This window comes from Aphelocoma coerulescens, chromosome 2, assembly GCF_041296385.1.
Source record: "Aphelocoma coerulescens isolate FSJ_1873_10779 chromosome 2, UR_Acoe_1.0, whole genome shotgun sequence".
Classification (NCBI taxonomy): domain Eukaryota; kingdom Metazoa; phylum Chordata; class Aves; order Passeriformes; family Corvidae; genus Aphelocoma; species Aphelocoma coerulescens.
In genome coordinates this window covers 73,911,589-73,982,356 of record NC_091015.1, presented here as the reverse complement: position 1 = coordinate 73,982,356, position 70,768 = coordinate 73,911,589, and the positions used below count along the sequence as shown (strand labels likewise).

The window sequence follows — 70,768 nt, the reverse complement described above, 5'->3', positions numbered from 1 at the left end:
ACAGCTTTGAATGAATCACAGGATTTCAAGAATTAGCAACAAACCTCATCACATGGGCAACCCGCAGCACAGAAGCTGTCAGAACAATGTGGTGACTAAAGAAGCTGATGTGATTCCTGGATGTAGAATACCTTCTGTAGGAGTAGAGAGGTGATATTACAGCAACATTAAGGGAATAGTGTGTCTTGTCCTGGTGCCCACGCTTGAGAAAAATTATGTTGACAATTTAGGCTTCACAAAAGAGTAATAAGAGTTACATGATATCTAAGCAAAGCTGATTTATGGCAAAAGACTTACAATCAGTCTCTTTATTTTATTGAAAAGGAGACGAAGAGGAAACCTGGTGATGAACAGTGGGTTGTGCAGGTTCTTACCTGCAAGGGGCTCTGTCATCCTACAGACAAAAAATATAGCCACATCCTATGGCAGGTGAAAGCTAGAAATAACGTAGATAGAGTAGTTCAGGGTAAAGATCAATTAACTTCATCACAGTATTGTGCTTGGATCATATTCTGGCTTAACAGCCCCAGGAGCCCTTTTAATTATGATGGCAAAGGTGTCAGGAAATGTGTGCATGAATAATTGAGATGATATGCTGTGTAAATAGGGCCAGATGAAACTTACCTCACAGAACTTGAAAGTGCTGACTGGGACATCTGCACTTGAATAGCTCTTCAGGGAGGATTGTGCAAATCAAGGACTCTTTTGCTGCTATGGGCAGTTCAGGAGACACTGCTTATGGCCTTCCGAAAAGTATGACTGTCTTCTATTCCTTCTGTGCCATCTCTGCCATGTTAGCCTGTAAAGCAGTAAGGCATTCATCCTAAAATTCCTCCTCAGTGGATTCAGGGGTCATTCGTGTATTCAGGGAAAAATACTCCTGTGCTTCTCTCCCATCAAAATCAATGAGTTTTCAGGCTGTCAAAAGAAATACAGAGTTCAGGATTTTTGAATGCAGTAAGTAGCCTACAGATTGTGTCTAGGTGAAAAGCCAGTGGGGATCTTTCTTTCATTTCTTTGACTTCACACCAGTTTATTTCATGTTGTCTATTTAGATGCTAAGTGCTATAAAGTGCAAATTTGTCATTTCTATGGATGTAGTGTTTAGCACAGCTGAAGCCTGTCTTGATTGGGAGTTCTAGATGCAACCTGAATGCAGATAATAGAAATTTATAATAAGACTTGAATTAATGCTTAGTCTCCCATGCTGTATAGTTTGACATCAGTGCTGCTTTATTACTGTGAGCATTTACAGAAGTTACAGTCTTTCCAAGAGGACTCATCAAATGGCATGGTAGAAGGATTTTTTCTTTGTCTCATAGAAGATTTTTCCCGAAGTGGACTGTTTCTTTTCCATGATTATGTGCTCAAAGAAGAGCAGAAGAAATCAGCATTTGCTAATCAACAACTAATCTGAATGTAGGTAAGGACTGAAATGAAAATTTAAAACAAAAACAACTTTTAGCTTATATGGGCACTCACCAGGTCCTTGAGTGCCTGCCCTCAGCTCTCTGTACATAGCTCTAGCTGCTATCAGGTCCTGGTTGAAATTCAAATCAGTTTCAGCATTGTTGCTGTTTCTTCTAATTGACTGTGTCCATCCACTTAGCTGGTGGGAGGGACAGAGGAGCAAAGCAGGCTGGAAGGACCAAATGTTTTCCAACACGTGCTAGGCTATTCAGAAAAAAGTTAGGGATGCAGGGGCCTGAAATTGGACAAGCATTGGGATGCCCAGTGTCCTGCCATGGAGCTCTCTGTCAGGAGACAGAGACCTCTTCTTTTGTTAGTGTTAAAAGCATCAGGACCAGAGAGCAGTTGAAAACCACAGTTCAGCTGGCCATCAGTGCTGTGCAGCAGCAGAAGCACGTGGAAAAATTCTGGCTGACTCATCCCTAATTCATCTGGCATCCCAAGGAATGTGCACACTGGAGCAGGATCCCTGGCGCTCCTGCAAGGGAGAGGCCTGGTACGTCGGCATGACGTGGGCAGCCACCAACCCTCTTTCAGCCAGGTAACCCCACAGTCCCCATGAGAGGGGCTGGTCTCCCTCCTGCAGCACAGGGCTGGGAGTGGAGCCCTGGGAGACTTGTGCTTCATGAGGATGCTACTGTGGGGGAAGGTCAGTGAGGGAGTTGGCCTCACACCCTGGGATAACACGTGCAATGATTTGAGGAATCCATCCCAGCCAGTTCACTACTCAGACCTGCACAGCTCTGCGTGTGTGTGTGACGTAAACCCTGCTTTGAGAGACTCTGCTCTTGGCGTACAACCTCCTGCCAGCCTGGGTTTCCAAGTGCTTCTGGCAAAGGGCTGGCCAGGTGTTATTAAACCTTAATGATCTGTTCACACAGAACCCAAAAGGTAGGCAGCTGCAACCCAAGGCAAAGTAGTTTTTAAACCTGACCTTCAGCTTGGCAGTATCTAAGCAACATATTCCATATTGAGGGATTTCAGTCACATGATGAGGTTATTCTGAAAGTATGACTGGCCTGAAGAGACAAGTAGAAAGTCTTGAGGGCTGTTTGAAAGAAAAACAGAAGAAACAAGGTGGATATCAGAGACTGTGATTTGCAGTTGTGTGCAGTAGCCTAAACCCAGAGAAGTTTGCAAGATAATCTTACAGAAAAGAATGATGATAAGTATGAGGAAAAAATGAAAGACATGAGAGACAAATGAAAGTAGTTGTTAATTACTTCAGCTCCATCCATGCATTCCTTCTACTGCCAGGGGCTGAAGAAGGTAACTTCTCCAGGAGTGACTGCTTTCACTAATTTTCTGAAGGGATCAATGAAGTTGAGAGTACTCAAAATACCAGAGCTACAAAATAAGTTTGTGGAAAATCTTGCAAACATTAGTCCTGGGACCATGTGGTCATCCACATGGCCTGGGCAGAGCAAAGAGCTGAAGTGCATGTGTACACAGTAGTTCCCAGTACAAGGGCCTCGGGATGTCAGCTGGGTTGTGATGCCCCAAGATACCCATAGATCAAGAGGACTGCATGCTATAATTCTTGCCACAGTGGTTAACTTCCAGCTGAATGCTCTATTGGCGAGAGCATGGAAAAACTTCCTGAAACAGGATTCAGAAGTCACCAGCTAGTACACACACATCAGTTACATTCAGAGTCTGCAAATGTATATCTATTTTACTTCCAGAAACTGCATAATTTCAGGCAATTATCTTTCCAGGGCTTTAGCCATTTTTGCCACTCTTGATCATTAAAAAAAAAAAAAAAAAGACATGAATAGAGACATAATCTAGAAAATGTGGCATGTTCTAATAATAAAAACTTGGCCTGACCAAAGCAAAGTTCCTTTACTACATGATGCTTAATCTCACACATGTTTCCATGGTTATTTTCTTGTCTTGGATCTAGTTACTTCACAGTATTTCAGTTTGTTATATATATTTTCATCTTGTGTTCTGCCACTGTTCCTGAGAGCACTCTTCGTTGCACAATTGTCTGTATTATTTATTTTGAGGCAGCTTCTAGGATAAAGAATTCGTCCTGGGATTTATTCACCGTTTTGACATTGGCCAGCTGGGTGACTTCTGGCCAAGTCACTGCACCTCTTCACCACTGTTTTCCCAGCAGGAAGTGTAGGGTAATAACCCTTTCTGAAATCACATGGAGTTCTACAGATGAAGTGCTGTATAGTTTACAGTCCCTGTTTACAATGATTTCACTGATGTAGCAGACTTATGTACAGAATTTCCCTTTGTTTTGTTTTGGTTTTAGCAGATAAAAACTTGAAAACCAGCACCTGTCAAAGTGCTTATAAACCTATGACAGAACTGGCAGAAACAGACGATCACTGAATGTTTCTTTTCCTCAGCCTGTTTAAAAAAAGGCACAACAGTAATAGAGACAAGCTTTTAAATTAGATGTTTGTGACCTATTTGGAACATGTACAATTAATGCAGGCTTTGCTCATTGTTTTGAATGTTTTTCTTAAGGTTGCCTCTGCAGGAACAAATACAACATTTCTTATACCTGTAACTATGTGAACCCTTGGCCTAGCCAGGCAGGGATGCTGCTGGAATTGCAGCAGCCCCAGGACATGTCAGGGAAGAGCTGCCTGAATTTGAAAGCCTCACTGTGACACTTACTTTTTGGTCCAGCCTGAGAGTTCTCTTAACTCTGTGTGGAGTTAAGGAGAGAAGGTCTGTCAAATTAGGAAAGTGTCCTGTAGTGTTTCTGCCTCTTCAAAAAGGTGCCCAACAGCCAGATTAAATTTGTCTTCCAGTGACTTTCACGTCCTCAGATAGAGGAGTCTCTAAAGAGATGCAAGTGCAACAGCCAAGTAATTTGGCTAGAGATGCATCAGTTAATTTTAAAAGATGTTTCCTCTTTCACTCTTTTGCATAATCTTCTCTTTAAAAAAAAGTAAATTAGTACTAAATACATTTTCTTACAGAGCATCAACTACCTTTATAGCATACACAGTCATGGTCCTGTAATAGCCTTGTACAGTAATCAGAGTATCTTATCTCTGGAGCTCACTTTTGGAGTTCAACTATGTATCAAAAAAAATCCCCGCAAAGGGGGATATTAGTCAGATTACTACTGGCCTGCCTTTTCTTTGTTACCTCATCTTTATTTCCTCATTTACACACGGCATAGTTCAAACACTGTGCGCCCCTTCATAGCAAAGTTCTCCATTCCTGCTTGGAGACAGAGCCCTGGCTTTGATACCTGATATGTTACACACCAAGGTGAAGCTTGATTTACCAGTGAGAATCCAAGGGAGTTCAAAATCCTATGAGTACAAGTGAGACTGGATGATCAGGGACTAGGACGGCTGTTTTGGAGCTGCTGGTCAGAGATTTTTACAGTATTAGTCGATTATTTGTCCATCATCTGAGCCCTAGTAAACAAAGGCAAAACTGTGCAGTATTATTTTGATGTTTATTTTAAGTGTATCATCTTGCAGTGCCAAAGTCAAGTCAGCCATCTGTTAATTCTGTAACTAAAGTACCGTTGGTTAAATTGTCCTCCTTACTACTTCATAATTGTGGGAGGAAAACATGTTAGTGGAAGAGAATTGTGCACCACAACAATGAATGTAAGTGTCATCTAAGACACAGGACATGAGAGAGAGGAATCAAACTGGAGTCAGCTGAGGACATCTCTTCTACCAGGCACTCGAGTTCCTCTAGAAGGATGTTATCCAACCCTTGAAACCTGCTTGGGATACTTCTTTCAGTAGAGCTACACCTACAGTGTATGCAGGGCACAGGCATTTTACCACAGTCAAACCGTATCCAGCGTGGTTACACTTTGTTGTGTTCTTGGCAGCACTGAAGGAGAATGATTTAGTGAATTTCTTTCATGTATGTGTTTGTAAGAGGCACAGTACTGGATGTTCGACATCACTAAGGAGCCAAAATAAATATACTGTGGTAATGACATTCAGGATGTGGAAGAGAATGTTCTATCACTTAATGACAAGTAAATAAATAGAATAGCAATTCTGGCCTTGTTAACTTGACAATGCTGTTAACTTCAACACAGTAGTAGACACCTGGCTCCTTCTTACCATGCTTTTAAAGTTCTATGCTAAGCACGGGACCTGTACAGTCCTTTCTTCTCAGTTAAAAATTAAAGTTCGTTCTTATAGGCTCAGAAACTATACAGAATTTTGATAAAATACATGGCTAATTCTAGTGGTACAAAGCCCTTACTACTCTTCCCACCTTCCCCTGATTTTAGGACCCATATTAAAAGGAAGGAGTTATCTTCCAGGTAGTGTTGATGCCCATCTTCAGGACAGCCCTTTAAAAGATGTTGCTGGATATGTAATCGTCAGCATTCCTTTCTTCGGCAATGCAGAGAACCCTCGGTTTCCAGAGCCAGAAAGCACAAGCTCAGATAACCATCACTTGGCACTTCTCGCTGGCCAATTTTTCACTGCTGCTTTCACACACATTTGTCACTGGCGGTTCATTAATGAGGAATGGCCAGTTTCTTGTTACAGCAGGGGGGTGCCCTAAACTTTTCCTGCCCTGCTCCAACAATATTTGCTGGGTTTGTTTTCCAGTTCACATTCATCCCGCCTGAGCCAATACCAATCTGTAAGCACACACCTGACCAAGGAACATTTAAAAGATTTGTGTGGCTGCATTTACATTCTCTGTAAGTAGACAGGGTTATAATACTTCCTTTTCCTGCATTTTTCACTGTGATTCAACATTCCTGTACACAAGACTGTGCCACTTTATGGATTCTGCTTCCATTCAAGTTGACAGAGAACTTGTATTAAAAGTTTGATAGAGAAGTTTCTGCCTTCTCTGCTATTAATAGTATTGCTGCTTTATATAACTTCATGATTCCCATACAGTGGATAAATTATAACAGACAAATAAGCATCTCTGCCCACAAGGAACTTTTACTTCTGCATAAAAAGAGCTTAAAAGATAGGCAGAAGGAAAGTTCAATGCAGAAAACAGACTGAGGTTTGGAGGGCAGAGAGAAAATGCTGCAAAGAAGCAGAAAGTCTGCAAAAGGTCAAACCTTATTCTAGAGATGAGGCACAGTCAAGAGAACTAGGGCCAGCATTAATGTCTCATAATACATACAGAAATTCCTGGATAAGCAGTGAAAATGGAGATGTCAGGAACAGAGAAGAAAAGGCTATTTTTCTTATAAAGTGTTTAATTTTCCAAGTGTATTTCCTCTTGCCCAAGCTTTGTCTCACCTCTTCCTGTGAGCCAATGATGACATGCCACTGAGTCACATTTCACTTCAGCTGCATTGCATCTTCAGCAGCTTTTGTCCCCACCTCTTCAGCATTTTTGCCAGTGCTACCTCCTATTCTCCTTGCCCAGACACAAAGTTTGGGCAGGGTGGAGGGAGAGCAAGCTTGCCCGTACCCACTGCCACTCTTTCTGCTGGGCCACCTGTGTGCCAGGCTGGGCAACACACACAGCTTGGCTTTGTGGGGATCAGGGTGGCACCGAACAGCTCCTATGGGACCCACAGGGGCCAGGTAAGGACCCTTGTGCTGAATTGCATCAAATAAAGGGTTTCATGCTGCAGGCAGAGGATTTGGAGAGTAAAAGCATGGTTTAAATAACATGCTGTCTCTAGAAGCCAAATATGTACTACAAGAAATCACTAAGAGCAAACACCTCCCCCTCTTCCCCAAGTTATACTATTTAAAAGGGCATAGATTAAAATTTACCATACAGTGAGTTTAATGTAAATATCTCACGCCTGTAAAAATATTGTAAGACATTATAAAGGTTTCAAAGTCAAGCATCCATAATAATTAGAAACATGATTTTTTGGATGAAGCTTTGCAGCTTTAATTCTTTCTGAGTGCACTTGCATCCTGATAGTCTTAATTTGTATGATCACATATAACTTCTTTAAGAACACAGAACGCTTGAGTAAGCTAGAACTGGTTCATATGTTTTTGTCAAATGTGCTGGAATGGGAGGGATGTCCCCAGGCACCTTTCTTTCTCCATTAAATGCTGACACAGCTGAAGTGAGAAGTTAGGTGAGAAGCTCAACGTACTGGTCAGTGAAGTGATTCATGCTTCTGGTACTGACACAGAGCACTCTTACTGGGAGTACTACAGATGGTCCATGACTGGTGCAAGCCTTGCACAGAGAGAAACTGCAGTGCTTGAAGGTTCCTGGTGCACTCCCACAGTGTGTCACTCACTGGCTAAGAGGCCTGAGTGGCCCAGAAACTTTATGTCCATCAAAAACTGAAACACATCTCTTTATGCACTAGTTTGTACCTTTCTGCAGTATGGCAACAACTTTTGAAAATGTATTTTCAGGTTCTTCATTTTAGCATGGACCCTAAGGTTGTTGCAAACAAGAGAAATCTAACTTAATTAACCTAAGAGTATGATTTTCATATGGGATTTGCCTTGCTCTCACTGATGAGCTGGTTCTCCAATACAGCTTCATGCTATTGGTTAGTGTTGGAGGGGCTGGCCTCCACAGCATCGGGCCTCCTTCAGATTGCACCTTTGGAAGGGTGAGTTCAGAGCAGGGCATGAATGCTATAGGTCATATGAATTTAATATGGCACTCCAGTAAGCTCTCAAGCTGCCACAACTGTGCTGTCATCAAGCCCAGCAGCTGAGTGCAAGGCACTATACAAAAGGAGGTCTTTGCATTCACAGTTTGCTCAAAGTTGCTTGACAAGGTAACATATTCACTAGAAGTAAGGAATCTCTAACACAAGGGCACAATATATTCACTAGAAGAAATAAGGAGTCTCTAACAAGCAAGTTTATCCTAGAACAGACCATTAAAATTAAGTAAGGCACTTGTTTATCAAAAAGTTCCTTTAATTACCAAGAAAAAGCCAAATGTGACAAATCCATGACAACACTGAATTGTTATTTTACTGCAAACTTTATGTTTTAAAATAAATTCCTCTGCCATGACACCTGGGAGTACAGACAGTATTTGCCTATTAGCAAGCATTACTATCCATTAACTACCTTAAGAAACAGAAGAGTGAAACTGAAGTTAGCAATACACCATGGAGAGCTTTCTGATATGGAAAGGATTCACACTCCATGCTTTTCCTCAGCCTTTCTCAAAATATACCAAATATATTAAATGTGAGGGGACCTATATATACAGATTACTGTTTGTTTCTCTACAAAGCTGTAACAGCAAGAACACTGTCAAGTCAAATTAAGGGTTGCTGATTTTTATTATTTAATTGCAAATCCTTCAGCACTTTTTTTGGGGGGGGGTCAAAGTCAAGAGACTGCAGTAAGAATCCTACCTTTTATATTTTTTAAGCAAGTTTTCATTTTTTTGTACCACAAAGCTTGTAAATATGAAAAGAAAGTATCCTAAAAACTCATAAAACAGATGGCAAATAACCAACCACCTACCTATCTTCTCTAAATGTCTTATTTTTAAGAAAATGGGCTTTTAAGCCAACTTCATTTGTGGGTGGGCATTGACTCATGAGTTTTGAACCCTCACTGTGACAATGTAAATCTGGATCAAAACTTAAATTCTATGTTTCAAAAAATAACAGTTGAAAAGAAAATTTAAAGCAACAGACGTGCTTGTATTCCATTTAATTTTCAGACAATCCAAAGTAAATATGTATTTTCAAATCACTCAAGCATTCCCTGGCATTGCTGCTAGTCAAAACACAAAAGAAACCTGTTAGTGTCTCAGTCACAGGAAGTTTAATGAAGAGTTTAAGCAAGCGCCTGTCAGGAATGCTCATGGCATAGCAGGTCCGGCCATGGAGGGGAGGGGAGGTCAGATCATCCCCCAGTTTTTCTCACTTTCTGATTCCTAGAAAGGAATTATTGGTGAGACACTTCAAAGGTGGGCAGTGCCATGCAGCTGTGACAAATCAGTGACGATACTGTGGTTTTTATACACTGAAGATCTTTATGTCATATTCTATAATATCCTCACACAGATAAGTTCATAAGGTAAGATAAAAGAAGCTGTCAAGTAGATAAGATTCAGTCATTTTCAAGCTGATTAAACAATACTGTTGATGACAGGGGTTAGCATAGGTCTGGCTTGGCAAACAACAATAATTGCTGATCATAATAATAATAATATGTACAAGAACAGGAAGCTACTCTTCCTCCAAGCTTCTGAGCATACACACTGCAATCATGACAGCATACATAATGGTGAGTTAATCTTAAAAACAATCACCTGCAAAATCATGACCTTGTTTGAAATATTTTAATTGCTCTGTCATCCAAGTATTCTCCAAGGTTACTGTGACTGAACAAAGTCAGAAGAATACTTTGCATTTTATCAGACAGTGTGCTTCACAGACATGTTTTTATACTTCTGAAATAAAAGGATCCTACAGGCTTCTTGTATATTTAACGTATTCCATAAATCATAACATAGTGATTGGACACGTACAATAAAATGTTACAATCTAAAAAGGGCAGCAGGTTTTCAGTATTTCAGATTTCAGCAGATATTCAGGATTCAATGCTAACTTGTTTCCCTGGAGCAGATGTGAAAGAAAGAAACCACAGATTGGTAGGAGTGGGAGCAGCTACAGTAGCTGAAGATTATTAGAACACTGTGTTTTCACCTGACAATTTCACATCACTAAAGTCCATTTAAAATCTACTTTTGCCACTAAATTAACATGTGGAGCATTTGAATTTGTGTGTGACAGATGTAGAAAGGAAAAAGATAGTTTCTCATATGTAAGCATCTTTTTTACTGAAGAACCAAGTGAGCTAAAGAAAAAAGCAAGACAAAACTCTATCTGTGTGCAATTCCTGAAGCCTTACTCATCTCGCTTCCTGATTCTTCTTTTTGGCCTCCTTTCCCTTAGGGCCCTCCCACCTCTATAAACACCATAACAATAATTATCGCGTCAGTGGAGACTTAAACATTCTTGACATCCTAACATCTAACAGGAACAGGACATTTCACAAAGGCCTAGCCTGGCTTTCAAGAAGTGGGTCAGCTTGACACATCCCATGTGTTTCTGAAAGCCTGCAGTCTTTGAGCTTGCTCATCTATGGTAATGGGCACCCTACCAATGCACGGGCTGGAAACAAAACACTGCCTGGTTTGCCACGGGAGCTTTAAATTGTTTACCGAAAGCACATAACTCTTAAATTTCCATCCTAAACATCACAGAGAGGACGTCTTATGGTGCCTGGTCTCACAGCAGTTTCCAAACTCGGCAGTTTTGGGACGCACCTGCCCCGCATTAGCTAAAAGGGTGCTGGAATTCCTCCAGCTGCACGCAGGAGTCAGGCTGCTGATGTGCCCAGCCAGGGTAAGACAAAAGGGAGCGCAGTGTTTCCATCCATTAGTCCAAGAAGGCTGCATGGTGAGCTCTTCTCTTCTTTCATTTCATCTCCTCCTGTCCTTCAGCCTCACTTCACTTGGTTACATACCACAACAGGATTTTCTAGTCCTGGCTGGTCTGGCCAAACAAACTCTTTTCGCATAGAAATTCTGGCCACTGTGGGGTTTTTTTCAGTCACCCTTCAAGAGTTTTTTTTTTATCCTTCAACATTTAAATCATGCCAACTTGCTTCCACCCTCAGCAGAAATTCATGATGACTCAGAAATGGATCTTGTCCTGCTAGCTGAGAATCACTTCTCTAATAGTGCTATGGTTTGATATCTGTTTTCACAAAGGGAATAAACCAATGTGTCTCATCATATTTTCTATCCTGCCCCCACATAAATTTGTGTTGTGAATAAAACACATTCTATTCAGCTTGGAGGGCATTTTATTTTTGTGCACATTTTGACATTTTAGTTAGAATATGATGCTTGTACAGTAGCCCAGGCAGAGGAGACTATAAAATCTTCTATTTATGATCTATTCCAATGAACAGATTTTCAGTTTTTCAGTTCTCCTTAAACTGACTTTTAATATTAAGTAAAAACCCCACAACTCTATGCACCAGAAAATGATCCAAAGTAATTGTTCTACAGCATGGAAAGATGATATGGTAAAGATCTGTGAGTAGTTACTTTGGAAGAAAAGCACAAAGTTAGCTACGAATAAACTCTCTAAACTCATCAACAAAACGAAAAGAAATAAAAAAAAATTGGACTGCAAAGATTAAATTTGGTGAGTTTTTGTATAAAGAGTGAATCATACTACTATGAAACTTGGTGTGCCTGTAGATCACAGTGTTCATGTACAGACCAGAAAAGTAAGAACAGAATAAAGAGAACAAGCCTGATCCCGCTATGTATACATGCTGATGTTCGAGTACCAAAACTAAATGAATATAGATATATATCTGTATCTCTCCCCATATATTGTGTATATATATAAATACCACAACTGAAGCATTGGCAAACAAGTGAGATTTCTAATTGCTCTTGCTCTAAGATAGCACAGGCACAGTTGAGTCATACAATAAAATTATTTCTATTAGTGGATTGCTCAGCTTTATCAAAGCAGGAGCACCATGTCATGGGTGGGCAGCAATATAGTAATACTGCAAATTGCAACTGGATTACCATTTGATTCAACAAAGTTAATAGGTGATGATGGCCTATAATTCATATGTGATTCATTTTGGCAAGTCTTCCATTTGTCAGCTCATCAAGTCTATTCTATACATAAGCAATTAAATCATCAGGGGAGAAAACAGTCCAAAGAGAAAAGGTCTCAGCAAAAAAATCCTCCAGGTGATTTGAAGAAATCTATCCTTTATATTGTTGAAATATCATTGCCTACTTCTTAGTGGTTTTCTTTTCTTGCTACGACCAGTAATTCAGCTCAGTAGGCACAATAACAAATAACACACTGTTGATTTCCAAGCAGCTTCTAGAAGCAGGGAAAATTAATTCCAAAACAGTTACAAAGAAACTACGCACTGGAAAAACTTAACTGGGAGGAATACTAAACAAAGAACAGCAAACAGTTACCATCACTACAAACGAGAGATATTAAATTTCGGAGAAGTGGCTGGAAATGTGTCAGGCTGGCAGCCGCAGCACACGCACTGAATTCATGTGCAACTAGGAGGCTTGGTCCTACAGCAGGGACAAAGGACACATACAGAAATAGACTCCCAAGGAGAATCCTGCCTCTGTTTTTTGATGACAGCCAGAATGCTATCAGCATCACTGGCACAGATGGCCATAGCCCACTTACTCATTCTTAATGAAAACACAGAGAGCAGCCAACACAGGATCCAGGAGCTAAATTAACCTCTGCAACATCGAGGCTGTGCACAAAGCTCTGCTGTGAGAAGAAGATGCACTTGTGCCATCGGGACAACTTTATCCTTACTGGTGCTGCCTGAAGGGTGTCAGTCGGGGGTTACCCTCCCCTCTCCTCTGGCTCTGGATTCCCTAAGGAGAGCGATTGGTGTACTGACAGTGAACTGATGCCCACACAGCATGCCTACCTGGAGGATATGGCTCCTGGACTGCTGGAGTGATCACCTGCACTCACTTTAAAACCCATGTTCAACACATTGACTCACTGTTGATAGGCTCAACAAGAGGCCAAACAAATACCCTCGGTGCCTGGAATGCTTGGATTGCATTTTCTTTGGTTGAAATGGTCACTTAAAGTAAACATAAATGAAAACCAAGCATACAGAAGAGAATGTTCGCATTTAAATGTCGAAATTAGGCCTAAAAAAGGGGGGGCTTTGCTTTTCACAAAGCTAAATAATCTCTAGTTGATCCATCTACTGAAATAGTTTGAAAGTATCAAAAAAAAACCCACCCCAAAAAAACCAAAGAGATTTTGGTGGACTAGTCAATGTTTTACAGTGTTTCAAAAGGCCTTTGATCAAATCTCTAAGCCAGAGAGGACTCAAGCAGCTCAACTCAACTCAAGTAATCCCTGGGCAAAAAGAAAAGTACAATCATGGTTCAAAAACTGGAGATGGAAAACAAAGAGCAGAATTGAGCTGCGAGTTTCTGCGATGGCGGAAGGTTAATGCCAGCCAGCTTCAGCGCTCTGCAGCAAGTCTCATATTGCTGCTGTATTTACCACTGATCTAGAAAGAGGGCTGTATTGTGAGATTGCAACATTTGCAGCTGTCATAATTATTTCAGCTAAGCAAGACAAGAGGAGACTGTGATGATGAGGAAGTGCTAACGAAACAGAATGCACCATGTAATGGTGAATTAAGTTCAATACTGAAAACACAAAACAACACACATTGGGGAGGAACATGAGTACTGCTTCTAAATCTGACAAACTCCCATTCATTTATACTAAACCAGAAAGTAGAAACTGGGCATTTATATAAATATCTATGTGCTATCTCTAATCCTCAAAAAACTGTAGTCAGAAAACAAGTTAGTAGAACACAGGAGGAATAAATAACATACTGGTTAACACCAAGTATTAGAATACCTCTACAAAACCTCTACCTTTAGTCTATCCTTACTCAGAAAAAAAATTATGTGAATATGCTTGTCTAGGGGCATATTTTGGAGAAAAGACTTTTATAAAAAGGAGTGTCTTGTTACACTTGGATTATTTGTCCTTGGAAGGTGGCAAAAGATGCGATAAAAGCAACCAGAGTAGTGAAGTAGGGAATAATATCAAGAAGTAAATGCAGAAACACCTGCTTTCCTGTCTTACTGTTCAAGAAACAGGAGCTTGATGGTGGCAGTCTCAAATGGGTGACATGAAGCATTTTGGCACAAATGCTAAAGTGGGACATTACTGAGCAAGTAGATATGGCAGAAAATTTATTGACAATCACAAGAGAGTTAAGACACATCTACACTTACAAACATAACAAATGTATCTCCCAATGTCTATAGTTAGCCAAATACCATATTTTTTAAAAAAATGTAAACAACTAAGCTTCATGGTTTACAACAACCTCTAGATATTAGAAAGCAAACTTACATATAGTGGGAGATAGCCTACCAGTGCCAGGGTAATAGACCCTCAGGCATGGTTCAGCATGTGTTGCAACATCCATCCTAGGCACTTCTACTCTGGTACAGTTTGCAGCTCCTCCTGATAGGGTATTTTTAGATAACTGCATTTTATCCAGCCATAAACGCTGTTAGACATCACGAAGCAGTCACATGTGACAGGATATTTTGGTAACTATAGGTGAGAAATGTTTAGCTTCATACAAGCCTTTGTGAGTGTCACACCTGCATTACCTCACACGCCATTTCACACAGATGAAGCATAATTAACCTCCTCTGTTTCCTGCTTCTGTGCCTATACTCCAATATGCTGGCAGCTGAAAATGGCGTTGTGAAGTGATCCAACATTTCCGGTTCATAGAATCACAGAATTGTTAGGGTTGGAAGAGATCATCCAGTCCAACTTTTCTTGCCAAGGCAGGGCCACCTAGAGCAGGTGACATAGGAGCATGTGTGTTTGGAATGCCTCCAGAGAGGGAGACTCCTGAATTTCCCCAGGCAGCCTGTTCCAGTGCTCTGACACCCTCAGTGTAAAGTTCTTCCTCATGTTCAGATGAAACTTCTGTTTTAGTTTGTGGCCATTGCTCCTCGTCTTGTTGCTGGGCACCACTGAAAAGAATCTGGCACCATGCTCTTGACATCCACCTTTGAGATACTTACATGCATTAATGAGATTCCCTCTCACTCTTCTCCAGACTAAACAGGCCCAGCTCCCTCAGCTTCTTCTCATAAGAGAGATGCTCCAGACCCCTCATCATCTTTGTGGCCTCTGCTGAACCTTATCCAGAAGCTTCTTGTTTTTCTTGTACTGAGGAGCCCACAACTGGACACAGGTTTTAGACTTGCCAGTGACATTCCCTTCTTTTTCTGATGTTTTCCAAGGCAAGCTTGCCAATCTGTAAACCATTTCTCTTTCATTGCTGCCATGTGAATATATTAGTGTGGGCAACCACTGAATAACCAATGACATTAAGCACAAACAAAACCACCCTGCCACACACAAACCAAAGAAGGAAAACAGGCTCCGAAGAAAACCCCCTCAGAAAAACTGCACTGCTCCTCCTGTCCTCCTGAGCTGAGGCATTCCCAAGCTTTGTGACCTCTGGGAAATGCTCCCAGTGGCATTTCCCTTTACTAACCATTGTGCTGGACACAAGGTATGGGCAGCAGACCTGCATTGTGCCTGTCAGGAGGCACAGCCTCCCTGGCACCACACACCAGCCTGTCTCATCTCTTTTCCCCACCCACCATCCCCAATCATCCCTAATGGCGGCAGAGCCCACTGCGATGCCTCCTTCTCCTTCTTCTCCAACCTAATGTTATGACCCGCACCTGAAGGCAGGGTGACTGAGGTTCTTGTTAATAGATCACTCGGGGTGATCTGTGAGTGAAATGACACTGAATAACTGGTGTTTACATATATATATTTGTACGTACATACATATACGTGTGTAGTTTACATTCTTTTACAAGAATGGTAATTTGATCTGCCACTGCTCGTGGGTCATGCCAACTGTTATGAGCCCAAGTCATACTGGGAGGAAAGGGGTCAGCATTATGGCTGTTTAATTTCCTCAGGAGGGGACAATCCCTGTTGGACTCTGGATAGTCACTCCATTTGGTCATTAACCCACTGAGGGTTAGTGTCTTTCTCCCCATTACCCCTCTGAGGCTCAGCTTGACTTTGTCCCAGAGAACACCATTCAACAGGTCCGGGTTACAAGAAAACTTTTCAACAGGTCTGATGTGCCCAGGTCAACACCGAGAGGAGAATTATCATTACAGTCTCATGACTGAAATGTCAGTGACAGGACTCGAGGAAACGGCATGAAGCTGAGTAAGGGGAATTTTAAGGTAGACTAGATCAGGATAAGGTTCTTCCCCCAGAGGGTGGCTGGGCACTTGGAACAGGCTCCCCAGGGAAGTGGTCACAGCACCAAGCCCGACAGAGTTCAAGAAACATTTGGACAAAACTCTCCAGCGGCATAATCTGATGCCATGATGCATAATCTGATGTCATTTCATTGTGAGGTGGCAGTCACCATGTGACTGGCCCTCGGCGACAACACCCTTCAGTAACCCACTGAGGGTCAGTGTCCCTTTCCCCACTACCCTCGGGGGGTCGGTCAGACTTCCTGCTGGAGAAAAGCCTGGGACAGTCCGGGTCACGCCAGAGCGCCCTGCGACAACTTTAGACCGTACCGATCACTCCAGCACCAGATCCAAGGGAACTCGCGGGTGTCGCCAGTTTAATTCCCCTGCAATCCCCCGTCTCCCACCTCGCGCCCCTCCCTCCGCGCCTCGCGCCCGCCGAGGGGCGGAGGCCCCGCCCCGTCGCGCGCGCGGGGAGGAGGCGGGGCCGGGCCGCGGGCTCAGCTGACTCGGGGGCGCGCGGCGGCGGGGGCGCGCCGGGGGCCGGACGGACCGTGTGCGCGCCGGGCGCGCCCCCGACCGGAGGAGGGGCTGGGGGCCGAGCCAGCCCCGCCGCCGCGGCGCCCGCTCCCCGCCCGCCTCCCGCTTCCGCCCGGCGCCGCCGCCGCCGTTCTCCCCGCCTCGCCCCCGGCCCCGCCGCGCCCCGCGACGCCCCTCGCTCCCATCGGGCACCTCCACCGGCCGCCGTCATCGCCAGCCCTCCCCCACCCCGCCCCCCGTTTTCTTCCGAGACGCTCCGGTTGTGGGGGTGACCCGCGCTCCGCACGGCCCCGGGCCTGCCCGTCGCTCCGCCCCCGGGCCCGTCCGGTGACAGTCGCGACCGCCGCGGGAGGTGGCGGCGGAGGAGCAGGAGGAGGCCGGAGTCGGGATGTCCGGGCAACAGCAGCAGCAACAACAGCCGCCGCCGCCGCCGCCGCAGCTCCCCTTGGCGGCCGCCGTTCCCCCGCCGGTGCCGGGGATCCCCTCCGCCGCCGCCAGCCCCGGCCCCGCTCCGGCCGCCGCGCTCCTGCTCCACCCGCCGCCGCCGCCTCCGGCCACCGCGGCGCCGCCGCCACCCGCCACCGCCACGGCCGGCAGCAGCGGGCCCGCGGCCGCGGGGGGCGGCGGTGCGGGCGCCGCGCTGGGCCTGCCGGCGGGGAGCGGCACCAGCGCCCCGGCGCCGTTCCCGCACGGAGACCCGGCCCTGAACGAGCAGGAGAAGGAGCTGAAGCGGCGGCTGAAGAGGCTCTACCCGGCCGTGGACGAGCAGGAGACGCCGCTGCCTCGCTCCTGGAGCCCGAAGGACAAATTCAGTTACATCGGCCTCTCGCAGAACAACCTGCGGGTGCACTACAAAGGTGAGGAGGGGCGGCCCGGACCGCCGCGACACCCCTTGTCCCCCCCTGGGGCCGGGGGCTGCCCGACCCCTCCGTCGGGAGTGGGCACAGGAGTAACAATAACAGGAAATAACACACGCTCCTCTCCCTCCTTCTTCCCTGTTTTCCGATCCCCTAAATTTCCCCCCGCAGCGTGGAGATAAGGGGCTTGTTTTTCCTTATTTCAGGTTTATTTTTCTCTCCTTTCCCCTCCCCCCCCCGTTTCTGTCGCCGTGCGGGGAAGGGGGGGGGACACAAGGGGCCGCCCCCGCCTCCTTATGCTTCTGGAGTGGGCATTATGTAAACTCCGAGACTTCCTCCATGGATTCAGGTATCGCCAGAACGTTTGGGTCGGAGGCAGGAGAATAAAGGACGCCTGGCGTGACGTGTCCTGTTTATGGTAATGAGCGAGAAAAAGAAGTGGCTGTTGGTTTTTTTTTCTTTTTCCCCCTCTCGAGAAGAGCAAGGGTTAAATGGAGTTAAGAGCAGCAAGCGTTAAGCTATTGAACACGGAAATGACGGGAGGGGAAAGCACTGAGAAAAACACGGTTTATTTTTAAACTGTGAAAAAAATGACTTTAAAGTCACTGGTAATAGTCTTGCCTAACTATTGCACAGTGATTTGAGGGAAGGAACGACAATAGGACTTATATTGATAAAGGTCACTATAACTTTCTGCCTAGACGTTTCACAGTTAAAGTTACAAATTTTCAAAGAAAAGGTAAAAAACAGAGTATGCTTTTGTATTAAAAAAAACCATCAGTGAGAGGCATTAGCAGAAAAACTTGTGTTGATTGTTAAGAAATGTCATAAAACCTGGAAGCATAAGCGTACACTCTGACCTGAAAAAACACAGACACATCTGGTGTTCTAGGCCCAAAGTCCTAAAGTAGAAGTGTTGTGGATTCAAAGCCACTTCTGAGTTGGCTGTGAAGAACTGGATCTTTTGTCAGTCTGTAGTCAAATGAACGTAGTGGGAGGGGAAAAAAACAACCGTGCAATTACCCTTTCTCAGAGTTTGCAGTGGAGAAATTCAAGGGAAATCTCGACAAACATGTTACTGTTTAATCGGAGGAGGAAAACGGCAACACAAACACATGGCAGGATTTGGCTGCCACGAAAGGATTAAATGTACTCTAGAAGACTTTTTTTTTAATAGAGAGGTTTTATTATTACACGCAAAATACTCTGTTAAAAATGCTAAGTTTAATGCACTGTACAGAAATGATAAAGGAGCTTGATGACTATAGAGGGGGTTTCTGGGAGGCACCGAGTGATTTAAGGATGTGTAATTTAATACTGAACTCTGAATTTCCTGGCTTTTGTTCAGTGTTTTGTGACCTTGTATTTTTAGAAACGTTTTGTATTTTCTGGTGCTTAGTGGCAGTGGGTTGTTTGGTTTTGGTTTTGTTTTTTTTCCTTCTAAGATGATCGTAGCGTCGTGGCTATCACGTCCTTCTGCTGGTTTGTTTTGCTTTGGCCAGCTTCTTTTCCTCATGAGCTAGAATTTAGAGGTCGAACCTCTCTGATCTCTCAGTGTTATTGCAGAAGTATATTTTCAAGCTTTCCTTGTGCTTTTTTCCTCACTTAACTCCTTTGCCATGGTGTTAAAAAAAAAAGAAAATCATTACCTCAAAGAAATTACAGAAGTCATAAAGCACAGTTAGTAGGTTATAACCTTTACTCTAGCTCTTAAATAATGGTAAGTGCTGAAGGTTGGAGAGTTCCTAGGTTTAGCCCAGAGGACTCTGGAAAGGAGAGGTGCCAATATAACATGTCTGTGCTTTTCTTTTTCCTAAGTGCAGATGGGAATAAATGGCTTCTTAAGTGTCCCCTCTTTTCTTCTGGGTAATTTAATGAAGGTGGCTGTTAAGGCAACTCCATGTTTATGTTACCAGCCTGGCACCTGGAGTTGCTAACTTGGCTAAGCAGTGAATGGTATCAGAGCATTTCTCCTGGTGAACCAGGGGGAAAGCACGCTAAACATCCCCTGCCTTTTTTGCCTCCTGGATCCTTCAGCCCTAAGAATACAATAAAAAGGAAGAAAATGAGGAGGTTCCATGAGAATAAGGGAAGACAGCAAGTAAGAATGTGCTTAGCACTGTGGAGTAATGTTTCTGCAAATCAGTTCTCAAAAGAAAGTGCTCACAGTATCTTCTTTTGCAATATTGGCACTTTCAGTGCTTCTGAAGTTACCTAAGTAGTAGTGGAAGAATGGTGGATGTTTTTGTTGAAAGCAAATAAGAATCATATATTGAGCAGGGATAAAGAACTGTTGTATTCTTGACCAAAATACTCAAGGAAAACAATAGAGCTGTCCAAAGAACCCAGTAACCTAAAGCAGTTCTTACTATTTTCTATTACTGTGCCATGTACACTTAAATTTTCTCTTCTGCCTCTGCAGATTTCTGGCTTTAGAACTGTTTTTCTGGAATAATTTGCTCCTGTTCTGTGACTGATAGGACGTAGAAAGTGTTAACAGCAGTGCTTTGCCTTCACCTTGGATGTGTTGGGGATACTGAAAAAATGTGTGGAGAGGAACAATAAGAGCAAAAGCTTTCAAAGTTATTTTTCATGTAGATAGCTTCATAATTTTAATGTTCTGATGTGTTGTGAGCAGTGATACTTTCGTTTCATTGGTTTGTGAGAGGAATGATGATCTTCTTGATGAAATTTCTGAAGATTCCTTTCATTTTCCTGCTTACCAGTGGACAACTTGTATGGAAACATGAACTGCAGTAGGTGTCTGTTTCTACCCACTGGAGCTGTGATGTTTTGTGTACTGCATTTCTGGGCCTGATTTTTGCAAGCATCCTACAGAGTGCTTAGAAATGAAAACTGCCACAAAACCAGGCATTGATCAAGTGGTGGAGGTTAAAAAAAAAAGAATATAGTCTAGCATCAGGATAAAAGCTCTTTAGATTTTGTTAAGGTCAAAAAACCCAAGAGTCAGTGCTTTTTTGTGTTCTCTCTCAGAATCATAGTGTTACTTGGAAAGGAAGATTTACACGGGGAGGTGTTTCTGTTTAGCAGAATAGGTAGCTTTGCCAAAATCTAGGTATGAAATACATACAGTGGCATCAGTGATACTGTAAATATATGAAAGATCATACCTAGAGTATTTTTATTTTTCACATGGACAGACATATTTGTGTTGCTGCCAGTTAGCTGTGCAAGCTGATAGAAAGCTAACACTGTCTTACTGCCTGTTGTTTGTGGTGTACCTTTGTAAGGGAGACATTGAAAAACAGTATCAGGAAAAAAATTGATGTCATTTCACTTAATTATAATATTTACAGCTCTGAGCTGTAGGTAAGTGGTAAAGAAAGCATAAATGCATGCTGCGTGTAAAGCAGTTACTGCACAAAATTACATAGCTAGGAAGGCAAGACATCTTTAAAAATATTCCTGCGTATTTCTAAAATATTCAAAATTAACACATGGATCCTGTTGAAAAACAGGGTTTTCATAAATGCTGTGTGTAATATGAAAGGTCAACTAGACAGACAAGTTATGTTTCCAGCAGATAGTGATCTATACTGTGTAGTATGAGGAGATAAAAACACAGACGCAGTGTGGATTTGTAACCATGGCAGAAACTATATAAAGAATTAGGTAAACAGACCAAATAATTTGTGCTAAAATCATGGAAACTCCTATAGAAACTTCATTTAAATAAGTCTTGTGACAATTGTCCAAAAAAGTGAAGAAAGTTATGCAATTTTGAGTAAACTGCCATTACATGAACTTCTTCTAATGTATCACAGGCCAGGAAATCTTAGCCAGACATTTATTTACAGTGCAGTTGCCTTTGAACTGTCTGTAGTGCCAAACAAAAAAACCAAAAATAAACTGTTTTTCAGTGCAAACTATGCGTTCCATTTTCTGTTGAAAAATGAAGAGGATGCTATACTAATAGCTCGGTGTTGTCACTCAGTGGTACAGGGGTGGTGTCAGTTTTTTCTGGCAGAAAACACTCGGGTACATTCAGCACATTTTGTCTGTTTTGGACACCCTTGTAGCTCTGAGATGTCTTGCTTTTTTTAAACTGGGGAAAAAGTTACAGTAAAATTAGTAATTTGTGTATTTTGGTTTTTTTTTCTTAGAATTACAGAATCACTTAGTTTGGAAAAGAGCTCTAGGAACACTGAGTCCAACCACAAACTCAGTGCTGCTGAGTCCACCACTAAACTGTGTCCCCAAGTGCCACATCTACAGGTTTTGTAAATACCTCCAGGGATAGTGACTCAACCACTTACCTGGGCAGCCTGTTCCATTCTTGTCTCAGTGAAACTTTCCTAATGAATTCAACAGAAGATTAGGCTTTGATTATTTTATTTTTGGCAGTGTGAGCAAGTCATTGAACCACCTGTTGGAAATAACTGCAGTTCGGCTTATGTAAACTTCATTTAAGGATTTAAACTAGATAAACACGCTTACTTTTGTCTAGGTAGGTGCTCCCATAGATGTCTCTTGGACTATTTGGGATATATGCATTATACACTTAGATTTAGGTTCAAAGATTATCTTCTTTGAAAGCACAGATGGCTTCTCTGAGCATGTTTTTATCTGAATTAGCTTTTTTTCAAGTAGATGGAATTTAAATTTAGGTTAATTTCACTGTAATTTTGTTAAAGAAGTGATGATACTACTTTTACTAAAAATCATCAGTGTGAATGCTTAAAAAATTAAATAAAGCATGGTCAGCTCATGGTTGTCAAACACTTCAAATGAAAGCCCAAGTGAAAACAGTTCTCTATGGTTTGCAGTGTAAAGTTCAAGCTTCATAGACCTGTTTTCCCTTCTCTGCCCCAGTGCATCTGTTTTCAGAGTTCTCTTTTTAATGCCGAAAATCTTTAGTGTTAAAAAAGACATACTTCAAAAGTGTTCTTTTAAATACTCAACCTATAGCTTGTGACTATGAAAGGGGTCTGTTTTGACAAAACATTGGGCAGTATTTGTGTGATCTACTTCGGGTGTTTGCAACCTCCGATTCAGAAGTTCAGAGTTGGGTGTCGAAGTTCTTTTTTATTCAGGAGCAAGGAAGTGAGAATTCAGGTTACCAAAGAATGTGGCAGTAGTATATGACATCAAGCTAATAGGCCACTCAGCTCAAGAGTCCCCTTGGTGACAGTGGTCATGAGTGCCTATGAAAAAATCTAAAAACATGTTGGGCATAAATGGTGTATGTGTGTTTCCCCTCTTGGTTTCCAGCCATTTTAAGCAGAAGGACATTCTGAACTCAAGGCAGTGTCTCAGTTAACTTCGGTTCTAGAAGCTTGTGCAGTGTCCTCTTAAACACTACCATCTGTAGTATCCTTTGGTAAGAAATTTTGCAGTTCAGCTAACTGTTCAGTTAAGAGCCTTCTTCTTGTTTTAAAGAGGGCTAATGAACTAGGATCTCTTGAGTCCAGACATAATTCAGTGTAGCTTGGTAGTACTGAAAGACTCAACTGCCACATTAAGACAGTGTAGAGGTATTTGGAATATTGGAAAGTAGTTAACTGCTTGACAATGAGTCTTCTCTTAGACATATTAATTGTGTGTAAGTACAAATAAAAGCAGTATGCTCAACTAGTAAAATTGATTCATAGGAGATTATGTTAAAAGGAGAGCAGTTCTAAATTTAGGGTGTCTTCTGTTTTAATGGGATGAAAGTAGTTTTGGACACTGACTTCCCCAAGTGTGTTGCTTCACCACATGAAGTGTTTGGCAATACTGGTAAGGTATCCTGTTACTTCTGCCCCTATGTTGACCTCTTATTTGCAGTGTGACAGCTGTGTGTGGCTGTGTTGTGAACTGGATCAGGGAACTGATCTGCTGCTTAAAAAAATCTGGTAGGTTTCTTAAAGCACGATCAGCTAATCAATCTGGTTCCTGGTATGTCCTTGCAAATAAATGCCTGGACTGGGGAGGAGGTGGGAGAACGGGAGTTTCAAGAGGTGCTAAGAGTACCTTAAATAGGTATTGTTTCCAAACACTTAGATTGTGATTTCACAAAGCTAAGTCTGCTGGGTAATAGATTTACATTTTCAATAATATTTGGCTGGTTCCTACTGCTTTAGTCTTTTCTATGTGGAAGACTTTCCCAAATAAGGAGAATGACTCAGGCTGAAACTACACAGATTGTCAAGTGCATGGAGTAACCAAGGGAACTTCTTTGCGGTCTATTTTAAAGTAAAAACCTAAAGACGTTTTAAAAGAAAGTATTTTTCCTTCCCCCAGCACATTGTTTAATCAGACCTTTTTGAATTGAAGGGATGTCTTAGGAGTTCAGTGTTCTGCCCTTTTAGCTGAAGGATTTCTACATACTTAGGCATAATAATCTGTAACAGCTAAATAGTGATCTACCAGCATTTGAAAACCAAGCAAACCCATGGAAGCTCTAACTAAGATTATGTACTTAGTTATTACACTGGTTGTCACAGCCGGAGAAAATAACTTTAAAGAAGTGAACAATAAAACAAACATATTATGTATGGAGGAGTAAATTACTATTTTTTCCTCATGTGATATATCAGAAATCAACATGTAGAAAGTAGGCAATAAGCTTAACATTGTCAAACCTGTGAGGTGATCAAAGGATCTCTCTACAAAATAATTAGTAGTACTAGTGACATGCTGAAGCGAGCAATGGATTTGTACCCAGAAAAGGAAGGTGGTTGGCCACTTGCCTTCAGGTAGTAGCACACTGGGATGAACTACTGACATCGGAAAAAACTTGGTGGGTTAAACCTAATGTCAGTGGGTGAAGAAGTTGTGGTGTGCTAGTGAAGTTTTGATTGCTGGTATGGCCATGGTGAGAGTTCTCCCTGGCTGAGCATGTGCCATTTGTTAGGAGCTGGTGGGTGCTGGCTCTGCAGGCTGATAAGCACTGACAGTTCTATGAGCATTTGCACGAGGGAGCCCTGTGCTCGGAAGTTCTGTACAGGTCAGTCCCTGACCCTCTGCCCTTAGAGGTTTTGTACTGTGGGCCAGCTGGGCATGATCTTTCTGCCTGCCTACGCTGTTATTCTCCTGCAGTTTCTTCTTTGCTGTGTGACCTGACTTGCTACACCTGAGACATGGTTAATCTGAGCCTGAGCAGTAATGCTGGTGGTAATGCCCCTGGAAGGAGTGTGTTTGGATGTGGGATTTTTGCATATGCAGATCAGTTGCTATGCAGGTGCAGTAGGCCTCCCTGTCTGGGCTAGAAATGACAGCTGGAGTGCTGCAGCACAAGTGATTGGTACAGCACACTCAAAATAGGCAGTTTTTCCATCATGCTACAGATCCACATGAAGAGTAGGCATGGGATCTGCGTGAATTTTTCTTATGGCAGTGACAGCCTGTTCCTGGTTGCCATCTTACTGAATTATTTTACCTCTTGCCAGGATCCAATATACTTTCCATCTTGTTCTTTAAATTTTTTTAAACTATGTCCAATGGCCCCATGCATGCCTGTCACACAGAAGCTGAGGAATTTGGGTGTATCTGGGAGACACTGTGCTTGCTTGAGCAGGTTGTTGCTAAAAGAAGTCATCTGGTCAAAAGCCTGTTTCCAGGTTGCCTTTGGAAAGGGCTGTGAAGAGGATGACACATTCAGAAAGTTAGTCTTAGTGGAGTGCAAGCAGCCCTTGGGTTTAGGTTGAAAATCCTGAGAGTAGACAAGAGCTGACATTGGGCGTTATTGTGGCAGAGCTAATGTATAGTGAGCCTAATAAGAAAAAGGAGTAGGAGCTGCATGAGCTCAGTTCAACTGAGCAGGCTGTAAGGCTTAATGCTGTCCTGAAACAACATTCTGAACATGGAAATTAATTATGAGTAGTATGTTCTGTATAATGACTGATTTTTATTCTGGAGGATGTTAGAATTGAAGTGTCTTCAGTAACTTGTAGATTAAGAAGTACTAAGCATTTAACTCTCTTATGTCATGTTTCAGTCTATAAAAATAAGTAAGCCCTGTGGGTTTGAGAAATCATACAGTTCTTTCAAACACAGGTGGCCTTTTGTCAATTGTGTTACTTAGAGTGGTGAAACTTTTTCCTGGTTTCCCTTCAAATAGTTGTAGGACCTTTTTGGAATAGTATATCCAGAACTTCTTTATAGCATGCTTAGTTGCAATGGAGGTGCTTGCAATGCAAATGTAATGTTGAAAGAAAATACTCTAGCATAAAAATCAGGTTGATTAGAATAGTGTATATTGTTTGCTCGTTGCATAAGCCTTTTGTTTTGAGTAGTTGGCGTGCATACCTTTGAGTCACCCTCTGCAATTAACTAAAGTTTTTTGTCTGTTTTGAATGCTCTTGTTTTTCAGGTCATGGAAAAACTCCAAAAGATGCTGCTTCTGTTCGAGCTACACATCCTATACCTGCAGCCTGTGGCATCTACTATTTTGAAGTTAAGATCGTCAGTAAGGGAAGAGATGGGTAAGCAGAATCCATTATTAATTAATTATTTATTGAAATAGTGCCTCACATCATCTTTCAGTCAACAGATATCTTTGGTATCAGAACTTATTTTCATATTTTACCACTTTATATAGCTTGATTCCTTATTCTTGAGAAGTTGAACTCTTATATTTGATTCTTTTAAGAGAGTTGGTTGAGGTATTTATTGTCCACAAATCAGTGTACACAACAAATACCAAAACATCATCTCATTTTTTTCTTGACAAAAAAGTTAGGGTTTGAATGACCAGTTTGACCCTGCTGTTACCTTTAAAGATGTTGGGGTTTGGCTATATGAATTTACAGGCTTTCATGTAATTTTTAGGGCATGTAGCAGACCAACATACTTCCTCAGTGTAATTTTTTCATGGATGTCATATCAATTTTGAAACAGAAAGTTATTCTTAAGGCTACTTGTTGATGAACAGTAATAAGGATAAAGGGGAATATTCTGAGGAGGTGCCTGGGAATTTGTCACCTTATGGAAAGAACAAGAATTGATGAGTAAGAAGCTGCTGCTTCCCCTAATCCATCTGAATTATGAGTCTGTTGAAGCACAAGTGATACATGCTTTTAAGACTGCTGAGGCAGATAGAATCTCACCTGGGAAAGTCTTGAAGTGCTAATGGGATCTTTGCTAGAGCATTTTAATTCCTTTCCATCCTTCGCTGCTTTTGGTAGAGGATGTGTGTTAATTCTGATACACTGTAGGACTGCTTTCTAATGTGCTGTAGTATGTTGGTTCTACTTCAAGGTTCTAGTCAGGACTGACTGTCCCTGTTCTAGGTACTGTACAAGCATGTTGCAGGTGCTTATGGCCTGTTGTGAAAATAAATCTTGAGAGAAAAAAAAACTGTGGATGAAATTCAGTACCTTTGTCTTTTCTTTGTCTTGCTGCAGTTTGTTTCTTTCATTTTCTCAGCATCCTGTAAGCCTTCTGTAAGTCAGAAACAGTATTCAGACTTCTTTGTTTTCCTTATAGTATTGCATAGTGTTATTTTGAAAGAACAGCTTCTCAGTACTGCTGCAGCTTTGTAGGGGCATATATGAGTTTGTTGTTATTTCTGTTCTCAAAAGTTATCCCTGGGAGGAGAGTTCTTTGCTATGAAAAACTTAACATCTGTAGCTACTTTTGTCACACTGTGAACACCTAATTATTTTTAAATTGCAAGGGTAGAAATTAGTTTTTCAAGTAATGTTCTGCTACTGATTTTAGGAACATCTTTATTTTTTTTGGAGGGGGGGTGTGTGTTTCTTGGTTTTTTGTTTTTGTTTTTTATTTTAGGAATATTTTCTAAAAATTACCTTGCTGCTGTGGGTTAAGGAGAGGGTCTTATTGTGACTTGCTAGTGGTGTGTCTCTTCTTGAAGTAGGTTTCTGCCTACTTAGTTTGGAAGCTAGCTTTTTTGAAGTGATGGATTTCAAAAAGTGCCACGTGTGGGTGTGTCATTTTACATAGCTCCTCTAACACTTCACCTTAGATACTTTGTGTTGGATTTTAGTAATTTTTAATTCAGTAGACCACTTAAGGCAATCCTGCAAAAGTGGGAAAACATCAGTGAGTAAAGTTTTTCCAAGGTTTTGTGTTTAAATGGTTACTTGTGAGATGTACATAGCTAGGACTTGTGAAGTTGCCTGCCGAGTTTGCTTAAAAAATGGAGGTGTACTTTTTTCAGTTAATAGGGCCTCATCCTTGCTTCAGCCTTGTGAGCTTTATTTAATGTGACTTTATGAAACATGAGCTGCATAATGAGCTGAGATGTTAATTTTTTTTCATTATATAAGATAGTATGGTAGCTGTACACACAGCCAAAGCCAAATGTAGCTTGGCTGATAAAGACCAGGAGTCAACATGTGGAACCTCACTGGATGTTAAATGTATATCTCTAGACCCTGTTTTCAGGATGATGCAGGATGAATCTCTTAAAGTTCACTGTTACCTTGCATTCAAACTAATAAATTTTTTCATAATAAGTAAACTGGGGAATTTAATGCAGAGAAATAGGACTATAGAAGCTAGTTTGTGTCTGTTTGGATTTATTAGTTCTTTTTCACCACCTGTTGTGTTTCACCTGGCTTGCTCCAGGTACATTGTTACCTTTTGGTTTTTTTCCTTCTTGTCATCTGGTAATGGCAACAGAGTTCAGGAATACTGTGTCTGTAGAAGACCAGCATGTAATTAATAAGGTCAGTTAGCTAAAATGCCTTACTTGCAAAATCAGTGTTCTCAAGGTCTAAGCCTAGTTGTGGAAGTAGTACAGCTGAATTTTGTAGTAGTGTTTAAAATAAATCCTAGACTACCCGAGGCAACTCAGATACCTATCTCTCGGCTGAAGTACAGCTTCCAACTTTCATAAATGTCAATGGATAATTTAGTGGCGTTTGTTTGGATTTCCCTTTGGTAGTAGCCTTTACTACTTCTATTTATTTTTTTTTAATAAATTCAGCTTAAAGTATTTGGTCCATGTACTATATTGTACATATATAGTACATATATACATACATATATAGTATGTCTAACAGCATTCTTACTTGTGTGCTCTACTTAGCATGACTTGCCTGAAATCATCAAAAATCCTTTACTAAAAACCTACTCTAAGAGATTCATTTTTCATGCTGCTGTAGTACTTGAAGGTGCTACTCCTGGAATCTGATCTTGCGTATCTGAAAGTAGCAGGGCAAAAATTACTCTTCTCTGAAAAAGCACAGCTGTTTTTTTTGTTTAGGGCGTGGATATAGCATGGCTTCTTGTGGCTGTCTGAGTACAGCATTGGTTTTGTCACTCTAATGACCTAGGTCATTAAATTCTTTAATATATCTAGCTGGGTAACTGGCTTGAGTAGAAATTTGAAAGTGTGTAATATGTTAATTTTGTAGAAGTTCATGACCAAGTTTAAGGACATTATGCACACACTGAAGAAAGTGTGAAAAAAACTAGGTTTACTACGAAGGAAGAACTGGATATGGAAATTGGTGTTGCAGAGCAGATGAAGAGCAAAGTTGCTTTTTGATACCTCCATATGGTGTGATAGGGTCAATAACTGATGGTACTGGATGAGAAAAAGGGAAGTGAGAATTAAGTTCAGTAAAAGTAGTAAGGTCAAAATACCATTCAAACAAAAACTGTCTTGGTTTTTGTAGAGTGTTTGGCACAAGGAGTCCTAACGTGCTGCTACAGTACAGATGTGTGAAATAATTATCCTTTTTTTTTTAAATTCTTGCTAAAAGTTCTAGCCAATTGTCATATTGCCTTGTAAATATTTCCTGTTCTTTATTTCTTCAGTTTTCTTTCTTAGTTTCATGTTGTCTTTCATAGTCCAAGAGCCTCTATTTATTTATATTCTCCTTTTATACTCTCTTTTGCTTTGCTTTGTTTGGTTCATGTGGAACATTGTGGATGGTGATGTGAGCGATTGGAGCCAGTAACAGTAGAAGAGTAATGGGTGTAAGTATAGGAAACAGAACCAAGGTTAGAAAGCATGGTAGGAAGGGGACTATTAACAGTAAGTTGTATCTGCATCTCTACTGAAATGTCCAGTTAACTTAAAAATAAATTTAAAAATTGACCATGAGAAGAAGCAGTCTCTAAACACTCATTGAGTTCATGTCCCTTCTCCCAGTTTGTGACTATGTCAGCTTCATGGTAAACCTGATTGGATAATTCATTTTCTAAAAGTTGACCTCCAGAGCAAGTTAGTTTTCATCCAGGTTTGTTCCCCATTATGGCTGTTTGTATTGCTTCATAAATGACTATAACAACAGAAGAGTAGGAAACTTGGAGCAGAAAGCAGAATCTGGACCAAGGGGACTGGGAATGCTACTTTTGGTTGTGGTACGAGCTTATACCCATTAATTTTAGTGTAAAAAGCTGTTTGGGTTTTTAAATCTTTCACCAGGAGACACCTGTTTCTTTCCCAGGGAAAATGAACTTGTGGGAAGAATACTTTTGTCCTCAGTGTCTTGAATTTCTGTCCGTTCTTTTTCATTGATTTGTAAATACAGTTAATAAGAATGGGCAAATGATAGTAATGCCACATACTTCTAGACAGTCGTCAGTGCTTTTAGAACAGCTGAGGAAGATGTATGCTTAAAAACAAAATCATAGAAACACAGAATGGTTTGGGTTGGAAGGGACCTTAAAGATCATCCAGTTCCAACCCCACCACCAAGGGCAGGGACACCTTCCACTAGACCAGGTTGCTCAACACTCCCTCCAACCTGGCCTGGAATGCTTCCTTTTTTTTTTTTTTTTTAAAGAAGAATGAAAACAAGGATTGGTGGTGGTAAGCCATCTAGGAGAAACAATGAAAACTAAGTTTAGAAAGGCTGTATTCTTTTAGCAGATAGCACTAAGCTTACACTTCTTTGAGCAGGGTTGTTTAGTCTGTGCTGTGGTTGTACTGATGCAGATCTTTATGGCCAGGCTTTATAGTACATGTGTGAGTTCTGCTAAATGTTCTGCACTAAAATGAAATGTTAGTACAGCAATTCATGCAGGTAATCAGTGTGTTTTTGGTAAAGCAGTGTTAATAAGGCTTTAGACACCTTTTATACTATGGCTGTTTTTTGACACTGGGTATACAATCAGTCATCTGTTGTTTTGGCAGTATCTTGTAGTATGTGTTGTGTATGTGATGAAGTAGGTGGTGAAATAAAAAAGGAAAAACTATCCAAAACAAAAATACCATGAGAATTTAATCTGAGTTTTCATGACACCTATGCCTGTGGTGGAGCCTGAACTGTTTGAGTGTTTGAGTGGTGTTTGTGAAATATAAATGCTTTGTTGTCTTCTAGAGGATGTATGTGTAGTTCTTCAAACACAAACTATACTTTTTTTATTACAAGTTGTTTGTGTTGCACTAAGTTGGCTTTTCCTTCAGCATCCAGTAGACCCATTTTCTTGTTCAACAAAAGCATAAACCAATAAACAAAATATATAACATAGTCAGTTGCTGGTTGGTGTGTATTTGTTTTGTATGCTACTAATGTACTGTAAAAACTTTATTCAGTCCTAAGACCTATTTTTATAGTTTTAATATGTCTTTGGCAGCTATTTGTTACAAGAACAGGCATTTGTTAAAACAACATGCAAAACTTCACTCAGTCTCTATTTACATATAAGTAGGCCTTGCAGCATTATTAGCAGAGTACTTGTGTATAGAGTAGAATCTGATAAGGTCTGAAGTATCCTTCTTTCATTAGTGTCTTCATTTGAATTGTAGCAGCTGCAAGAAGAGATCAGGTCATGAATCAGCAAGTGTATCTTTTCTTAAACTATAGCAGTAATTCATTTTTTACCTGAGTGTATGATACCAGACATTGACAGAAAGAAACATTAACTAAATGTGTAATACAATTGTTTGAGGTTTGTATTTAACTGGTCAGAAGTATTGGAACTGTGACAAAAGTTGTATTTCTTTGTTGGTGTAAGCTAGAAATTAAAATTTGTAATTTAAAAATCTATTTCTCACAATATTTAATTTCTTGGTCTCAGCTTGTTGCAAAATCTTTTACTTCTTTCTTCTGAAGTTCATTCACATAAATATAGTGTATAGATGATAACTTTACAGTAGCCCGCATTTACATTATATTATTTTCTTTGCAACTATTCTTTTCTGACACTGTGGTCCCCAAAAAAGGCTCTAGTGCTTGGGGACAAGTGTCACAAGATGAAATGGTGCAACCTCAAAGTGGGAGTGAGGTCAGTAAATGAGAATCTTTCTAGGAACATTAGAGGAATCACAAGCAAAATGTTACAGGAGTAACAGTTTCAAGCAGTATGCAAAATGACTGGCTGAATTATTTTTGGTCTTTTCCCCTCTTTGCAGAACTGCATTAATCTGAAACCTGGGTTTATCATGTTCGAAGTACTGTTTCCTTGGAAATACTCTATAAAATTAAACTTGTTTTCAATTTGAAATGAAAGACTCAAAGTGTCTGTGGCATATTTTGAAACATTTAAATAGATTAACATCTCATTTCTTATTGTGATTGTGCAGACAATAAGGATCTTGAATTGGCACGTTTCTACAAAATTTTAATGCAGAGTAACTATATTAAAGATAAATGTAGGTACCTTTTTAATGTGCCTTATTTCTGGCCTCCTAGTGTCAGCGAAGACAGTGTAGAAAACTGTAGGAGAACATTATTCAAACTTTTTATGTCATTGCAGGTCAGTTGCCATATAGAAATTCATTGAGTCTTTAAGTTCCTATGGATGATACAGTTTTTTCTATTTGTCCTTTTTCCAAGATATAAACATAATGGTAAACTATACCTGTTACATAGCTTAATTTTTTTTTCAGTGTTAATTCTACTTTTCTTAAAAGTCAATGCATTCCAAACAGTAGGGTGTTTTCAGTTGCCTTATTTATGGCTATACACACCTGGTAGTGCTTTGTCTTAGGTTCCCTACAGATATTATGGTAACTTAGGTTTTAACACTATGGTTGAAGTTGCTTTCTTTAAATGTATAGCATGTAGGGAGTAGGACACCATGTTGATTACTTGCTTTCTGCAGTACCAAAAGAGTTTTTTTTGAAGCATCATGCAGCAGTTCCCCAGGTTATAATGTCTTCAGTGGCATGTGTAGGCACAATGGAAGTCAGAAGGAATCTGACTTTTTGCAGATAGCAGGTGAAATTTCTGTGGTAGGGAGGCTATTAAATAATATGTAAATATCTGCTAAATTATTTTAGTTGTCTTTATAAATATAGTATGGAATTTCTGGTGGGGTTTTTTTGTTGTTTTTTTGTTGTGGTCTTTTTTTTTTTTTTACTAGAGAAGTGGTTATTTAGTACTTAAATTTATCTTTAGCCTTTCGGAGGTATCTGTGATTTGATATAGTTTTTGAGATTCTGTATTCCTCTTTATGGAATGAGCAGGATAGGAGGTAATTAACCTGAGTTCCGATTTTTATCAACTTTATATTGAAAGATCTTCCATATACCTTCAACATAGTGGCTAAAAGATCTAATGGAACAGTTATAAGTAAAAATCAGAGTTGTGTCTCTTTCTCAGTTTTTTAATTTCTCCATCTTTTAGCATCTGCAGTTCTGTACCATCACTTACTGCTGTTTTTTCCTGCTGTTTGGCTCTGGCTGTTTTTATTTCTCACAATTAGTCTATTCAGGCATCCAAGTAGAAACTTTAAGCTCCAGCAAAAATGTAAACTTAGCTCTTTGACTAGAAAAATTCTTGAGGAGAAAATAGTTATTGTGAGCTTTCTCCTTCTTAAACATTTCTCTGCAGAGAAGCCTAGGCTTTTTAGTATGGAATACAGGGAAGAAATTGGTATTATAGTGCCTTTATTTTTTGAAATTTTCTCTTCTGCTTTTTGGTAAAAAAATTGGTAAAAAATTTTTTAATTCTGTAGTTTTGTGGTATTCCTCAAGTTTCTGGATGTCTTGTGAAATGTAAACTAGAAAATGTGCTGAGATACTTAAATTGTAACCTATATCTTAATTGAACTGGACTGGAACAAGAATAAATACAATTTGAAATGAGGAAACAAGACTTCGCAAGATGCACTTGCTTTCTTGGCCCTTATACCAATTTGGCTGGACTTTAAATTGTTTTCCCGCTCTAGTTTCTTATTTCAGTCTCTCATGGGTTGATTTCATGCCTTCCATGAGTGGTTGTTCGTTATTTTGTGAGCTCCTATACGAGTTGAGCATATTAATGAGGTGATGAGTAGCAGCCAGTGGGACTGAAATTTCTCAGAAAGAGGGGCTGCTTAATACAACAGGCCCCAGGCCACTTAGTTCCATTTGCCTAGATAAATGATCCTCCCTCTGCAGCAGTGAGGGATGTGTGTGGGCAGGGAGCTGAGGTGGAGGACAGTCCTCAGGTACTGAGGGAGGCAGCATCAGAACCACACCATTGTTTGCCCTCTCTGATCTCTCAAACCACGCTGTGTCAGGTCCATTTTTGGAAGGTGCTACAGGATGGACTGAGGGTGCTGCTTTGTGGTGCTGACACCCCTGCTTCCCAAGGACAGAGCTCTTCTGGCCTGACATAGCTACAGACAGGAAGAACAGGCCCACTTAGACTCTCTCCTAGACCAAACCTATTAATGGGACAGGACAGCAAGAGGTGCATCATGAACTGACTTAGAATATTCTGGGCCTGCATTGCACCTGGGCTGCTTGTTGTGCTGCCCATCATTTTTGTCGTAAACTAAGGGAGGAAAACTTAAATACACAGCACTGCCACTCTTCTGATCCTGAGGTGCATGAAATGTGAACTTTCAGCAGTAAGCAGGAGGACAATTTATGTACTTCCTCCCACTGAAGCAAGTCTTTTTGCAGACCCTGACTCTTGACCTAAACAAGGGTTAAGTGTCTTAAAAAAACAAACAGAAAGGTTGATTTGAGTCTGTGAAGGTTACAGGTGTGAGGAAAAGGTAAGAAAGTTACATGTTGGAATTTGGCATAAATACAACTCCTGTTAATAAATTTTAGAGCATTTAAAGCCTGTCTGTCTGAGTACAGTTTTACCCCTCAGTTTAGTGCACTAATCTAGTTGAACATGAGATCAGCTATCTATCAACTATAAAAAATAATTTATTAGCTTAATTGATGAGCCTTTAATTTCACTTGGTTCAAACCGTAAGTTGTAGATACTCCTTTTGCCTTGTGAAAGATATCTATAGTAAATTTATTAATTATTTGGAATGTTAGTAATCTAACTTTAGTTGCTATTAGTAGCAACTATCCTTCACAAAATGGTGTTAACATTTTGAGTAGGTTTAAGTGAATCCCAGGGAAAAATACCTGTTGTTGAACATCCATCTTCTTACTGAGATGGTGTCAGTGCCTAGTGCTTTCTAGTCATTGCCAGTGGGTAAAGATTCCTTGTTCCCAGCTGTATTAAGTAGAGTGTGTCTGTTTTTACAGCTGTTAACTGAGTTAAAGAGGAGGCTTGGAAGTTAGGATATCTGAGGAAGAAGACAGTGATGATATGAAAATGTTGCCTAGACAATCATTCTGTATCTAACATTTTACATTTTTGTGTAACCTTACTCTTGTTACTCTAAAAATACTGCATCAAAACCTTGATCAGGATGAAGAGTTTTTAATATGACTTGCATTCAAAGGCTTTTTGCAGTCAGTGGAGTTCAAATTATCTAAAATGGTTTTTAAAAGTAAATATCCTTTATTTAATGAACAAGAGATTTTCAGTCTTTACATGAGTATCCTTTGTGTCACACCCTGGACACATAACAAATCTGCTTTTATTATTTAAGACAAAATCAAGGGGTTTCCACTTGTTGCTTTGATTTATAATTGTGTTGTTGAATCTGCTGCTGCAGTGGTGCCTAATTTTGCTGCAGTGAAGACTAATCCTTTTGTTTGTTGCCCTTTGCTTCAGCTCTTCAGTATTTTTAAATGTATTATCTGCTATATATGGTTCTGAGGTTCCATTTCATACTGGTATGTTTGAGGGAGAGGAAGATGGTATTATTGTACATTAGAAATTATCAGAGGAGGGCTTTGTAAGAATGAAGTATAGAAGCAGGTAAGATAACTGTTGGAAGTGATCATAGAAAAAGCAGAAAAACCCTGTTACACAATTAAGCGTATCACTTCTCAGATGTCTTGCTCAGTTTCATTCTATGTCAAAAGCGTTTTAAATAGCAGATGAAACTACACTTCCAAGTGGAATAGTTGCTTAAAAATTTCATGTTATTAGATGGGAATACAAAGGTCACGTTTGTTGACTTAAGCTATTTTCAGATTGCCACAGGTGAATATTTTATTTTCATACTGTTTATTTTTTCATAGCAAATTCATGTTAAATAATGTTAACTAGTGTCAAAATATTTTGAATGATTTGATAACTAGGAAATTTAGGTTTGAGTGATTTTTGGATGCTTGTTTCAGTTGATGGGAGGGTTGCTTTATTTTGGGCAGGGGACAAGGGTGAAAGCCTGGCTTTTCATTTTGCTGTTTCTCTTTTTGTATTCCTGTTGTCTTGGTAATGGCATTAGTTTTGCTTAAGAAACAAGCAAAATTGATTTTGCTGACTTCTAATAGTGTTATTTGGGTGTGAGGAAATTCTTCATTTCACCTTTCCAGTATTTGCTATTAAATTGTTAGTAATTGTACTGGACACTGACTTTATTAAAACCACCTTTTGTAAAGCTGGCTTTTGGACTTTATTTCAGATTACTGGTTGGTATAGTACAAATATTTCCCTCTCCTTAGTTTGCCATCAGATTACCAACAGCTGAGTGCCATTGCTGGTAAATTTCTCAAGTTAACATTCTGCTCTACAATCCAGGCCTTTAATGTTTCAGTGTGATCTTTTCGTAAGTGCTGTTCAAGGATGCCTTTTGCTGCTAAAATAATGCAGTGTTGCATGTATTTTATAAAATTACTCATTCCAGTTTGTCTGCAAAACATCATTAGGTATGTTGAAGATGATGAAATTGGTATGTGTGTGGCTGTACCCCTACTTTCAAAATAAGATGTGACCTTTGGCTTTCTTTGTTCATGCTTTAAACATTATAGCTACATTATTCTCCATGATAACCCAGGATGCCAAAAAGAGAAGAAAGTTGTCCTTACCTCCTGCAGAGACAGGATCTGTCCATATTAAACCATATATGCTGGGAATTCCTTTTCAGCTTCCTTGTTCTTATGCCACTATTAAGTGGCCTCTCAGCAGCTTAATTGGTATATGATTAATGAGCATAGTGTTTCTTGGCCATGTTCCACATACATATGTATTTTTGTAAGAGATAGATACATTTCTTTTGTTCTTTCATTTTTAGTTACATGGGAATTGGGCTTTCTGCACAGGGTGTGAACATGAACAGACTACCAGGTAAGTTTCAGTTACTTACATTGATTTTAAAATATGATTCACCTTCAGTAAACAAGAGAGTGTAGCATGACACCTCTGTGTTGTATCTGTTACTGGAGTTATGTAACACTTGCAGCTGAAAAGTTTAACGTTTACTGTACGTTTGTTCCTGTACTACATCCATCAGCTCTTACTGTTATTTATAACATCATGCAGCTACTTTTTAGCAAACAAACACATTTTAAAATTTTCATCATGGTTCCTGATAAAAATGAAGCTGTAGATTCCCATGCTCTGTAAACTGGATTTCCATGAGCTACTATGATAAAAACTTTCTGTCAAACATGGAAAGAACTCTCTTTCTGTCACTTTCTGTACCTTTACCTTTCCAACCTTAAGAGTGTGTAGCCTAGTTTTACGTGTTGGCTGTTCCATTGACCTGCATGATCAGGGACGCTGTCTAGTTAGCAATTGTCTGATTGTAGTATCTCTGAATAGTACTTAAGAAAGTTTTGTGTGTGTATACATAAAATACTGGGTTTTTAACAGATCTTTAAATGTGTAAAAATTATCCACCCAAAACAAACCAGTTGGCTTCCTTGAAATGACCAAAATACAAAACTATGTTGAATTGACCTTTGAGTATCTGCATTCTCTCACTTCTGAATTTTAACTTTCTTAACCAAGTGCTCTGGTAGAGATTCATATGATGACTGCAAGTCCCTGTTACACTGTGAACCCACCTAAGGCTGATGAATTATTAGTGGGTGGCATTAAGTTTATTTTGAATATGATTTAAAATGCTGTAATTGTCAAAGATACTACTAATCAATGTAACTGCAATAATTTGGGGTAGTCTTTAATTTACTGAGAGATGCTTAATGCTGAAGCTACTGATGATAAAGATTAAGGGTCTAAATGTGGAAAATACTTTCAAATTAACCTACTAGGCAGCAGCTTGACAGAAGAGGTTCAGTACTGAATTGCAGAGAGTGTAGATAGGTATTTATAAGTGAGCACAGACCAAAATTGCTTGCTGTGAATTTCATTGAGCAGTGTAACAGTATGAAGCTTCTTTAAGATTCTACAGCTTCTTCACCTGCAAAATCAGCACCATATTTGCATGCATAATGATTTCCTCTTGGCTGTGATTTTCACCTGTATTGCTATTTTTTTTCCTTTTATTTAAAATTTATTTTCAGTTTTTGGGGCAGCATAGCTAGTGACACTTTAGTCTGGAGATTCTGTTATTATGCAGAGGCTGCTTGCTGCTGAATAGTCATTGAGAATAATCAGGAGTAGAAATATGTTTCCCCAGAGATGCATGTTTGGTTTTTAGCCAGGAAGAATCTGATTATGACATATGGTAGCAATAGTTTTGCAAAATGAAAGGGAGAACAGGAGAATCTTCACTGCTTTACTGGGACATGTCAGATCTGTATATAGCTTTTCAAATTTCAGCATTGTAGCTGATTATATTTTTGGTGTTGGTAATTTTGTATGTTTGCTTAAAGAGAAAAATGTGTTTTCTGAATTTGCATTACCTGTTATATACTACAAATGGAATTACTTATTCCGCCATTTTGATAAAAGAAGTTGTCATTTTAAGAATTATACAGGTTTCCTAGATAAGAAATATTAGAAAGCAGAAAGCTGAGCATAGTAATTAACTGTATTAACCTGGTTAGAATATACCAACTTAGCGCAGTCTTTAATTTATTTCATAATAAAGGAAATGGATAAATTGCAAATGCTTTTGTTCTCTAGGTTGGGATAAACATTCATATGGTTACCATGGAGACGATGGACATTCATTCTGTTCCTCTGGAACGGGACAACCTTACGGCCCAACGTTTACTACGGGCGATGTCATTGGTTGTTGTGTCAACCTTATCAATAACACCTGCTTCTACACCAAGAATGGACACAGCCTGGGTATGGAGAAATGCTGCCTTTCACGACAGCATTATGTCTTTTAGTCTGTTGTAAATAGGAAACCCTCTTCATGACAGAAGCAAAGGGCTTGAATAGTTCTTTTGATAGTTTGATAGTCTATGAAGTAATTAAAGAACTAGAAAAAAATAACTTCTGTGCCATTTGCACCAACATTCCTTGTGAATTTGGGAGGATTCATCCTATAGCATCTCCTTCCACAGGATCTGCATTAATGAACTCCACTACTTATTCCACAAATAATGCTTGAAGTAATAGATAATAAGAGAACTGAAGATAAGGAGAATGGGTATAGCTAAAATTTATTGCTGCCCTAGGGGAACACCCAGCCTTCACTAAAACCTTACATTGGATGCATATTACTTTGAACATATGTTGGAGAAGAGTATCTTTTGGATTCCCAGTCTGGAGTCATTCATAGTTGGGCTAAAGCCATAAATTATACAAGTTGAGCTAAAATTAAGTCCAATAAACTTGTACAGTAAATTGTAGTATTATGCAACATTGCGAGACAATTTCTGAGTTTGGAGATGTCAGGAGTGGGTGGAGTTAAAAATTTTTATGGAATATCTATTTTAGTTACTTAATGCAATTTAATGAGCAAAGATACATAGTGTAAAGAAAGAATAAAAAAATTACGTCCTGCATTAAGGAAGGAGTGGGAGCTTGGGAAGAAATCTTGGAATTGTGCTGAGGGGAGCAGGAACTTTGAAGGGATAAAGCTCAAAGAAGAGTAAGTTTTTTGTGATGGGTAGAAATGCAATAAGGAATGGAGAGGGTAGCATGAAATGAAGTAAGATATTGAGATAGGTGTTCTCGACGTTGCTGTTCTGTTTTCTTACATTGGCAAACACAAAGGAGTTTTGGCAAAATGGGGAAGGATGTTGTTTAAATTCTTTTCCTAGTCTCCCTGAACAAGACTGACAGTTTGTTTGCTCAGGCCCTGAGCAAACACATCTGACTTGGGAGTTTTCCTGCCTCTAGTCGCAGCAAGAGTTAGGAGTCTCCTGAGGTCAATTCCAAGTAATCACTTCTGTGATTCTATTCTATGATGATTTAATGTTCCTTCTAAATTGAATGAGTCTGTATATTTGGACTCAATACCTTGAGACCTAGGGCAGTGAGACTCTTGAACCATGCACTGTGTAGTTGTTTCTTTTGGCATCCTGTTGCAGGATAGATCCAAGTGGAAGATACTGGCTTGTGTTTGCCCTAATCTTTAACTGGGTTAAAGCTGAGAAAAGCAATCTTATCTTATTCCCTTTTTGAAACATTCACAATGTGCCTGCAGGTAAGTTGGATCATTTGATCAGCTAAAGAGACACGAGTGTTCTCACTACTCTTACGGTCACATGAAAGCAGCAAAGAGCTACGAAGGCAAGAGCAGAACCCTCCTTTTCAGTGGAAAACTTAAAGCAGACTGGATTAGGCCAGCTGTGAAACAACAGTGCAAATGATTAAAATCTCATTTTAGAGGAGACCAAAATGGCATAGGTGAGGAGAGGCTAAAAAAATGTCATCTGTCATAGACTGAGTCTGACAAACACTTTACGGATTTCAGAAGGAAACCTGACAGCTGTCCTGCTGTCATGGGCTTTGCTAGCTTGAGTTTCTGACAGAGGAAAATTGATTCTGTGTTCAGTGGAAAAAGAAATCAGAAATTTTGTCTGTCTCACTGAGTTGTTGCTGCTGCTAGTTGTCCAGCATTCCTGTATATTCATGATTTGGAGGATATTTATGTTTCTTCTCTGGGCCGCATATATGGTCTAGAATATAGGAAGTCTCTGTCTCAGCCTGGGATTTGATGCTGCAAAAAGGGCTAAGCAATTCTCAAGCAAGTTTGAAATCCTGGGTTGAGAAAAAGCCAAAACCAGCCCTCCTAAAACCCCCAGTACCTACATATCACTTAGTCATCATTTATTTGTTATGCCTACAGCCTTCATTTTGGAAAAGAGCAAGTTGGATGTCAAAATTGCCAAATAGAAAAATTTTATAGCTCAGAAAAAGTTAGGGTAAGAGCAGAGAATAAATAAAATGATAGCTTTGGGATATGATGGGAGAAAACAAAGGAAGCAGATTCACTCAGTATGTCATCCTTCTGTCTCAAAAGACGTGGGTAAGGAATCCAGATGCTCTTGAGGTTTGAAATCATGGTGAAAAATGGAGATGGAAAACAGGGATGGAATTTAGGACAAAAGGTTAAAAGCTTTGTTTTCATCTTAAATTTGAGAAGATGGTGATACAAAATAAATTGAAGTTTGAAGGGATAAGTGGATTTGAATAATTCTGCATTAAAAAGAAATGCTTGCAACAATAAAGGAAATTCTGAACTACTGTTATTATTTGGCTGTCAGAATCATCAGAAACATCAGATTACTGATGTTTATGTTTTAACTGAAAGCTCTCCTATCCCCTGAAATTGCCCAAAGTTCCTGAAGTGTATAGAGGTCATATTTTTCTCTAATCCTGAGACAGCAAAATCATTCCCTTGGTTTTACGGGTAGATGGATGCTTGTAATTATGTAACAAGATATTAAGCTGTTCTGTTTGAAAACCAAAGCATGTTGGCGTGGATTAGAGTGAAACATTTGCAGGCTGGTTTGGAGTATTATAGACATGTGTTGCTTGTGTAAAGATTGTGAGTATTTACCAAGAAAAGTAATAGCAAACAAGAAAAGACACCATTAAATCTTGATGTTGCAGCATTGTGACATGCAAGTGAAAAAGTATTTTCAGATATCCTTACCTTTCTTTTTAAATTTAATACGTAGCTAGAACTTTCATACTTTTTAATCTGCATATCTGTATGGTTTGCTAAATCTTATGACCTATTTTGAAAAAATTAAGGGCAATTTAAGTATTTTTGAATGACAGTTACTTTTTGCCAAATACTGCAGTTTATTATTTAAAAACATGAATTGTGCTTAAGCATCGTGGATTTCACCATACTTAACTCATTTCTGAGATTGATTGGGTGAGTTTTCTGAACATCTAATGATACATTTAAGAAAATAAGGCTAGAATCCAGACACATGGAAATTAATCTTAATTTTCTCTTTATTACAGGCATCGCTTTCACAGATTTACCGGTAAGATAAGTGCATTTTCAGAGTTTCCCTTTGTGTCATAAACAGATGTTTCAGATCAAACTGGCATTTTCCTTATGCTTGTTGGAATTACAATTATAGTCTTTGTAGCCAATTTAATATCAGATATTTCTCATCGTCATTTCAGTGGTGATTTGTTAACTGAAGGAGAAAGTGTTTTGGTTTTACACCAATCCTTACAATTTTAACAGGCAGTTCTAGTGGAAGTTTCAGCAGAAAGTAATACATGCAAATAGTTATTACATATTTGGCACATTCAGGCCTTACATACAATGTCAGAGCTGTGTTAAACACCAACGTGGTAGGTGGCTGCTTGAGACATGGTCGCTGTAACTCGTTCTTGATGCCTAATTTTCACAATCTTTGCTTCATAAAATCAAATGTATCAAATTACTTTTTTTTTTTTAAAGCTACACATATCTGAAGTCTTGCAGCTTTTGAGTCAATTAAATTGTGCTTTCCTTAAAACTGGCATCTGTTCCCTATACTACTGATACAGGCGTGATACTGCACTCCAGTTCATTTCTGATTTAATCTGTTTAAAGTGCAGTGTGTGATGCACATCCATCTGGCCAGCCACTCCCTTTCTGTGGCCTTAAGAGGCAAGGACAGATATTAAGGAAAAATGAAGTCAGTAACCCAAAGAGTCTCTTAGTCCTACCACAGGGTTGAGTGTTTTGTGTAGGAAACCACTGCCCATGTCCTGGATTTTTGGGATGCTAGCAGGGCTCCTTGCTAGCACATGGTGCCAGCTCAGGAAAACTGACACTATAATCTGAAGTGTGAAGCTAAACCCCTTGTTAGAATCAATGGTTTTCATCTCATTAAAAGATTTGAGACTTGTGGTTTATTGATTATTTTAGACTAGATAACAGTATGAGCATGTTTCTTTGGAAAAGCAAACAGTGTATATGTGAAAATAGAGGCAAGATTGGCTTGGGCATGGTTTGAGCAACCAGAGTATTTTTCCTTTCACTGGCTTTGCTGGGCTTCAGAGTTCCTACTGACCTGCATGTTGATAACTTCTTACTGGTAGCTTTAATTTATTTAGCATATGGTTCTGTAGATGAACATACCATTTTACCATACCACCATTGTCTGCAGTGTAATTATGATGTAGGCATATTTATTAAATAAACGTTATAAAAATTTTTAAACTAGCTCCCCCCACCCCCCAAATGACCCCAGCAACAAAACCCCATTCATGCAACTGATTGCCTTGCCATTGCTGAGGTGTTCATTGCACTTAAGAAAATTACTTTTATCCCATCAGGCAGATTTTACCTTTCTCATATTTGGCATATTTCAAATTTGCATGGAGAAAATAAAGAAAATAAAACTGAGACAACAATAAGTGCTATAATGTATTTTCCTAGATACAAGTCCAGGAATTCACGAGAACTTCAGTGCATTGTTACAGTTCTTGTTAGGCACTATACTTGGATTTTGAGGATATTGAGTTTTCTGTCCTGTCAGTTCTTCCACTAAAAGTCAGTGATGTTTTAAGTATTTCACCCCAAAAGGAAAATGGCCCACTTTGTAAGTTTAATTTCTGTTCTGTTTTTAAAAGAAAAAGCCAGGCCTTTAAAAACTATTGAAAATTGTTACTTAGTATTTTGTGAAATTGAACACAAAAGTTGTAATGTTTAGCACAGTTTAAAAAGTGTATTTTCTGACTAGAATGTCAGTAAGATTTTCTTCTTTCAAACTAAGAAAACATTTTGACCACTGGGAATAAAATTAGTCAATCATTGTATTGTTGTATTGGCAGAAGCTGCTTTTACTGCTGGAGCACGCTACTAGAAGCAGTGGGGATATTACTAGAGATTTAAAAATCCCCACAACAGTGGGGATTTTAGGATGTGTCAAAAACTAATTAAAATATTTTTTGCAGCCAAACTTGTACCCTACAGTAGGGCTTCAAACACCAGGAGAGGTTGTGGATGCTAATTTTGGACAACACCCATTTGTATTTGATATTGAAGACTATATGCGAGAGTGGAGAACCAAAATTCAAGCACAGATTGACAGATTTCCAATAGGAGATCGGGAAGGAGAGTGGCAAACAATGATTCAGAAGTAAGACTTATAATATTAATTTTTTTTAAAGTTGTTAATTGCATGTTTTCAGAGATCTTTAAAACATTCTTTCTATTGTCTCACGCAAAAAGTGATAGATACTATTAAAAACTAGTACAAGTAATTTTGTTACCAGGTTTGATAACTGTACAAATGGGAACATGAATGCATTTTGTGGCAGAGTTGTCTGTGTCATTAATAATTTGGACTTTATAATGATGATCGTAAGACTTCTGTTCTGATTTGACCTATCTAATATGGACTGGGGAGTTTTTAGGAAAGTTGCCATGGTTGTGATGGGCAGTTTGAATACTCTGGGCTCTGGAAATTTCCCTTTGTGTTCTCAGCCTTCAACATGCCAGGTTAAGTTGTGCCCCATTAGTGTTTCTTGGAAAAACGGTGGTTGTGACTTTGCATTTTTTATTTTTTCAGTGAAAACAAAACTTTACTGTGCAGCAGATTCACTTCAGTGTGTGTAATGAGAAAAAAACCCCCAACTTAATTAGCAGTTGATACGTGAACTGACCCTGCCTTTGAGTGATGAATAATTGTTACTAAAATTCATCACAATAAAGTTACGCGTTTATTATTTTTTAAAGGTTACTTTGTACAGTGTTTTAAAGAATATTCTGGTTCTTAACTGAATTACCTTTGTCTGACTTGTATAGAAATCTCTGCATTTCAAATACAATTTCTCAATTCAGTCACCTCTATTTAGCAAAGGGTTTTTGCATTCAGGAGTTCTTGGTTTCTTACCTGTATTTAATGAGTATTTCTGAGTTTTGTTTTTGTTTATTTTTAGAATGGTATCATCTTACTTAGTTCACCATGGATACTGTGCAACAGCAGAGGCATTCGCCAGATCCACAGACCAGACTGTGCTAGAAGAATTAGCTTCCATTAAGAACAGACAAAGTAAGGCCGGAAAGCACATTGCATCCCTTTTTTCCTCCCTTAAACAAATATTACATGAAGCCTTCTCTTGAGCAGCACTGTAGAATTTGCTTGCAGCACTACTCCATAGCACAGTTCTTTGCTGTCATCTAATGTTACACATGTATGAGCAGCTGGGTACAAAAAAATCTGTGCAGTAATACTTTGTAACTTGTTTGATGTAGCAGAATGTGCTAAATTACCTGTTGTCTTTTGAATGGAAAGTTGTGATATGTCTGAAACAAATGTGTGTAATGTCTCTGAATGTTTGTGAGAGCTAATGGTCAGTCACAAACAGGAATATAAAACTTAGTCTTGACAAACATTTATATTTTTATCTGAACTGTGAAAAGGGATTGAGTTTAGAGAATGTTTTATAAGTTAAATGAAACTTGAGCTTTCCTGCTTACAGATGTGATGGGGAAGAGGACATGGAGAATTAACAGCAGTTCAGTTCTAACTTGCCATGCATGCTAGTGCTGTTTGGCAGCCTGATTGAACAGTGCCTTCCCCTTCCATTTAAATCCCTGACCATAAGCATTTGTGTTACTGTATGACATACAACATGGGGAAACTGCTCTGTTTGTAAAACAACACATTTGTTGGGCTATTTTTCATTTGGATCAGTTTCTCTGCTGGTGGAGAGAGCTGGGAGGCTCTTTGCAACTTGAGCCAAGTTACAGCCACAGAAGCATCAACTAAAGCAGGGACAGTTGTGAAAGGTTTTACTCAACTGTAACCTGATTGGAAGTATGTGTTGTAGGTGAGAGAGACTAAATTTTTGTTTTTCTTAGTCAAAACTGAACCTGTAGGAGTGGGATGTAATTTGGATGCTCTTGAGTGACAGCAGTTTGGTATGTGCTTATTCGTGAAGTTGTGAAAATGAGAAATAAATCACAGAAGAGTGTGTGCAATCTTATTCTAGCTCTAAATGCACAATCTGACTACAAAGCCGTTGGATGCTGGCAGTAAATAAAAATACTGAGTTCTCATTTAGACACATGTAGGTGGAGTGCAGTTCTTAAATTTTCCTGTTGAACGTTTTAAGGAAGCATGATCTTTCTTTACAGTAATTATTTTTAAGAGGAAAAAAAAATCTTGTTGACTGATGGTTGCAGTGTCTTTTAATCGTTAATGTACGTGTATTAATCCATAAGCTGTCCGTTTACCTGATGTTGGTTTTGCTGAACAGAAATTCAGAAATTGGTTTTGGCAGGATGAATGGAGAACCCATTGAAACAACATAACAGCTGTATCCAAGTTTACTAGAAAAAAATCCTAATCTCTTATTTGTTTTTTGGTGAACAGGAATTCAGAAATTGGTTTTAGCAGGAAGAATGGGAGAAGCCATTGAAACAACACAACAGTTGTATCCAAGTTTACTAGAAAGAAATCCTAATCTCTTATTTGCATTAAAGTGAGTCTTCAAATTATACAGATGTGTGTTTATAGATGGCACAGTACCTTCTGAGACAAGACAGTTACTCATTTAAAGCTTTCACAGAAGTTTATACAAAGTTAAGCAGCGCTTTTTAGAAAATGTGTATATTTCACTTTTTTATGCTCTTCTTATTTGCTACATGTTTAACTAGGTTTTGTCATCAAGGTCCTGGTTTGCAGCATAATTCACATCTCCCTGTAGACTTGTTCTCTAGAACTAAGTTCTGTAGTTTTTTCAAATGAATTTTAATCCATTTGGGTGTCAAGTAAAACTTAAAATGGAAACTGATACAGTACCACATTCAAGAAGGTTAAGAATCCTGTTGGCATAAGTTAGTCTGTTCCTCCAAAGGGGTGACTGACTTTAAAGATCAGTTTAAATGACCTGTTTCATTCCATGCCACTTTACTAGAAACCTCTAGCTAGAACTGTGGAAATTCCATAATCCCAAAGAGTTCTCTTGGCTTCCCAGGCACACAATAGTCACCTTCATTCTGGCAATTTTACTTGCCAACTGCGCTGTTCTCCAGAATTTTGTATCACATTGCAGTGTTTGAATGTGGAAAAAATGTGTTATCTCCTCTAAGAACAAAGCACTTTAATTTTATGTTCAGTTAAGTAACTTGGAATGTGTTTGAAGTCTGTCATGCTCAAGTGCTGAACAGAATTCACGTGATAGTACTCCAGACTTACCACAGAATTCACAAAATGCGAACATTTTGATGAAAGACTTCACTCAATAGCGTCAATTGTATGTTATCTTTCTCTCAGTCTGTCTTTCTAAATTTTGCCTGTTCTATTGAGGCTACTGAAGCCTAAAGCATAAAGCAGGAGTTCTGAGCTTCCTTAAAGTCCATAGTAAAACCTCCTTATCTAAAATGAAATTGACAAAGAGCAACAGCCTCTAAAGGGAAGGTTTGTATGGGAGTTTGCTTTTCAAGTTGTTTTCTAGTGCAGATGTTTAATGTTAAGAGTTACCCTTTAAGGCTTAGTTTTCCAGACAGTCAAACTCTGTTCTCATTTACTTTGAGAGAAATGACAGACGTGATAACATAACAATATATCTTTCTCAAGAAATAACCTTGCCCCTGCCAATAAAAGAAAACAGTTAGAACAAGGAAATATGGTTTAAATCTCTAAACTTTGAGGACTTAGTGACAAAGGCTGTCCTCCAAGGATAATATTCCTGTTCTCCTCCCTCACAAATTTGTAATTGTGTATTTTTGGTGGAATGCTCCAGAGCTCATTGACGATTGGGTTACTGACATCCAGCATTTTGTTGAGTCAGACTTGTTCTGTATTTAACACTAAAATGAAATCATTGCTATCATTGGTAATGTGAAATGTGTAAATGGTTTTATTAGCTTAACTTTTTGCCTTTTGTTTAGGGTGCGCCAGTTCATAGAGATGGTGAATGGTACAGACAGTGAAGTGCGGTGTTTGGGAGGCCACAGTCCAAAATCTCAAGATAGTTACCCTGTTAGCCCACGGTCATTCAGTAGTCCTAGCATGAGTCCCAGCCATGGAATGAATATTCACAATTTGGCAACAGGCAAAGGGAGCGGCACACACTTTACTGGTAAGTTCACGTGGAGGATCAACCACATAGGTTTGGGCATACCACACCATGCGGATTTGTGGTTTTTTTTGTTTTTAGGGGTTTTTTTTTAAACTTAAGATTTTATGCTGGATGCTTTGTGTAACAGTATAATTTTAATGAGTAAAATACGTGATTTTCAGTCACTGGGCAGACCAAAAGTTTCATCACATAATTTTTGCACGTGCTTTACTTCTTGCAAAATAGATTGCTACCAGTTTCTAAGAAGTGCTTCCCTCTGGGAGATGGAAGGTTGTGACATAAATTTCTGTTGTCCTTTTGATGATAATTTATGACTTTGGGCAAGATGGTTTAAATCCAGTAAGTAGTGTATATGATCCATTTCTTGTGGTAGCGATGGAGAAGTCAGAATACCTGTGGTTGAGCAGGAAACACCGGAAGCTGGGTGTATGGTTGGGTAAAAGACATCCTGCTGGCAGCCACATTTCAGTCTGCTCAGTTGAAACATTTCTTAGAGCATTTAGATAATGGGAAATTTTCCATGGGAAGCCGTGAATGTTCAGAGCTGCCCCAAGCTTATGGGGAGGTGCCTTCCAAAGCGTCCCTGCTGAGAGGAAGCTGAGCATGTTAAAATGGTAAGACTCTTAAGGTAGCAGAGACCGTCAGCTTTCACTTCTGTATAATTTCCAAATCCAAACTGGAGCTGATTGGGGGTGCTTCATTTATTTTTTTTTTTCCTCTGGAATGGAGTGGAAAGCCAGTGTAGCCTGGCCATCGTAATTCCTGCTGCCCATGGAAGGACGACAGCAGCTTTGTGTTTCTTTCTTCTGTGTCAAGAGAGTGCCATCACAGGTGTCAGTGGAGAGCCACTCACATTTTCTGGTTGTTCTTCAGGTGGTTATTGGGATATATTGTAGAAAGTACCTGTAAGTCTTCTAATTTTGAAAATAGAGGCAGTTTGATGAATGTATTATTAGAATTGATGTTTGGGATTTTGTAAATGGCAGCAGCTGTTTTCTTTATAATAAGCCCTTCCTGTGACCTGTTTCTATTTTAGAACATACTAGGGAACGCTTGGTTTGATGGAACTGGCAATTACATTTTTGCTTCAAATAGTAGTTTTCCTATTATATTTTAGAAGGGTCAGAAGAGATTTTAGCTAGGCATTGTAATTTCACAATATGGTATAATTTTATTTAGCAAAGCACAGTATTAACAATTAAAATAATTACATGGTGAAGGAGGGAGGTTGTGTGTAAGTATAGCAACATGCAAAGTATTCAGCACTGAATTCTACTGCACATTTATCACAAGAATTCCATGATCAGGAATTAGTAATGTTTGCTTCCATTCATAATGATTACAGTGGCCTAGAAAAGATTTTGAATGCATCCGTTCTAAAAAACTCTTCTACATTGGTGCAGTTTTCTGTGTTACCAGTGTATTAGTACAGCTGGAAAAACCTTCTCGTGTCTGTGTTCATACCTGTTAAATAATGCTTAACTTCTGCTCTCCAGAAGCCTTAAAGGTTCAAATACCTGAAACATGGAGGTAAAGTATTTGAGTTTGTGTCACAAATTCAGCGTACTTGTTCCTGGTCAGTAAACACTATACTTACATCATTTTTCCTACAAAATTACCTGTAAGTACTGCTTCATGGCTACAGTTGTTAAAACTTTCTTTCAGGGTTTGAAAGTAGTTGCAGTAATGGAGTAATATCAAATAAAGCACATCAGTCTTACTGTCACAGTAAACACACAACCACCAGCTTGAATGTACCAGAGCTCAACAACATAAATGTATCAAGATCACAGCAGGTTAACAGCTATTCCAGGTAAATAAACTTTAGATGCCTCTAAATTACATTAAGGCTTGTGTTGTCCACATGTTTGCATTGCAGGGAAGAGTTTTCAGTGGGATTTGATGTGGTTGATTTTTTTTCTCCGAAGGATATTGAAACGCGGTGTAAGTGGCCAACAGCTTGTGATAACTCTGGTTGTTTAGACAGTTCAGGCTCAATAGACCATTTTCTCCTTTTGGGTTAAAGAAATGAAATGGACAAAAGTAAATTACCTTGCTTATAGCTATGGTCAGTTTTGGAGTTGCATAGTGAAGGTGAATTAGCTCTTTGGCACTTAGGATTTTAATTTGAGCCACTGACACTGATTTAAGTGTGTTGCACGTAGGTAATGAAAAGTTTTCCAGATACTGCCACACATGGACAGTATCTGCAAAGTAAACACAATTGAGATGCATATGAAGTGTGCATTCCCTTTCACTGTATACACCAGGATTGTTTGTCTACTCCAGTTACTGTCACAAGTGCAAACACATTCAATTCAGTGAATGAAAATAAATCTATTAATCAGGGTTAATATGGTTATTCATAACCAGTAAATATCAGATAGCTCTAGGTTGCGTGGATGCAGCAGAACCTAATTTGATGTGAAATGCAACAGCACTGAGCTGCATTGTCCAAAATGGATTCCCAAAACTACCACATAGGATGTGATGATGACCAAAACTGTTTTAGTTGGATGGTGATAATTGGGGTAAAAAAGTAAGAGTAACAATTTACTTTTTAGCTTTTCAGAGTTTCTGTTTGCATCAGCAATTGCCTCTGCCAAAAGGCCTGGCAGTGTCTAGGCAACTTGGAGATTTTACATGGAGCAAGGCAGTTCCTTGGCTGTGCTGTTGCCCAGTCAGAGAGGCCTTTTGGTTTCCTTCCTCAAAGGAAGCTGAGTATTTTTGGTTGCTTAGAAGCAAGATATGAAACTTCTAAATTGAATCTATTTGGTCTTGACAGAGGTTTAAGGTTGCTGTTCTCCATGACAGAATAGAACAAGCTAGGATGCGACTGTCAGCAAAGCTCAGTCCCCAAAGCTGTGCTGGCATTTTCTAAAAGCACTTCTGTGAGCTGCTGCAAACAAAGGGTGGTGAGGAGTTGAATGCTCTGCATTTGCCACTGAGTGTCTCTTCAGTGTTCTGGTTTACTCAGCATTTGCTTTGGGGTTTTCTTTTTTTGCTTTTCCTCTGTCATTCCACAGAGTAAATAGGAGAAGGCATTTTTTGAAATAATTAGGTACCTAAATATGGTATTTTCAAAGTAGGATGTATATTGATTTAACTATATTTTTAATGTATAAATATTAATTATATTTTTTTTTGAAGTGGTAGTAGTATATTTTCTCAATGCATTTTCTTCAGCTCTGTGTACATACAGTTATATAAATAAGGTAAGAACTTTTTGGTGTGTATTTAGAAAGTGTTATATTCCTTACTCCTGAATAATGGGGGACATCTTTAGTTTTTCAGTATCTGAAAATACTATTTTACTGACTACTAATGTTGAGACGGCCTTAAAAATTTCCATGGTGCTCTGGTATCACCAGTTACTATCGAAAAAAGTGTGGTCTAGCTCGGTAATATTTAACAGCACCTTTTCAGTAGCTGAGGAAGTACTGTGATGAAGTTGTAAAGATAACCTAAGTACTTAAATATGAGTAAAACGTGTATTTATTACTTTCTTTTCAGCAATGATGTAGACATGGAAACAGATCACTACTCCAATGGGGTTGCTGAGACTTCATCCAATGGCTTCCTAAATGGTAGTTCTAAACATGATCACGAAATGGAAGAATGTGACACAGAAATGGGTCTGCAGTGATATTTCTTACATTTTTATTAAGTGATGGCAACAAGGTTATGTTTTTACTTGCAATGCTTCCCAACTTGAAAATTAGGGTTATTAGCTCAAATCTTAATTTTTTGTTTGTTTTGTTATTACTAGATGGAAATTTTAAAACCACTGATTTAGGTGGTCCAATATCAGTGTGAGAACAGGGGAAATGGGTAATTCATGGCTACCGAAAATAGCATCAATATCTAAGGAAGTACCTTTGAGAAGAAACACCCTGTTGGGTAGCAGCCTGTGTTTGAGTTGGCAGATTGCCTCTCCCTTTTCCCATTCATGGTTCTCATGGCATCTTTGTGCTTCACAGTAAGCGTAGAAATTCTAAATCTCTTACATTGAAGAATGCAAAGTGCTAATACTTAATGCTTGAGAGCTGTATTTGGGAAATGTAAAAAATGAAAAATTAGGTTTTTTCCCATGTTTTCCATCAAAAACCCCACCAATTTATATAGTTGGGGGCTAAAAATTAACTTTGTTTTACTTAATTTGCTTTACACTCTGTCATGGCTGTTGATGTTGGTAACAAATGAGTATTTAAATCCCCTCTGCTTGCCCTTTGTGCAGCTGCAGAATTGCTATTCAAACAATTGATTTAAGCAGATGTCAGTTAATGTGTAGTTTAAATGAAATGTGAAACTGGAGACCTTCAGAATGCAGCAGTGCGTGCAGAGGTCTGTGAGCGCTTCCCAGTTCCGGGGCATGTGCTGCTGCTGCTGCTGATCCCGCAGCTTTGCTGGGAAATACAGGTAACTGTTGAACAGCAAATGTCATTCTCTTAACAGCCCTGCAAGGAGGAATGCAAGTTGCTATTTTCCCTGCACTATGCTCTGAAACTGAATAATAACAAGACCTTATTTCTGTGACAGAAAACCCAAAACTGGTCCTCGCTCTCTTGCAGCCTCTTCTGCAGAGACTTGCTATGACAGACATGCAGCAGCTGCACAGGGCACAGAGGTGTTTGTGGTTTTTTATTGTAGTTATCTGCTGCCTTTGGAAAGGGATGTCCTAGATTAGGCTGAGCTAGGGACAAGTACCACTACCTGAAGACTTGTGGGTGCTTCATCTACACTGTTTACACCCCCCAGCTTCAGTCTGGTGGTTTTTCACTTCTTTAAATACTTATATATTCTCCTTAGTACTGTGTATGTAAGGTTAAGTAGGCAGGTGTTTTCCAGAGGAGATACACTTACATCTAAGGGAAAAAAAAGTGCCAGTTAAAAATTCTTTTTTGAAATAGTGGTCAAAATACATCACTAAATAGCAGTGTTAAAGTCAGAAACAAGAGTGGATTTGTAATTGAAGAGTCTATCAAAATGCTCATTTTAATACTTGATTCCATTGATGAAAAAAGACAAGAAATGGATAAATGCCTTTTTTTAATGTGGTGCTTTAGGTGTAAATTTTAAAAGGCAGAATTTTCAAAGAAGCCAAGTGTTTTATTATTCATAAGCTGCATCAATCTCTTTTAAAATCACTAGCATTGGGGAGTATTGTAGGAAACAGTGAAGAAATCAGTTGTAGTGTTCTGCTTGATTACAAAAGAAGCCTGAAATATCCAAATTATTAACATGTGTACTACAAGAAATATGAATAGTCTAAATGATTGTCTTGTGGCAGAATCCATCATGGCTGTTCAGGAAGTTCAGCATTTTTTACCCTCTGTTAGCAGTTCCCGATTCCACGTATCCTTAGGAATGCAGTGCCGAAGCATTAAAAAAGAACTGTATGGACTTTCATTGTTGTTTTTTAAACTCCCTTAAAATTTTAGGGTAAAATCTGGTTTAATCTTCTAGTTAGTTTAAAATTACCCCTTGCAAGATGAACAGCACGTGCTGACAGCCTTTGCCATTAGTGAACTGGGTGTCTTAAATGTTTACAAGGAGCACTTCAGCAGTGCTCGGTTCAGGAGTACGTGGGGCCAAGGTCTCTGGCCTGACCTGCTCTGTCTCTGGGCAGGCAGCTGTGTTTGAGTGAAACCAGTGCAGAGTCTCTAGATCCATAGGTTGTTACCCTTGGCTCTGTCAGTGGTGATGATGACGCTATCGTTTCTTTAGAAGTAGATTCAAGTCAGTTAAGACGCCAGCTATGTGGTGGCAGCCAAGCAGCCATTGAAAGGATGATCCATTTTGGAAGAGAATTGCAAGCAATGAGTGAGCAGCTAAGAAGAGAATGTGGCAAAAACACAGTGAATAAGAAAATGCTCAAGGTATGTTTAACCTTCTTGTAAAGGTGAATAACTGTGCTGCCCAGCAGGAACTTCCCACAGCATGTTGCGCTGGAATACTGTTCTGCTTTAACTTCTGCCATTTTTTGTGTGTCTCAGAGCAGTGTTCTGGTCAGCTGTGGTGTAGCACTGTCTTCTTTCTTGTCTGCGTAGCACATGCACAGGGAAGATAATTTAGTGCTGTTACACAATTAAACACAGAAATTAATTTAGCACTTCCCTTTCTCTCATTTCTGACCACATAACTTGGCCTCTTGAATTGAAGTGCTGTTTTTGTCTCTAATGATAAATGAACCGCAAGGGGATTGGTAGAGATGCCCAAAATGTGCTGTCATTAGTATTCTGCATGTTAATTAGTTTGCCTTGATTTGAGACTACTTTGGAAAAGAATTCGCTGGCCAAAGATTGCATGCAGTTTTCAGTCTGTTTTCTCTTACCCCATCACTTAGTAAAATAATGCTACCTTTTGCCTTGCTCTTGGGAAAAAACACTAAATGGAACAAGTCCTGTCACAATTTCTGTTTCTCTTTTTGTATCGATGGACACTGACAGTCACCTTTGTGATTCTGAATCCAAGTAGTTGAATAAAATGGTCCTTCTTTCCACTAGTAGCTTATAGCTGTGAGATATAATAAAAGCCATCTTCCCACAGGATGCATTCAGTTTACTTGCATATTCCGATCCTTGGAGCAGCCCTGTTGGGAATCAGCTTGACCCGATACAAAGAGAACCAGTGTGCTCTGTACTGAATAGTGCAATACTAGGTAAGTGCAGCCTGCTGGCTGCCCAGGGTGCCTCCCCCTCGTCCCACACAGGTGGCCCAGCTGCTCCTCCATAAGGAAGGATAGCAGTGTAGGGTACATTCTTCTGGAAAGAAAGGGATTGTTTTGGGGGGTACATAAAATAACAGGTACTTTTCTGCTGTTACATTCAGAACAAAAATGGGCCTGTTCAATAATGGTGCTGTGCACAGTCACTTTGTTGCTCCTGCTTTGTGTCTTGCTCTTAGAGCAAACTTCGCAAATGAATGATTTAAGTAGGCTTAAATGTCAAGTTTTCAGTGCATTATTCTGAAATGATTCAGGTATTTTATCTGCCACTGTGATTCTTTTTCAGAGACTCACAATCTGCCAAAGCAACCCCCGCTTGCCCTAGCCATGGGACAGGCGTCACAGTGTCTAGGATTGATGGCCCGGTCAGGAATTGGATCCTGCGCGTTCGCCACAGTGGAAGACTACCTACACTAGCTATGCATTTTGAAGGTCTGAAAGGTGTTGTGGCATATTCAACATGGAAAGTAGAACAGCTCTGCTGACTGGAATTTGGAATTTTAATTATGTACTAAGGACAAGTCTGTTGCTTTATGTTGCTTCCTAGTTTACAGCATGATGCAAATGATTTCTAACTTAGTGTTAGGAGAAAATTTCCATCTTTAAACCTCTTAGACAACTAAGAGTTGAAAATATCACTGGTAACGTCAGACATCCAAATTGACAAGTACCAATCCTTTGAACGATTGTCCAAAACAAACCAAAAATCCTGCTACCTTGTGGTGGGACGGAAGAATAGAAAACATGGATGTATTAGCATGTGGGTGATGTAAACGTCAAGCAGGATGACTTGCCAACCTCCACCCCCATTGTTACATAGTTCAATCAGTGTAATTTGCAAAATGCAAATGGTTTGGATATATAGTGTTGATGGGAAGAAATGATATTTTTTAATGTGTACTGTAAAACTTGAATTACTCAGGAGCTGAGTGAATATGTTTGTTGCTACTTACAATCCCAACCTGTTGATCTTAGTAGTTTTTTGTTTTAACATGGTCTTTTCAACTTTGTTTCCTTGTTTAACTACAGACAGCTTCTGTTGTGTAGGCTCACCAGTTTAACTGTTGTATTATAACAGTATTACATGTCAACACAGTGTGGTTATGACCTATTTATATAAAAACCAAATATTTAGTCAATTTACAGTCTTAATTTAATCTTTGTACACCTTGCATTTTTAAAAGTGCTTAAATAGTACTATATTGCAATAAAATGTAGTGATATCATAATTAACCAGCCATTAAAAACTTACATCTACATCCACAGTAGCATGGACTTGGATGCTACATTTTCTTGTTCTAGAGTTCCATCCTAGAGCAGCGGTCCTTGCGGTGACCCGCAAGCAGAGTGGCTCATCCCTCAAGTTGGGGCTGCCACTTGCCTGCAGGAACTGGGCTGGTGGAAGTGAAAGGTTTGCCATGTTCTTTCCACACAGTGAGTCTAGCTAACAGTGCAGGAAGCTTACTCAGGACTCCCTGCAGATGGGGAAAATGCCCTACTGCTTGACAAGTACTCATCAGGCTGGAGCAAAGTGTCCTGCTGTGGGAGCCGATTTAATGATTCTGCTGTTAGGGTACAGCCTTTCCTTAGACATGCAAGTCACTGAAGCAGCAGGAATAATTGCCTGCTGTAAGGAATGCAGCATCCACAACAGTAGGTAAAACATTGCTCATTTTTATTCTCTGCAAAGGCATTGCCTCATGGAGGCAGCTCAGCAAGCCTGGTCCTAGCACCAGCTGTTCTGCAACACTGGCCTGGCTGCTTTGTAGCTTCCCCAAGAACTTCAGGGAGGGGAGAGAACAGGGAAGTCTGATCAGGTACAGCTTGGTACCTTGTGGTGGCTGGAGCTCAAAGCAAAGTGACAATGAAGGGGAGAAAAGACACCTCTGTTGTGTAGCGATCAACTGCCAGTAAAAGTCCTTGGCAGCATCTTCAGAAAAAGCTGTCTTCAGACTCCATTTTTAATCTGTGTTGCCAGCCAACGTTTCTTAAACCTTGCTGCTTTTTCCTTTTTATCTTGCCCTTAAAAAAAAAAAAAAAAAGCTGTTAAGTTACCATTTTTCTTAGCCCCATGTGCTGGAGAAGCAGCTTGACTGCTGCAGCATTTCAGAACAGAACCACCACCTCAAACACTGATAAACTTCCTAAGGTATTTTGTATGCCCCAGGTGCATTCCACTGGCCAGGAGTACCAGCTTGCACCAGGCCCCTTCAGGAGGGTGGGGGCCACAGTGCTGTTTTCAGTGATGGAGCACAGATGGAAAGCAGGCCCTGCTTGCTAAGGAGCAGTAGCTTTTGCCTCTGGTCTTCAGGAGCCTCGGAGACTGTTGGGGGTGTGAGACTGTCCCCATCCATTATGGAAATTAGGAGAAATGGGTGCTGTTTCCCTGTGCTCACATAGATGTTCTGGGATCTCGGTATCCCTCCTTTTAAGTCTGAGATGCATCTGAAATGCCTTCCAACAGCTCAGAGAGTGGAGGCTGAAACAACAGCTACTGAAGTATTTCACTGAGCAGCCCCAGCTCTAGGACAATAGCTGTTTCTTAACATACCAAAAACAAACTCTTTTTTTTTCAGTTTGTTTCTCATACACTGTCTCTGGGGGGTGTGCTCATGACACCCCTGAGGTTGCAGTTCCCTGCTGCCCTTCCCTTACTATCTGTGTGCTTAGAGTTAAGAGGATCATGAGCCATGATGCTCTAGCATGGAAACCGTGCTTTTATTCAAGGGCACTTTTAACCACATACCCATAAAATAGTACCTACTCCAACTTTCTATACTCACCCCAGGACTTGTCCACAAACTGAACTGCGGCTTTTTTGACTGGATCTTTCTTGTTTGCAAGGGAAAAAAATTCATTTGCTGAAATGGAAACAAGTGTTAATCTTGGAGTTTAAGCCAGACAAGACTCGATACAGACCCACCCAGGAAGAAGTGCTTACCCTGTACACGGTTGGTGTGTGGCCCATAGAGCTGAGCATTTAGAAAGTCTCTGGCGAGCTGCTGGTGGAGGCCTGTTGCACTGTGGTCTTTTAAGCACACAGCCATGTAGTTTCCTTTTGTCCTAGTCAAAGAGAGATGTACATCCCTGTAGCATGGTTACAGAACCCAGAACAACACACACTGCTGTCAAGCTTTGCTGCTTGAGCACAGCAGCACCCAGTGCTGGTTTCTGATACTCAGATGAGCTCTGTGGCAGTATTAAAAAAATAAAAAACTGGATCAATACTCTCAAGCTGTTGTCATATGCCTTTGTGTGCCCCAAGTAGTTTCCTGGGAGTCTGGAGCTCATCCTACCAGCAGCTAGGGCAATTCCTCTCTAGGGCCATCAGAGACATAGAGGAGAGAGAAAAATACATTTAAATGCAGGAATTCAGGGCTCAACCACCGCACCTGTACCAGCACACAATACAATGTGTACTGCTGTGCTTATGACTGCCCAGTTATCTCATAGCAGTTATATATACAGCATATATAAAAATTATTTCTATTATGTATTTTATATATATATATGCACACATATGTAAGTATGCTAAACCAGAAGACATTAAAGGTGCTTTTAGCACTTAAATACGCTTTCAATCAGAGGAAAGACAGGCGGAACATGAAGTGCAGAAGAGGGTACAGCCATGCAGTGACAGAACAGCTGCTGTAATGCCCCTTCCCACACAAGGCAAAATCATCTCCTCCTACCTGGCACCCTTGTTCCTCTTGCCTTTCTTCTCCTGCACTTCGGCTTGGCCTTGCCCTTGGGCCTGGCCTTGTGCCACCTGTGCAGCCCCATCTTCAAGTTCTTCACCTAGAGTAACTTGCAAACAGAATTTCCCAAACATTACAAATCAAAACCAGTCAGTGAAACAGGAACAGGACTTAAGCATCATTTTTCAGAAGCACTGACTAGGAAGAACAGCTGTAAGAGGGAGGGGAAGAAAAACGCTCAGAGGAGCAACCCAAAGTATTGCTACCCAGCTTTTCTCTTCCTTGGCATCAACAAAACGGGATTGATCATGCGACTAAAATTCAGTGCAACACAACAGCTATGGGTAACCCATAGAGGGAAATCCAGCTCTGGCTTTAGTCTTGCTTCACTCTCAGCTCATCTCTTTGTTAAGCCAATACAATAGATCTTTTTTAAATAAAAGCAAGAAAAAGTAGCAGTTACACCATCCAGCAGCATGTGAGGTTTGGATGAGAGAACTGTAAAAGATTTTTTGTGAAGTACTTCGAAGTACAGATGAAGCAAGAACAGCAGTCATAAACACTCTAGACGCTTGATTTTGTAATTCTGAGTTTGAAAATAATTTTTTACAGATGATATTAAACTGTAGTTTGATATATAAAGTATTGAGGCAATTTAACAACGCTACCCAAGAATAGCATTTATAACTTAAACAAGGGCTAAATACTAATCCACCTTTGCTAATCCTTGCTTTTTCTGCTATAGCACCTGCCCATGATTTCCTTGAACACTTCAGGCTATTTAACTGAAATCACCACGCAGCAAATGACTTCTGTAAAAGGCGCAAGAATTAGATCAAATCTGACTTTAGATTTTTCCTCAGATATTTCTTATCCTTGGAAAAAGACAGTCTGTTCATGTTTAAGACTTGGAAAAGGTCTCTTTACCAGAGCTCCCATTGCAGCTCTGGCACAGGAATGAACTCCTGAAATGCCAGATGTGCACGTCGTTAGCAAAGCAAGCTTTAGCTTACCTGGGTCATCTGCCGCAGCATGCTCGGTGGGCCTGGGGAGCCAAGAGAAGGCAACGGGTTACTCTTCAGTTCCCGCTCCCTTCGTTTACTCAGAGCCATGAAAGCCCCTGTTTCCAGCCCGGCCTCCCAGGCCAGGACCCGAAGGGTCCCCACGGGTGGTAGATGCAGAGACGGGATCCCAACACCCACTGCCGCCTCCCCTGGCCCCCTCACCGTGCGGACTCATCCTGCAGCTCCTGCAGCACCGCCTCGGGCAGCAGCCTGCGCTTCTGCGGAGGAGAGGGGAGTCAGGCGGGCACGGACGCCGCCGGCACAGACGCCCCGTGCCCGCCCGCAGCCCGGCGCGGGGAGCGCGATACCTTCTGCTCCGCGAACAGCTCCTGGTGCCGCCGCCGCTTCTCCTTCAGCAGCTCCCGGTGCCTGCGGGGAGGCGGGAGCCACTGTCAGCATTCCATGGGGCGAGAGGGGGGATTAGGAGCGGGTAAAGGGGGTGAGCGAAGGCTTGGAGGGGCTTGGAAGAGCAAAGGAGGTGGTGAGAGGGGGCCAAGGTGGTGGGATAAGGGAGAAGGGATAGGAAGGGTGAGAGGGATTTAGAGGAGTGAAGGGGGGTAAAAGGGGTTAAGGGCCGGATAAGGGGGCAGAAGGGGCCTGGGAGGCGTAAGAAGCGTGGTGGGGTAAGAAGGGAGATAAGGGAAGGGGAAAGGAAGTAACAAGGGGAAATAAGCAGGGATAAGGGAGGGAAGGGGAGGGTAAGAGGAGGCAAGAGGCGTGAACGGGGAAAAAAGGCAGGTAAGAAGAGGGTAAGAGGGGTGGAGGGGGGATTAGAGAGGTAAGCGAGGGGATAAGGGGGAGGTAAGAGGGGTGAAGGGGGAGAAGAATGGGGCTAAGAGGAGGGAAGCTCTGGTGTGAGACCCGCGGTTCAGGAGCAGGAGGCCCCGGCGTGTCCGCACCTCCGGGCCGCCTCCCCCACGAGCTGCCGCTCGGCCTCGGCCGCCTCCCTCGCCACGCCGAAGGGCACCTCCTCCGGGGCCTCGTCCGCCTCGTCCTCCGAGGAGGGGGCCGGGCTGGGCAGCACGGCGGGAGCCCTGCGCTTGCCCGCGGCCGCCGTCTTCGCCTTCTGCCGCCGCGCCATGGCCGCGGGCCCTGCGCCGCCCGCCCCGGAACCGCTCCCGCCTTCCGCCGGGGAATGCCGAGCGCCGGGACACCCCCACCCTTGCGTGTCCCGCCCCGCCCCGCGGGATGCGCGCACAGACACAGGACATCGGGGGTGGCCCCCGCCGCCGCCCCTTTATTGCCATGGGACGAGTCCCGCCGCCGCCTCCGGCCCGCCCGCCCCGCGCTGGGCCCCGCCGGGCCGCTCCCGGCGCTCCGGAGGCGATCCCGGGGCTCAGGAGATGATCTCCGTCTCGTGTCGCGCCAGCGCCGGCGGCAGCGTGGTCCCGCAGGGGCCCGGGAAGTGGAACCTGGAAGGAAGCAGCAGGTTTAGGGCGCGGGCAGCCACCGGCGCATCCCGCTGCTTTGTTACCTGGCGAGTCTGGCAGGGGGACGGGAGGGAGGGAAGAAAAGGAGGAGAGAGGGGTTTAGGCCTGGTGGAGCGTAGGGACAGACTTCAGCCTCACCCTTAAAACAGTACGGTTTGTGTCTTCAGTGAAACTTAGTTCCACCATGGAAGAAGAATCATCTTTTCTTACTTATTCACAGAAACTTAATATTTCTTAAGTGCTGGGGAGAAAACTAGACCGTATTGGTCTAAACGCAGCGTTTCAGCAGTTGGACGCAAAAGGCAGGACATGGCATGGGCATGGACGGCTGGTTCCTGAGCAGCGTTACCTGAACCTGTTCGTGGCAGGAGTGGGCTCCATGTTGAACTCCGCGACTGGGACTCCTCTGGCAGAGACCTGCGGGGCAAACATGGCCGCGGGATACACCACGGACGAGGTCCCGACCTGCAGCCAACAGGACAAAAGTCAAAAGTGTAGCAGGACAGCACCTGAACAGAGCAAACCAATCCAGCCCCAAGATGAGGGCCCTTCTCACAAGAGAGAAATGCAGGTGCACTAAAGCCTGGGATATCCCCAGAGAAGCGAAACCAAATCAGTAGCTATTTAACACAGCATAGCAATCAGGAATTGTTTCGCTGATGCAGCCCCAAAAAAACCAGTTTGTAACTGTAGATGAAAAAAAATCCCAGAAACAAAAGGGCACACTTTGTCTTCAGGAAAAACAAAAACCCAACGAAATGTTCCTTCTATTACTTGAGATCATTCTATAAAGAGAACACAATATTCTGAGCAAGTGTTTGGTTAGGGATCTGGAACCTACATGGCATGTAAACCACCTCTCAAAAAAGCAGTACATAACTCTTTTTGTAAACTAAGTATCAAAATAATTGTATTTTTCACTGATTGAGAAATTAGAACCATAGAATGGTTTGGGTTGCAAGGGACTTTAAAGATCGTCTCCTTCCAACCCCTCTGCCACAAGCAGGAACACTTTCCACTAGACCAAGTTGCTCAGAGCCCCATCCAACCTGGCCTTAGACACTGCCAGGGATGGGGCATCCACAGCTTCTCTGGGCAACCTGTGTCTCACCACCCTCACAGTAAAGAACTTTTTCCTATATGTAATCTAAACTCAGTCTCTTTCAGTTTAAAGCCATCACCCCTTGTTCCTGATGAAGAGTCCCTCTGGCTTCCTTGCAGGCCTCGTTAGGTACTGGAAGGCTGCTCTAAGGTCTCCCAACAGCCTTCCCTTCTCCAGGGTGAACAGCCCCAACTCTCTCAGGCTCTCTTCATAGGGGAGGTGCTGCTCCAGTCCCCTTACCAACTTCATGACCCTCCTCTGGACTTGCTCCAACGGTTCCATGACATTCTTATGTTGGGGGCACCAGAACTGTACATACACAGTATTCCAGGTGGGGTCTTGCAGGAGCAGAGTAGAGGGGGAGTGAAATTCAACAACTAAACAACATTGTCCAACCCCTAACACCTGTGCACCTGTTAACTTCTGAGCACTCTGTGTACATTTTCAAACTGCAAGGTCTTTTAATGTTTTACACTGGATGCCAGAGTCCCTCTGGGGCTTTTAGTTCCCCCAGGGAAGCACAGATGCATCTGCGTTACCCATGAGGTGCCACCTCCTTAGCGTGGCCTCCCTGCCGGCTCAGAGGACAGGTAAGGAAAGCGCCACTCACTACCAAGCAGAGGTCACAAATATCCAGCTCCTTCTCCACTGCCGTGAGCACGCCGGGATCCAGGGCCTCACCAAACCACACGACGTGGGGACGCAGGAGCCCGTTGCAGCCGTCCTCCTCACACCTGTTCAAACACCACGAAGGGACAGCATCACGCTGCTGACGGAGGCGCTTCAGGCGGCAGAATGGCAACACAGGTTTCATTCCCGCTTGGGCATGTCTTACCTGCCCTCACTTTCTCCCTTCTCCTTCATAGCCCTCCCCACACCTTCCTCTACCACATGCTGGACAGAAGGCAGCTCATTCCATGCTACACATGTGCTGGAAGTACACATGTGCCGCCTGGCCACATGGAAGAGGTTGCTGAACAGTTGTTCAGCACAGATACTTAACTGTGTCTTCCCCTTACTGAGCTCCTGAAACACATGAAAATTAAAACCTCAGCCTCCATCAGCTTTAACAAAGTGGCTAATAGGGTTTTAAGGACGAAATGAACCAAAAGACAGAAGCATCGTGTTAGCCTCTTTTCCCTTAGGAACCAGATGAAAAATGTGGTGGCTTTTTGCATCTGCAGCTAGCTAAGGCAAAGCTTCGGGCAGGGTAAAAGAGCACCGTGCACTTTCAGTGCCTGACAGACCCCAGCACAGTATCCCAGAATAACAGTGAGTGGCACCTGCAAAGTAACAAAACATTTACTGCTGCAGCACTCACTTTCTTGCTGCAATTCTCCTACTACTTCACTTACTACAAACCCCACGAATTTAGGCACGTTTCATCTTGGTGCTGAAGTACACAAATGTGCAATGCCTTCAGCACCATGGTAACTTCTCCTACACACTCCTTGTCAGATGTGCCTGTAACTTTAGATTCAGTTTTCCGGGGCAAAGTCTCACACATTTCTCTCCTGTGGAATGTCCTTCCAAAATGACATGAACAGTAACATGAAGCTCTGAGATGCACAAAGCATGAAGAGGTAACAGTCCAAACAAAGTCGTTCATACATACTGAGGAAGGTCTTCAACTGGAATTGCAGCGTCTTCTGTGTCAGGATCTGGAGCTCTGAAGTTACAAAATGGAAATACATATCCAGCTCTACAAAATGCACTTTATATATTAATAAAAACTTAGCATTCTCTAAAAATGTTAGTATTCTCTAATGCACACCCTCCAATCAAGGAATCTGCAACCTGAGCCAACTTCAACACCTACTACAATCCTAAAATACCACACGCAAGGCAGGCAGGCAATTTGTCCAGAATTATCCTGGAGCTGAGCGACAGTAATAAGCTGTCCAAGACTGTCAAAGGCACAGCAATTATTTATGCAACTATCTAAAGTTCTGGTGAAATGCAAAGTGAAAAAAATCCCTAAAAATCTGTTAGCATATGCCTGGTTCATCCCCCTGCCCACTTCCTTTTTTTAGTGGTGAAAGAAAGAGGATGGATTACCCCTTCCCAGCCAACGCGGGGCAGATCGGGCTCTTGTAATTCGCAGCTACGTTTCCACAGCTGGTGCACCGAGTTTTAAATAAACTACCTGGAACACACAAAGAGGAAACGTCGGGGATGAGGCGATGGCTCTGAGATGTGGCTGTGCCCGCAAAAGGGTTGTGTTTATCCTGGGCAGCCTTCATTTACAGACCCTGAAGGCTGCACTTTGTGGGTAACTCACTACAGGAACGTAACAGCAAAGACAGTCCCACAGTGTCACCTTGTTCTGCCTAAGGACATGAGTAATACACAGTCCTGTAATATACCTTGGAGGAAAATCATAAAGTATCATTGAGGGAGATGATTTCTGTTTATTGCTTTTCCTCTTACAAAAAAATTAAATATGCTGGTTAACACCATTTTGTTCCATGCAAAACTCCCCACTCCCAAGAGTTCTGTAGCATTACTAACATGCTGTCAAGATGTGCAATATTACCAAGAGTATAAAATTGTGTCCATTTTTCAGGGAATACAGATAACCAAAATTAAATTGTTGCCAAGGTTTCATCATTGGGTCCACAACTGCAAAACAGCTTGTGCAGGTTTCCTGTGTCCAAATCACAAAAGTAGCAGTGGGGAATGCCATTTAAACCTTTAGTGATACTTGAGTTAAAAAGGATCACAGTGCTTGAGGGTCTTTGTCCTGGGAGACTTCCACCCTGCGGCAGGGCCTGAGGAGTGGAGAAATGTGTGGGGCACCTCTGAGGATGGAGAAAAGTTTCCCCACCCTCTTTCTCTCCACACCAGTACATTTCCTCAGATCCAAAAGCCCCACTGACCCCAGGTGCCTTGTTCTCCTCTGGCACTTTGTGGGAGTGAGGAATGCCTCTGACTACAGGGAAGAGAGGGGGAGGGCCACTGGGTGCAGGAAAGAAAGGTAAGGGAATCTCAATTGTTTCCAGTCCCTTTGTCCGCCTGTAGCCAAGGACTGCAGAGGTGGGGACAGGACAGAATGGGGCAGAGGGAAGCACCAGGGGTCAGGCTTGCCAATACACCCTTTATTGGTGGCAGTCTGACACCACCACTACCACAATGAAGTCCTTAGGGATTCTTTTCCCCTTTTCTAAGTGAAATCAGCCAGGCATCACAGCCACATGAATTCAAGTGGATCTGCAGAAAACGGCAAGTGAGAAGGGAGAACCAGTTCCTGTGTACTGTCAGAATCCATTAAACAGGAAGATGAGATTCTGTGATTCTAAAGATGAAGAATAAAGAGAGGCTACAAAGTACCTGAAACAACTTCTGAAAGAGAACAGGGTGTTACTGTAAATAACTTTATGCAAGTTATAATTTTAAAGACAAAGTTCTTTTCTCTCTGTACTTATCCTGCTTTCCCTTCTTCCCACTCCCCACCCCGGGTTTCCTGGCCTGTGGCAGAGAGGTGAGCCAGCTCTTACCGTGGATTTCTAAGAGATGCTTGGTGCCTGCCTTCTTGTGCAGCTCATCGATGTTCTGTGTGATGACCACCACGCTCCTTCCTTGCTTGCTCAGACGCTTCTCGCACTCCGCAATGGCGATGTGTGCTGGATTGGGATGTTTACTCAGCATCACTTCCCGCCGGTAGTGGTAGAATTCCCACACACGGGAAGGGTTTCGTGCGAAAGCCCCCGGAGTAGCCAGCTCCTGCAAAACACCTAACAGGTCATCCTACAACAAAAGAAGAATCCCCTCCCCAGATGAAGCCTGCTGGATCTCTGCCATGTACACTGCTGCCAGCATCACAAAGTCATCGAAAGCAGATTATTTATAACCAGATGCAGTTGATAAGAATACTGCTCCACAGCCCTTACAAGGGTGACAAGTCAAAATGTCAGATCAAAAGAGGAAATAACTTACAGCAATAGTGTGGTGCGTGGCTTTACTCTACACTCCAACCATATTCTGTGCTGCCCTACCAAACTATTAGGAACTTAGCACAAAGCAAGATGAGACATTCCAACACACATAATTTTTTGGCACCCATAACTCTGTTTTCCACAGCAGCCATAAAACTCAGCATCAAGTGAATGTATTTCCTTCGCTAGCAATTTCTGTTCTGCCTTAAGTGTAACACAAGCCAAATTACGCCCACTGTCAAAACCAAAGTCTAATGTCTTGCCTTTGGTGTGCAGGTGTCTTGGGGTGACGTTATGATGTGTATCCCATATCGCTGCCTATGCCCAGGAATTAATTTTTGTGCCTTTCTGTGCCTCTAAACTGAGCCTGAGAGGGAGAAGAAAAAACTGAGCAAAACTTTCTCAAAGCAGTTTGCAGCTTGTTCAAGGTCACTTAAAGATAGGAGGTTTTTTTTCTTCCCAGCCGCGGCAGGGGAGTGAGGAAGCACCCTGCTTGCGGTGTTCCAGTCAGCTTTTGGCCAGTTGTTTCAGTTTCTGGTTCTCCGGAGAGAGAGACTGAGAGTTGGACTTTGCTTTTCCTTCTCTGGAATTCCGGATTTTCTCCCTTTTCTACTGGACTGCTTTCAACCTCAGAGCACATCGGGAGGACTTTTCATCGGGCACAGAGGGCCTGGCCCTGGGCCAAGCCCCAGCTCCGAGGAGACCAAAGGGAGGACTCTAACGCTATCCCAGGTTTTTCCTCCACAGCGAAAGATTTTACCATTTAACCTCATTTTCCTTTCCCGTGTGTTTGTTAAATAAATAGTTTTATCTTCTTCACTTTCCTTCGAGGAAAGTTTATTTTTTTTTCCCGAACCTGGGGGGGAGGGGTGGTTGTGCCTTCTCTCAGAGTATATATTTCTGAATTTGGCCAAACCGGTACAGCAGGTAAAATTGAAGCTGCTTTTCACAGTAACTCTAATTTTGCCTTATCTGTCTCAAAAATGAGGAGTGGCTCAGTCCAGTGCCTCAATGCACAATTCTGCTGACACAGAAACATTGAATACAAGTTTCTGATGCAGCAGGACCAGACATTTATACACACACGTTTTATTTGAATTGATGGTCACTGAAAGAAAAAAACCTCATCTTTAGATCCAAACCAGCTTAAAAAGCTCATCTCTCTGACCCTTTTTTAACTTCATCAAATCTTTCAGGAATGCTGTAATTAGAAACCACAAAGAAAGCAGGTGTGACAGAATTTGGGGTAGCAGGTACTGACACCATAACAGCTGCTTGGAACACCTGCAGCCCCAGGAAGAATGAGACTCACCAGGCCCCTGTACAGCTCACACTGTTTGTGATTTCAGCTGCACTCCCAGTGTCTGCTCCCACCTCCTCTCCCACCCCAGTGGCTCTCAGTGCTCGCAAAATCATTCCAGCAAGAGAGACAGAGCTTGTGGGAGAGTTAAAGAACCTGCCTCCAAATAAAACAAGTCCTAAAGCCTTTTTACAGGGTGTTATGAGACATCAAGATTAAAAGAAAACAACCAGCCTCTATCATCAGTTCTTCCTTTGTTATTTTGATAAAAGGCTCTTAAGAGTTTAAAACAGGAAAGGGCCCACAAGGTAGGAAAACAGTGACGGTGTCAAAAGATGAGCAAACAGCTGAACTGCAGGAAAACAAGGATGGTAGAAAGACCCAGAGCTGCCTGCAAGAATGCGGTTTTTCCCAAGCAACTGATAAACTGAAGGACAGAAGCAGATCCCCAAGTGGATGGGGAAGAGCTGCAGAGGCAGCTGTGGAGAGAGCTTTGTCCCTGCTGCACTGCCATGGGAGAATTTCCACCCTCTTCCCCCAGCTGTTCCTGACCCTCCACACTCACCTAAGTGATGCACAGAGAGGCACAGGCCATCAGTACCTACCTGGGCTTGCCACTTTCTCCAGAAGCCTCCAGCCCCTCTGAAGGTGGGGACGCCGCTCTCGGCACTGACCCCAGCTCCGGTGATGATGGCGATGTGCTTGGCTTTGGCAAACACCTCTCGGAAATCAGCCATGTCTGTGCCAGGGCAGGGAGAACAGGGAGCTGTTCAGGCACTCACACTGTGACCTAAGAGGCCACACGTACACATCCAGAAACGGCTTCTACACACAACTCCCATGACTTTAATTTCAGAACACCAACTGGTTCCTGAGCTTCTCTATGTCGGAATTTAAAGGGCAATTCTTGGAGATCCTCAAAATATGTGTATGAGCAAGCTCAGTAGGGTAACCTGTGCTCAACATGATTATAGTCAATATTTGAAAGGCAGAGCATTTAACTAAAACCCCACACTAGATACTACCCTGATAACAACTGTTGGCACCACCACTCAGGAACAGGTTGCTTCCTAATTGTGAGGCAAGATCCTGAGATGAAAAAATATATGTTTGTTTTGTTGTTGTTTTTGGGGTTTTTTTCCACAAAGTACCACCTTCAAAATTAGGGTAATTTGGGAAAACATATTTTCTTTTGAGGCATTTTGCCCATTTTCTAGTTTTGCAACTGTATTTTATTTTTTTTAATGTGTTATTCCCTCCATTTTTCCCTGCATGGTAAAGTAGTTTGGGAAAAAGATGGGAAATTTCCTTTGCCTTTTTATGTGAGTCAAAACAAGATTAAAAAGGAACAGGTTAGCTGCAGAGAGACAAAAAAAATCTCTTGCGGTTTACCTCAGATATGAATTTTAAAGCAACACAAGTTAGAATCACAAGATGGCTGAGGTGAGAAGGGACCTCTGGAGATTTTCTTGTTCAAACCTCCCCCCCCCCCCCCCCCCCATTTAGGAGGGTCATCCAGAGCAGACTGCCCTGGACAATGTCCTTTGGGGTGAGTTTTGATGTCTCCATGGATAGAGGCTCCATAAGCTTCCTGCACAACTCAATCCATTGTCTGACCACCCTCCCAGCAGACAAACACCATGGGGTGGTTTTATGCATTGAGAAGATGCCCTGGAGTCTTCATTGCTACAAGGGCTCATCACTGGCTTAAGGTAAACCTGGTGCCCAGTGGATCCCCAGGGACATTCCTGCCCAGCGGATCCCCAGCTGCTCACCCCAGCCTGTCCTAGGGCCTGGGGCTATTTCTCCCCTGAGGCAGGACCCTCTGGAGTATCAACCACTCCTCCCAGCTTTGTATTACCTGGAAACTTGCCAAGGATACACTCTGGTGCACCATCCAGATCATTAATGAAGGTGTTAAACAATACTGGCCTCAGTACAGACTCCTACAGTACCCCATTAGTGAGCAGCTTCCAGCTGAACTTTGAGCTGCTCACCACAACCCTAATCCTCACAATTTACTAGGTGGTCTTTAAAATAAAAAGCAAAACAACCTCCCCCCCCCCACACAAATAAAGCCCACCCAAAGGCAAGTAAATTCCTGTAAGGAGAAACAGTCACTGGAGAAGTCCCAAGACCCCTACCACAGAGCCACAGGACTGGGCAGAGAACGCTGCTATTCTGATACCCCACCTGCTGTTGCAAACCAAACCTCACAAGCCCTGAATGTGTGAAGCTCAGGCCAGAAGCCCTCCCAGCCTGGTCTCTGGCAGCAGCCAAACACTGATGTTCAAGGCAGCAGAAAAAGCAAATTTGCCTTGGCTACCCGACTATTGGGGGGTTGGTGTTGTACCCGTGTGCAGTTTTCAAGTTAAGACACACTCTCAAATCAAAAAACAAAACCAAAATACCCCCCCAAACAAGCAGAAAGAGGACAGCTACAACTACTAGTCTGAACAGGGCTCCTGGGGTTACCCAGCTCCTGAGCTGTTACAAGTGCTGGAGGCCCATTCTTGTACAAAGAAACAAGGAATTAGTTTTATTACTCATTAGGATTATGAAAAGGAAACGCAATTAACAATTGCATACTTCTGTGCATAAATTATAAACATCAGAAACACGTTTCTGTTGCAACCATGCTGACTGCAACTATGCAAGTGTTTTTGGAACTATACAGAACACAGACATGGAAAGGTAATTTTACTAGCTGGGAGACAAAAAAGGGAACTCCACAGTGTTTTAAACGTTTTGACTTAAGCCATGGATTTCATCTAGCACACGAAACCTTCTAGCACTTCAAATCCACCTTAAAAACCTGTCCGGGGTGCTAAAGCAAACAAATACACGTCTTACTTGAACTAGGACGAGCCATTTCCAAGCAAAACTTCTGTTTCTTTGAAGACGAGGCCTTAAGTCCACAATGCGCTTGGGAAACCAACCTTCTAGCGGTAACTTGAAAGAGACACATCAGGATCCCTCGGAAGTGTTTCACCTGGGGAGAAATAAACCAAACATCAGCGGCCCAGCGCGGGTGCGTGTTTCTGCCAGCTTCCTGTGAGGGGCTCTCCTCAAAGAACCAGGTGCAGGTGTTCGCCACGGCTTCCTGCACCTGCAGAACAGGGAACCACCCCCAGCCCGAGACCCTCGGCCCGGCATCACCGCTTTTGTTCAGCACCGGGGAGAACCAGCCCTGCTCCAAAGGCACCGAGCCATTTCGTCCGACACTCAACTTACGCGACGCTTCCCAATCGCGCTGCTAACCCGAGGCACCTCCCAGGACCCGGCTGCCCGCCGGCATTTTAAGAAGAAGGGGCAAAACCAAGCGACTGAGCCACGGCCCGCAGCGAGCCTACGTGCATCTGCCCGCCCGCAGAAGGGCGAAGGGGGGACAGCGCGGGCGGGCGGAGCCCCGACGAGGGGGAGGTGGCGGAGGCGGTGGCCACCGCCTCCGCCACCTCCCCCTCGTCGGGGCTCCGCCCGCCCGCGCGGTTGCCTGGCCCTCACGCAAATCGCGGGGCCGCGA

The 70,768-nt window shown here is 41.5% G+C and overlaps 3 protein-coding genes across 3 annotated transcripts; 1 reads left to right on the top strand and 2 right to left on the bottom strand.

The window, feature by feature from the left end:
- The first annotated feature begins 16,921 nt into the window (after positions 1-16,921).
- Positions 16,922-55,726, top strand: RANBP9 (RAN binding protein 9). The gene is made up of 14 exons (XM_069008026.1): positions 16,922-17,642; positions 25,957-26,068; positions 36,867-36,919; positions 38,666-38,833; positions 41,918-41,940; positions 43,853-44,037; positions 44,840-44,952; positions 46,279-46,387; positions 47,799-47,989; positions 49,655-49,802; positions 51,503-51,624; positions 53,717-53,868; positions 54,539-54,650; positions 55,003-55,726. The coding sequence occupies exons 1-14, from the start codon at positions 17,174-17,176 to the stop codon at positions 55,131-55,133; spliced, it is 2,088 nt and encodes a 695-aa protein (XP_068864127.1). The 5' UTR covers positions 16,922-17,173; the 3' UTR covers positions 55,134-55,726.
- A 648-nt stretch (positions 55,727-56,374) lies between these two features.
- NOL7 (nucleolar protein 7) lies at positions 56,375-60,629 on the bottom strand. The gene is made up of 8 exons (XM_069008028.1): positions 60,378-60,629; positions 59,787-59,847; positions 59,641-59,696; positions 59,428-59,459; positions 58,409-58,523; positions 57,658-57,779; positions 57,500-57,577; positions 56,375-56,738 (listed from the first exon to the last, which is right to left on the bottom strand). The coding sequence occupies exons 1-8, from the start codon at positions 60,557-60,559 to the stop codon at positions 56,665-56,667; spliced, it is 720 nt and encodes a 239-aa protein (XP_068864129.1). The 5' UTR covers positions 60,560-60,629; the 3' UTR covers positions 56,375-56,664.
- Positions 60,630-60,688: 59 nt separating this feature from the next.
- Positions 60,689-70,560, bottom strand: SIRT5 (sirtuin 5). Its single transcript, XM_069008027.1, has 9 exons — positions 70,480-70,560; positions 70,099-70,237; positions 67,851-67,984; positions 65,508-65,733; positions 64,069-64,156; positions 63,626-63,679; positions 62,621-62,744; positions 61,258-61,373; positions 60,689-60,890 (listed from the first exon to the last, which is right to left on the bottom strand). The coding sequence occupies exons 2-9, from the start codon at positions 70,211-70,213 to the stop codon at positions 60,815-60,817; spliced, it is 933 nt and encodes a 310-aa protein (XP_068864128.1). The 5' UTR covers positions 70,214-70,237; positions 70,480-70,560; the 3' UTR covers positions 60,689-60,814.
- Positions 70,561-70,768: the final 208 nt, after the last annotated feature.

What these genes read in the sequence shown, in the direction of transcription:
- RANBP9 (XM_069008026.1), top strand. Translation starts at nt 17,174, where the DNA reads ATGTCCGGGCAACAGCAGCAGCAACAACAGCCGCCGCCGCCGCCGCCG. An exon ending in TGGCAAACAATGATTCAGAA is followed by an intron (nt 44,038 to 44,839) that starts GTAAGACTTATA and finishes GTTTATTTTTAG; the next exon opens with AATGGTATCATCTTACTTAG. An exon ending in ACTGAATAGTGCAATACTAG is followed by an intron (nt 54,651 to 55,002) that starts GTAAGTGCAGCC and finishes ATTCTTTTTCAG; the next exon opens with AGACTCACAATCTGCCAAAG.
- NOL7 (XM_069008028.1), bottom strand. Translation starts at nt 60,559, where the DNA reads ATGGCGCGGCGGCAGAAGGCGAAGACGGCGGCCGCGGGCAAGCGCAGG. An exon ending in AGCTGTTCGCGGAGCAGAAG is followed by an intron (nt 59,697 to 59,786) that starts GTATCGCGCTCC and finishes TCTCCTCCGCAG; the next exon opens with AAGCGCAGGCTGCTGCCCGA. An exon ending in CTGCAGGATGAGTCCGCACG is followed by an intron (nt 59,460 to 59,640) that starts GTGAGGGGGCCA and finishes TTGGCTCCCCAG; the next exon opens with GCCCACCGAGCATGCTGCGG.
- SIRT5 (XM_069008027.1), bottom strand. Translation starts at nt 70,213, where the DNA reads ATGTGTCTCTTTCAAGTTACCGCTAGAAGGTTGGTTTCCCAAGCGCAT. An exon ending in CCAGTTGAAGACCTTCCTCA is followed by an intron (nt 62,745 to 63,625) that starts GTATGTATGAAC and finishes GTGTTTGAACAG; the next exon opens with GTGTGAGGAGGACGGCTGCA. An exon ending in CCTGCCACGAACAGGTTCAG is followed by an intron (nt 60,891 to 61,257) that starts GTAACGCTGCTC and finishes GCTTCCTTCCAG; the next exon opens with GTTCCACTTCCCGGGCCCCT.